This window comes from Ahaetulla prasina, chromosome 4 (genome assembly GCF_028640845.1).
Source record: "Ahaetulla prasina isolate Xishuangbanna chromosome 4, ASM2864084v1, whole genome shotgun sequence".
Taxonomy (NCBI): Eukaryota; Metazoa; Chordata; class Lepidosauria; order Squamata; family Colubridae; genus Ahaetulla; species Ahaetulla prasina.
Window position 1 is genome coordinate 34,810,214 of NC_080542.1, and position 72,089 is coordinate 34,882,302.

The window sequence follows — 72,089 nt, forward strand, 5'->3', positions numbered from 1 at the left end:
TTGCTATTTTTTAATTGATTAATTTAGTTGTCTAGTGGAGAAATTGATTCTCAGACCATTGTGGATTTGATTAATATTTTAAGGGAAGATGGAAAGAGTATAAAGAGTAAAATATATTTTATATAAAACTTCTCACAGTAGCTCTGTTCTCTCTGTCTCAGTTGCACAGTGGTTTCAATTCTGGTTGTCCTCCACATAAAAATGTGCACTTAGAAATAAAATGGACACAGTAAGTAAGTAATGGACAAAGTAACATGTAGATTAAATACAAACACATTGCTTCTCTCACACTATCCTAGAAACCAGTTATATATATGATTGTTAATTTACTTGCGTGCCACAAATGACTTTGGTTATTTAATATGTGTTTATGCATCACAATAAAATAATAATAATAATAATAATAATAATAATAATAATAATAATAATAATAATAATAATAATAATAATAATAATAATAATAATATATCTAATTTGTGGGGTCTTTGATGCTTTCTGAACTTGGTGGTTTTCTTGCAGATGTTTCATTACCAAACGGGATAACATCATCAGTGCTAGCACAGTATTATTAATCACGGCGGATTAATGGAACTGCTACAAGTTAAAAGCAGAATATATGGTCAAGAAGAACATATAGGTTCTTAAAGGTTCCCCTCGCACATACGTGCTAGTCGTTGCCGACTCTAGGAGGCGGTGCTCAACTCCGTTTCAAAACCAAATAGTCAGCGCTGTCTGAAGACGTCTCCGTGGTCAAGTAGCTGGCATGACTAAATGCCAAAGGCCACAGAATACTATTACCTTCTCACCAAAGGTGGTCCCTATTTTTCTTCTTGCATTTTTTACGTGCTTTTGAACTGCTAGGTTGGCAGAAGCTGGGACAAGTAACGGGAGCTCACCCTGTTACACGGCAGCACTAGGGATTCAAACCGCTGAACTGCCGACCTTTCGATCGACAAGCTCAGCGTCTTACCCACTAAGCCACCACGTCCCTATAAGAAGAACATATAAGATTAAGCAAATGTCTAGCAGAAGAGCCCAGTTGGATCAGGGTATAGACTCATCATATTCAGCCTACTGTGACCATCTAGATGCATTAAGAAGAACACAGACCTAATTGAAGAACAGTTCCCTTTCACTGACACTTCCTAGCAACCAATATTTAAGGCATGTTGTCTAACAGTACATCAACTTCTTTAAAATTGTCAAATTGGCTGCTATTGCAATTGCTTGTGAATTCGACTAGTTAATGATGCTCCATGGTTCCTGAGTCTTCGTCTTTGCTTTAAATGGTGATCTCAAGTTCGATCATTGGGAGAGAAAAGGGATAACTTCACATTAACTGGGCCATGCACAGTTAATATCCCTCTATTGTGTATCCTCATATGCTCTTCAAAACTAAGAAGTTTAATTTCTATGGGAGAGTTATTTGGTGAAATGGACAGTCAAAGAAATTAATTAAATATAAATAAATAAGCACACTGCCAAAAGTTTCTGACCTGGAAACTGTTCCAACCCTAGAATAGGATAGGGATAGGGCTGGGCTGGGCTGGGCTGGGCTGGGCTGGGCTGGGACGGGACGGGATGGGACGGGATGGGACAGAACGGGACGGAACAGAACAGAACAGAACAAAATAGAATAACAGAGTTGGAAGGGACCTTGGAGGTCTTCTAGTTCAACCCCCTGCTTAGGCAGGGAACCTTGAGCTTGCTTGTTTCCTTGCAAATGTTTCATTACCCAAACTAGGTAACATCATCAGTGCTACTAAGGAGTACTCAATGTTACCTATTTAGGCAATGAAATGTCTGTAAGAAAATAAGCAAGCTCAGAGAGCACGAAGGACTCCTCATGTCAACCCTGTGCTACAAATATTCACCTTTATTAGTACCTTTCTTTTCTGTAAAAATTTATATAGCAATATGTCACAGTGTGCACAGTGTGACTATGTGAGACAACCCAAGAGTAAATATAGTAAGCAGAGGTTTGTCTTTAAATAGTGGTTTTATCTACAAAGAATATACACATACACGTACTTTAGTCAGACCTCAAACAAACAGCAATCAGCAATTACAGCATGGAAGCACATATGGAGAGAGAGATACCTCCCAACAGGGCCTCTTCTTATTACAGGCTCTTAAAGTGATATCCCTCTTCATGGAGTACTCCCTTGTTGTGGCGAAGAGGCTTGCCTAGCTCAATGAAGCTATAAGCTATGCCGTGCAGGGCCACCCAAGACAGACAGGTCATAGCAGAGAGGTCTGACAAAACATGATCCACTGGAGAAGGAAATGGCAACCCACTCCAGTATCTTTGCCATGAAAACCCCATGGACAGCACCAAAAGGCAAAAAGATACGATGCTAGAAGATGACCCCCTCAGGTTGGAGAGTGTCCAATATGCTACTGGGGAAGAGCAGAGGGCTAGTATTAGTAGTGCCAGAAAGAGTGAAGTGACTGGGCCAAAGTCAAAAGGACACTCAGCTGTGGATGCATCTGGTGGTGAAAGGAAAGTCCGATGCTGTAAAGATCTATCCTCCATAGGAACCTGGAATGTAAGATCCTTGAATCAAGGCAAGCTGGATGTGGTCAAACAAGAAATGAGAAGACTGAACATCGACATCTTAGGAATCAGCAAACTAAAATGGACAGGAATGGGTGAATTTAATTCAGATGACCATCAGGTATACTACTTCTGGCAAGAATCCCTCAGAAGACATGGAGTAGCCTTTGTAGTCAATAAAAGAGTAGGAAAAGCAATACTGGCATACAATCCCCAAAATGACAGAATGATCTCAGTTTGAATCCAAGGCAAACCATTCAATATCACAGTCTATGCCCCAACCACTGGTGCTGAAGAGGATGAAATTGACAGGTTCTATGAAGACCTACAGCACCTTATAGAATTAACACCAAACACCCTGCCTATTTAACTTATATTTATTTATTTATTTATTTATTTATTTATTTATTTATTTAATCACACTTTTATACCGCTCTATCTCCAGAGCACATCATGAGAAAGGCAGGGCTAGATGAATTACAAGTTGGAATTAAGATCGCTGGGAAAAATATCAACAACCTCAGATATGCAGAGTCACTCTAATGGCAGAAAGTGAAGAGGAACTAAAAAGCCTCTTGATGCAGGTGAAGGAGGAGAGTGCGAAAGTTGGCTTGAAATTCAACATTAAGAAAACTAAGATCATGGCATCTGGCCCTCTGAATTCCTGGCAAATAGATGGGGAAGAAATGGAGTTAGTGACAGATTTTATTTTCCTGGGTTCCAAGATCACCGCAGATGGGAACTACAGTCAAAAAATTAAGACGCTTGCTCCTGGAGAGGAAAGCTATGGCAAATCTAGACAGCGTACTAAAAAGCAGAGACATCACCCTGCCAACAAAAGTGTGTATATCAAGGCTATGGTATTCCTAGTTGCAATTTATGGTTGTGAAAGTTGGACCATAAGAAAGGCTGAGCACCAAAGAATAGAGGCTTCTGAACTATGGTGGTGGAGAAGACTCGTGCGGGTCCCTTGGACTGCTAGGCGATCAAACAGGTCAGTTCTAGAGGAAATCAACCCTGATTGCTCTTTAGAAGGCCAGGTCCTGAAGATGAAACTCAAATACTTTGGCCACCTGATGAGAAGGAAGGACTCACTGGAGAAGAGCCTAATGCTGGGAAAGATTGAGGGCAAAAGAAGAAGGGGACGACAGAGAATGAGATGGCTGGATAGAGTCACTGAAGCAGTCGTGTGAACTTAACTGGACTCCGGGGGATGGTAGAGGACAGGAAGGCCTGGAGGAATGTTATCCATGGGGTTGCGATAGGTCAGACACGACTTCGCAACTATCAACAACAAAAGTGATATCAGCCCCCAAACCTTGTTGTCATTCCTAGCATTACACCACCATAGCAACTGGTCAGCTCTTATATCTTTACCATGACACAATAGCTCTTAGACCTATATACCACTTCATAGTGCTTTACAGCCCTCTCTAAGCAGTTTATAGAGTCAGCAACAATCTGAGTCCTTATTTTTACAGACCTCAGAAGGATGGAAGGATGAGTCAACCTTTCGCATATGTAACTGTAGCTTATTAATCATTTTCATTCTACCATGTTTCTATAACACCCTTCAGGGACTGGGTGCATTCTAAGGTATCATTTTTCTTTCTTTCTTTCTTGGAGTGTATCCTCCTACCAAGAGAACTTCAGCCTCTGTGTGTACTGAGACATAATAACTGGAGTGGGGTGCCATTATCTCATCCTTAAGGGCCTCTATTGAAAAACTCTGTTTCTCTCATCTTCTCCAGTTTAGCTACATTGATTTTTGAGGGTCAAGTGTGATCCTTGAGAGCTCATTATCACTAAGGGCTTTGACTTAACAGGAAACAGGCACACAGAGATACTCAATACAATATGTTAGGTAGGCATACTTAAAGCTGTATGTTAGGATTTTACTTAGCTGTACAACTAAGTTCCTTACAGTATCAATAGGACAGATGATTGAGACCTTTACAACAATAGCTTTGTCTCTGATTGCTGTAACAGTCCATCCTTATGGCTATATAGTAACTTCTCACAAGGAGCTCCCTTGATGGCAACACATATGCAGTAATTTTATGTAACAGAAATGCCAATAGAATTATATCTTCCTAATGGAAGATTACTTGACTAAATATGCATTGGCACAGATTGCTTTAAAAAAATGAATGAATGGTCCCATTTCATTTGGATCATGCTGAAATCCGCAAAAAAGTTATCCAGTGTACCAGTTTTTCCAACAATTCCACTTCAAACTAAATGACTAAATGATTATAATTATAATTATTTTTTATTATAATTCTGCTCCCAAGAAGTTGGATCCAGTGCTTCATCAATATTCCCCCAGTGCCCATATTGAAGAAGGTTATCAAAGGAATAAATTTTCCTTTTTTGCAAAAGCAAATTAATTCACACAACTGAAGAGAAGAAGAAAATATCTTTCACTGCTTTTCTTCATGAGATGCCTATTGAAAATGGGTTCTCAGAGGGCTTTATTGCTGAGAAGTGCAGTGACCCGTTCGATATGCATTAAAATACACAATTATGATGAGAAGTAGGACCAGAGGCTCCACACCCATTGAGGCAAGAATTTGGGGCTAATTCCTAGAGCTTCACTCATCCGAATGAGTGGCAGAGGTCTTAATAAGGTTCCAATTTATATTCTGAAGTAAGTGAAGGCTTATATGTTGCTATCTAAAAATTACACACATACACAAACAAGACTACAGCTAGTCATTGACTGCAACCCCAATTGAGCCCCACATTTCTGTTTCTAAGTGAGACAGTTGTTAAGTGAATTTTATCCCTCTTTATAACCCTCCTTGTCACACTTGTCAAGTGAATCACTGCAGTTGTTAAATTAGTAAGACAACTTTCAAGTGAATCTGGCTTTTCTGTTGACTTTGCTTGGCAGAAGAGTGACAAAAGGTGATCACATGACCCAGAGGCACTGCAACCGTCATAACTATGAACCAGTTTCTAAGGGTCTGAATTTTGATGGCGTGTGACCATGGGGATGCTGAAATGGTTGTAAGTGTGAAAAATGGCCATAAGTCACTTTTTTCAGTGTTGCTTTAACTTTGAATAAAAGAATGGTTGTAAGTCGAGGACTACCTGTATTAATTCCAGAATATACTGTTGTAGATCTTTATTGCAGTTAACCATTGTTGCATTGTAAGTCTCACTCGCTCTCCATTTTCCTCTTAAAACAAGAATGGTTAGTATCCTGCCCCCTCCTTTTGCACTGTATTTTTGTCTTCATTTCTTCTTTTCCGGCAAACCCATCACATTCCTGAGCCCAAACTGCTAACAGCAAGTGATGAGGTGGCGTTCCTTCCCCCCCTTTTAACCCAGCCTCTTGTTTCTCTTTCTTTCTCTGTCTTGCTCTCTTTCCAAATATATGTAATATATATATATAGGATGGCATTCTTTTCTTTTTGGTCATGCTGCAAAAATTAAAGACACATCTACTCTGGAAAGGATCCAGATTTTACAAGTTTCCAAAAAAGCAGCCATGACTTGGAGTGGGGGGGGGGGAGGCGGTGTCTCCTGCAACGTGTCTGGGGTACGTTGATACAGTCTTGGAAGCCTGCCAGATAGTTTGAATCTGTGTTGCTAAAGGAGAAAAAAAATATTTAACTGATTTGGTAGAGTCCTCTGCGTATTTAATTGCAACCGTGTGTATGTGTGTGCGTGCATGTGTGTGCGTGCGTGTGAGGGAGAGAAAGAGAGAGGAAGGGAGGGAGGGAAAGAGAGAGAGAGAGATTGGATTGCATTGGATTTTAAAGTCTCAAAGAGTGGGAGTAGAGTACTGTATGGGAGATGAACAATCAAAAGCAACCAAGGGGGGCCCATTTTCACATTTCACATTTCACACATATTGTCAGAACTGACTTGGGGGGATATCAAAGTCAATTGCTGGGATCACAGACCAGCTGAGGTTTGTGATCCCATCCTAATACAATTTCCATATTTCACAAAATAGCCAAGAGAATAATATAAGAGATCTAAGACTAAAATTCGCCTTAAATAATTTTCAGCTGCTTCATTGCTTCAACAGTGCGAGATCAGGGACCCTACTGAGATCAGAAACCTGGGAACTAACACTGTTAGTTAATATGTCATCTATGATCTCTTCTTTAAGAACTCTGCACCATTGAGCCTACCTAACATAAAAACACCGGCAGATCTCTAGGATTTGAATCAGGTGATGCCAGAATTGAACCTGGAAATCTTTATAGGGAATAGCTAGGCTTGATTACAGAATGCCATGATGCTTGCCTAAAAAAACCTTTCCTGTTTTTAGGAACTTCCCATTCTGGGAAATTACAAAGATAGCAGTTTGACCCAGAAACATAGTAAGCTTTATGAGAGGTATACGTGGAAGTGTGAATGAGATTTGTACATTTTACCCTCATAATAACATTTTGAAGTTGGCTTAATCTACCTCAAGGTAGGCTTAGTGAAGACAATATTATAGATTTTAGTTTCTGAAAAGTTGTGTGCTTATATGCATAAATACTGTTAGCATTTAGGAAATTAATAGAAATGTGTACCACCAGAGTTCTGGGTGGTTTTGCTAAAGAAAACATCACTTGTGTCTTTTCTCTTTTGTCATGAAAAACAGCAATGTGGACAGGATAGAGGAACGTTTCTTGTACAGTCAAGGAGACCATAAAATTGCTGGGAATGTCCATAAATATACTTAAGAAACTATCCAGATCAGGGGTGAAATGCTCCCGGTTCGGACTGGATCGTGCAATTCGGTAGTGATCATGGCCGCTGGTTCGGCGATCCAGTAGTGATAGCAGAGCGAAGCTCCACCCACCTGCCCGTGTGTCATAACTTCCTGGTTTTAACTAGGAAGCATGTGCAAAAGGTTTTGTGCATGCGCAGGTCTGTGCATGCATGTGACGCATGCAAGCGGGACATGTGCACTTCCGAACCAGTAAGGAAGGTAAGCAGATTTTACCCCTGATCCAGATCCATTAGTCACCTGAGGCGAGCCATTTAAATTGGGCCATCTCTATTGCAGTGGTTAAATGAGGCAACAATAGACAAGTACATTATAGAAAGATCTGACCATCACAATGTTCTCCCTCAGAAAGTCACCTCACAACTACTGCAAGGCATAGCATGTAGCACAGAAATTGTTCTGCTGTGGGCCAGAAATGACCTGGACTGGGTCAGGTCTCAACAAAATTCACACCCAAGGCATGGAACTGAGGTCATTAAAAACTAAGTGATATCAGCACCTATCAAAATTGCTACAAGGCAGCACAGGAAGGGGAGGAACACTACACAAGCAGTAATCTTAGTTTATCCCTCAGACCTAATTGCACATACAAACACTTTATAAACTAAGTTTGTGTTCACTAAAGGAGAATTAAATTAAAATGGTAATGCACTACAAGCCACATCCAAATTATGCTCAACTAGTAGAAGTAACACCAAGGACATTGTTACCTAGTTATTTGGTTCATTATACAAAACATTATTATAAGTTGAAAATCAACTCATTCTTCTCTAGAAATAATGTGCCATGATAGTTAAGCTATATATCATATATGTATCAGCAATATTTCCAAGTTCTTCTTATTCTTATCAAATTCTTATTGGTCACAATGAAGCCAGATGAAGAGGTATATAAGGTGAAAATTTGGTTATTTTTTCTCCCTAACTGTGGGGAGGATACTCTGAACTTTGGGGAACATATGTCTGAATTTCTAATGATTTTGCTGTTTCAAAGGCTATTCAGAAACATTTTGCATATTGGGGGAAAAATTCAAAAAGAAGCATAAGAGACCAGAAGAGGACCAATTCTGTCCATTAATACCAAACTACTTGAAAATGTAACAAAACTCCAACTACAAATCAGTCATTTGATTTGATTTAATTCGATTCGATTTGAAGACATCGCCACTCATATTGTAAGCACAAACCTAGGCAGCTCATAAGGTAGTATCGTCCTATAATTTTTTTAAAAACTACATTTATATTGTTCCAGTGAGAACATCAATAGCAAGTGAAGAGAATGGAGATTGTAGTCTAGGTATCAAATTATAAATGGTTATAATGTTTAAAAAGTATTCTCATTAGTAATCTGTTCTGAAATCAACTACTAGAAATATACTTGTAGTTTGATCAAAAAATTTAAAATGTGTTATATTTCTTTTTTGGGCGCTTTGTGATTTAAATATTTTTTGTGGTTTGTATTTATTTTAAATTTAGATCTTAATAATATTTAATATTTATTTCATTTTATATATAGATCCTAATCTAAAATAGACCTATTTTAATACTTAATACTATTTTAATACTTCTTAAATATTATGAACCATTCTGATTAGTAAGTTTTTGTTTTAGGTGTAGTCTTCAGTTGGTTTTAGTGAGTTGTTATGTGCACTTTGATATATATTATTATTTTGCATTTTGCATAGTTATAAGCACAGAAAAAGCTAGATTCAGCTCAGTCAGGCACTCAGATTAATGTCATTGATAAAGCTCCATGTTCTATAGAATCTCATTCAGTTTTTTAATGTCCCTGATTTTTGGCATATGTTTTCCGTATAATTTGCCAGCTGAGCATTGGTGTTCTAAGGGACAGGCAAGGGAATGACAAAACGAGCTGCTGTAATGCTTGCAACATGACATCACAATATACATCGTTTTGTTGTCATGACTAGGATCAAATGCCAATGAAGCTGAAGCTAATTCATTAATTTATTTATTAAATGTACAAGCTACCTGATCTTCAGTAAGTGTGGGGGAATTTTTCGTTCTGCCTTTTAAAGAGTGAATTTCAGACCACTTGGAATTCCAATATTTTTTCTTGAATAGGTATGACTGGCAGGCATTTATCATGTTTTAGGATGCTAGTAACCTATGTCACAGACCCATCTTAAATCCTAAATTTCTAAAGCAACGTGTTAAAAAATGTATTTAGCTCTCCACTTCTTTTAAAGGTACATTTTTTGTGTGTTTATTTCTTCATGGGAAGTTGAGTCCCCAATGTCTTTTATTCCAAAATGCTTTGTCTCAGGATGTCCCTCATTTAGAAGCTTCCTGACCCTCATTTTAGAGTCCAGAAGTTGAAAGGTATGGTTTACCATAGCTGGTAAAGATACACACACATTTAAACACGCCCGTAATTGCAGCTTCTAAAAATGGTACTGTATCTTATGTGCTGTTGTTACAATTGTGCTTCATTTTCCAACCAACGTGGCTCTTTGCGCTTTTGAACACTTATGGATCCTTGCCAATAACATTTTTTTCTTTTATTACTTAAAAAAAAGAAAGAAGATGTCTTAAGAGTTTAAACAAAAAGCTACAATGGGTCTAATAATAAATCATAAAAACTTATTCTTACATTTTTCTCTGTGGATTTTGAAATGCTTATTGTTGTTGTTGTTACAAGAAATCTTTGCAACTTCTATTTAAATTTTGCAGAAGAAATGATCAATAAAATAATGGAAAGGTTGGAGAAACTGAATTTTTCAATATTTTAGTCACATTTGTAATAATAAAATTATGGACTGTGTCATGAGGAAACATTTTATTTTCAATTGAAAAAAAAACAACTTTAACTTTAAAGTACTTTAAAATGGGTTTATTCATATTAAATTCACATGCTGCAGTCTATCCTGAGCATACAAATTTTGACACTGACAGAATTAATCTATATAATACTGTTTAGAGAAACAAAACAGATATGTAGATACCACTCCATATGTACATAGCTGCAATATTTAGAGGCTAAAGAACAGAATATAAAGAAATGTTTCGGTACTGATGTATTTTATTTATTTAAATTAAAGTTCCAATTGAGGTGATATTTATATCACAATCTTTCCCAGATTTATGTATTACTGATTTCTATGGAATTTCCAGGACAGTGTGTTGAAAATAAGGTTCAAAAGTTTCCGCTGCAATCAGTAATAAGTACAGATATCTGGACTCTGATCTTTGTGTGCAGAGCAATTCATACATGCAGTTTCCATCAATAGGAATAAAGAAGAGGATAAGGAACTATTGGTGGGTCAAAGAACTCAATACATACATTAAAATCCTTCAGCACAGAAGAAGCTGCTAAATCATAGGAATATCTCAAGACTTTGCCCTTCTACTTTTTTTTATTATTATTAATTTTGCAATCTCTCCCTATTTCTTTAGTATGTTCTCCAAGCAGGACAAAGTGCAGTAGTGCCTTTTAATCACTTTCTTTTTTTCACTGTTCCTACATTTATATCTATTTTTAAAAATTAAATAAATTATTCCAACACTCTGAGATGGAGAGAAAAGTGGAGGAAGGGGAAAAAAAACAATCATCCAAATTTAAGCAAATCTCAGCTTAACTAAAATTAATGGAAATACTTAAGTTTCCATGATCTCTAAAAGTTTGCTTTGTTCGTATTTTAAGAAGAAAAGCTATTTAAAAAGAAATGCATGCTTTGCTCTATATCACCCTCTGGTGCCCCACCTTCACAGATGCTTTATTATGCAGGACCTCCAAATTCCAGCGTACAATTTTCTGTAACTGCGTGCCTTTGGATATTCAATTTTTGCAACACTCTTCTTCTGAACTTTTCTGTAGCTCCCACTTTCCCAAAGAACTTGCCTTCCTTTTTCCTCTTCCTTTCCTCCCCATATACATTCTCTCAGTTCATACCCCTTCTAGTCCTCCCTCTTCTTGAAAAGTGCACTGCCAAATGAAAACTAGTTTGGAGGCTAACGTGGTCCATTCTTTTGAGACTGGATAGAAAGGGGCTTGGCTTTGCTTCTCAACTTTTTGGGAGTGGGAGCATGCATGTGTGTGTGTCTGTGTGTGGTGTGCGTGTCTGAGGGTAGACTGCAGTTGCTGATTGGCTGAGAGGCTGGCCCAAAATCTCCCCCTTCAACACTCAGGAGCAAGCGAAGAAGGGATCCACCTCTAGGACATTGGATCATATAAAAGGGGAACCTAAAAACTTGACAGAGTCAGTAGGAAGTTTCTGCTGGGGTCTGGAGTGGAACTAGATAAAGCAGACCGTCCCTGTATGACTGGACACTAAAGCAGAACCTAGGATACAAAGAGTCTTCATGTCTAATATTTAGACATGTTCAGCTTTGTGGATTCCCGGTTACTGCTTTTGATAGCAGCAACTGTTCTACTCACCAAAGGCCAAGATGAAGAAGACGGTATGTACAGTGCTTTATTTTCTTGCACTCTCTGTATAAATTAATGTGACAGTTAATTTATATGGGGAGTGCATTTTCTCTTACTCTTTAACTGTTTTGTGTTGAACATAAAGCTGCCTCCTCCTCTGCCCCCCCTTGCAAATCAATTAAAATCAGGAAACACAGCAAAGAGTCAACCCTCCCTACATGATAGGACACCAAGCTTGGAGAGATGTTAACATTTTGTCATGTTTTGCTGCAATTGAAATTGTTGTTATATGCTATAACTTGAAAGACAAATACATCTGGGGAAAGAAAGAACATATGCTAATAAATTCTGAGGCTGCTGTTATTATTGTTAAGAGGGGAAAATCAGTACATCTCCTTGACCTTCCAGAAGTTTTTAAGGTTGCCTTGAACGCAGGGAAAGAACTTTTGGAAGGCTGAAAAGTAAAATCTTATTCCACCTGACTTCTTTTACACCCACAACAGTGCAGAATTTAACAGAGAACATGAACTTTTTGAGAAGTAAACTTAAGCAGCTGTGGATAGCCTTGGGCACTGCGGGTTTTTTTCCCCCCTGGTCTCCCTCTTTCTCTTTTTTCCCCTGCCTTGGGGAAAAACAACAAGTTGGACCAATTCAAAGCCTTGCGCTGTCTTGCCAAGTTCAGTAAAGTTGGGGAAGGGAAAGGGGGTGGGCTGTCATTGGGGAGGGACAGAAAAGGGGTATTCAGCAAATGATGGAAAAGTCATGGGCTTAGAGAACTAAGGCACAAAGATCATGAGCCAGAGGAAGTACAGAAAGTAAGCCTGTTGTACTGACTTGCTGAAGAAGCCTGCAGAAGCCATCACAAACCTATTAAGTGGGTGGGTGGTGGGGGAAGCTTCATAATGATTCATAAGGAAAATGTTTCAGCAATCTATAAAGCACAAAAGTCTAGACATCATTTCACAGACAAAGCCTTGCGGACAACGAATGTTTCAGAGTGACTTACCGCCTCTAGTCAAAAATATCCAGTGGTGACATCTAGTGGCCATGAAGAAATTCTCTTTTGCTTTTGGCTACTGAACCATTCTGAGGTAGCCTTCCAACTGGGTTGTGGGGGTGGCCTTGAAAGGAATTGACATCAGTCAAAGTGAGACTCCTCCTGGAGTCAAGGATTAAATATGCCTGTTGAACACCACCCCTGCCCACTTTGGAAGGAAAGAAATTTAACATGTCTTAGCAGAGAACTTTGGTGACATCTGATTTCAAATTGTGGATATTTTGCTGCCATCTTGTGGATAGTTTGCACTTTTATTGCAATGCTCAGGAAAATTTTATTTTCCTAAATCTCTATGGATCCTTTTCTTTTCTTGCTTTTTAAAAAAAAAAATCCCAGAAAGTACTTATTTTCATCTTGTTATTTCCCAACCCTTTGGCACAAAACAAAATAAATATTTTTCTGGTTTGGGGAGTCGAGCTTTCAAACTATACACTCTTTTGAAAGGAAGCACTCAATTTTAAAAGCACCTGGCTCTGTATCAAGATTTATAATTATGGTATTCTTTACTTTTTGAGATGACATATATTAGAAAAATTCTTTATTTTGGTTTTCTCCTTTAATTACTACTCTTGGCCTAGCTAGGTCTGCTCCATTTATCATGCAAAGAGCTAGCAAAATATTTCATCCATTGCACCTGCCTTGTGGAAATTGCCTTGCATTGGCTCAGGCATGCCATGTCTCCTCCCCAAAATTCCTTTGATTCAATTTCCCAAAAGCACACATTATTGATAAGAAACAATTTCTTCCCATTCAGGAACCATCTTTCGATTCAGACGCCATTTTTGTTTCTCTTTCTTCTCCCCCATCTCTTTCTTGTTTCAAAAGATTATTAATTTATTTTTCCTTGCCTTGTGTTTGGTTTGGCTTCAGTGCCAAAATGCTGAGGTTACAAATTGGATGTAACAACTGGCTAGAAGTTTTGTTTAAATTCCAAAGCGACTGGAAAGAGTTACAGTGGAGTGAGCTCGTTTCCTGTGTCATAGAATTGTGCTTGATGAAAAGCAGATGAGGTTTAAAAAGCCCCACAGAGAAGCAAGTCAGAACAGTGCAAGAAAGGAAAGCAAATGCTGAGAAAAACATCAAAACACGTGTGTGTTGTTCAAATGGCACTGTTCTTAAAATGTCTCCCAATTTGCTGCTCTTGCTAGCGCTTGGCCCAAAGAACAGTTGTTCACACCTGCATCTTGCTTCTTTTCCATCTTCTCTTTCTCTTCATCTTCATCTTATCTTTATCTTCTACAGTCGAACCTGGAAGCTGCACGCACAATGGAAAAATCTACCAAGACAAATCACTTTGGAGGCCTGAAAAGTGTGTGTTGTGCCTGTGTGACTATGGTACCCCACAGTGTGATACCATTGTATGTTCAGATGTGTCAGACTGCCCCAATGCTGTAGTCTCTCCAGGCGAATGTTGTGCAGTTTGTCCTGGATCCGGTATGAGCTATATAGTTTATCTCCTTCCTGTCTACTCATCATCCCATCCTAATTGTCCACTTTCTTCTGACAGCTAGAACTGTCACTCATACATTCTTCATGTACTCTGGTAGTGATCTATTATTAGTCCATTTTACACAAAACCATCCATCATTTACTTACAGTACTTAAATTTACTTTCAGTTACATATCTGTTTCTATTATTCTTATTCGCTTGTTAAAAAAAATCTAATTTTAAAACTAATTAACCATGCCTCTATGAAACAATCGCCTTTTAAACATTTAACAATTCTCTATTTATCCATCAATCCATTTGTCACCTCTGTAGTCACGTAATACTGAGTTTTCATTCTAAATACTAATGGCAAATCATTGTTCTTACCCAAGGCTGCTATTCTGATCTCTTTCCATCTCAATCAATTCATTTGGGTTTAATATAAATATTTATGAAAATCATTTGCAGGCAGGGAGGAAACTGTCAAGGGAGATAATATCTATGGAGTTAGGCAAGATTTGAGGAGATTAAAGTTTGGAGAAGATGTTTTCAGGCTACAATATCAAAGCTTTATTGCATAGCAAAATAGCATATCATGGAAAGGAAATTGAGTAGTACTATATTTGTCTGAAGAGTGTGCAATTTGAAATCTGCTTGGCATTAACAATCATACATGGCATTTTCTAATTAGGCCACTAATGGTAGGAGTTACAATGTTCTATTATCTTCTGGAATTAACTGGATTCATCCAGCTGAAGACTGTGATAAGCACGTTTAACCCATAAACTTCATTGCATTAAAAAGCCTCATGATAGGCATGAGAAATTTAGAAATTTATAAAAAAAAACAATGAAACTATTTGATTGGTCACATTTTCTGGTTCTCAATACTCTTTTGCATTTTGTATTCAAGATTCAATTCCTGCTTACCCAGATGTCACCGGTGTAGAGGTAAATTATATTTTTGCAATCCAATTTTTTTAGCTATGTCTTTTTATATATATATTCCTGTAGCAGTATGAATAATCCCTTTATTTTTTCTTTTATTTGGCAGGGTCCTAAAGGAGAACCAGGCCCCAAAGGAGATAGGGTAAGTATGTACATGATTGTAGTTCAAATTTAAAGATAAAAATATAAAAACCATGTTCAAAAGTACAGGGAAAAAACATTTTGTAATACTGTGATTTAATATGGGAGATTGGTAATCTATCCTATAATTGCTCATACACATTTGCTATAATTTTACGATTTGTATTACAAACACACACTATTCTGCCCATAAAATATTCAATGGCTACATTTGCTCCACCTCATCCAATGGGAAGCATACTCCAATTTCACTGATTTGCTATAATGTTCCAAAATAACAGTAAGATAAAATAGCGCCAAAATGAAAACTTACATGTCAGTTTTAATATTTAACTTTTGGTTTAAAAAAGAAAAGAAAAAAAAGATACATGACCCCCTTCATCAGAGATACATAATTAATATCTTAAAAAGTTTCCCATCCTAGTTGTAGTTTTAAGGTTTATGGGGAACATTAAAGTATCCCCAGGGGTGGTATTGACTTATCTTAACAACTGGTTCGCAAATGTGAGCAACCACTTCCCCGCATGCCACCTCCGCACATGTGCAGGACCTTCTGCGCATACGCAGAGCATAAAAAAAAAGGACATGATGACGTCCAGGCAGGTGGGCGGAGCCCCAACTACCAGTTCGCCCCAACCGAGTAGAACCAGCAGAATCCCACCAGAGTATCCCCCATCCAAATTTTGCAGAGCTGTCGGGAATTTTCAACAAGTTCTAATCTTATACGTAAATGAGAATATGCTTTCATAATAGCAATGCCTGACCTCTTGCTATCTTTATTTTCAGGGACTTCCAGGCCCCGCTGGCAGAGATGGCATCCCTGGACAACCTGGTCTCCCTGGACCTCCAGGCCCCCCTGGTCCCCCTGGCCTTGGTGGAGTAAGCAGCATTAACTTGGTTATTCCATCTTGTTATGTGGCATTCGTGTTTAAGTACCTGTTGACATGTCTTCCTTTCGCCCTTTCCTCTTCTAGAACTTTGCTCCTCAGATGTCTTACGGTTATGATGAAAAATCTGGTGGTGCTGGCCTTGCTGTTCCTGGCCCAATGGTAAGGGCTGGTGTCCTTGAGGCCTTGGAGAAAAGGCTAGTTGAAAGGGAAGGGATTGCTGAGGAGAAGAAAAACACTGAAACCTGCTAATAGATGTAAACTTTAAGATATATGATGTAAATGAGTTGACTCTTCTTGGTTCAATAATTATTAAGACCAGAAGGTGAATCTATGGAGATATAGACACAGGTGCCATCAGAAGGGTTCAGTGAAAAAGCAAAGGTCCACCTGTGTGGTTTATTAGGAAGGAAAAAGTACTTCAGAAAAGCAGTTGAGCTAGACAGGAAATTCAAGTAATGGGTGTTCACTCATTTAATTAAGGCCCATAATGATAGCATGTGTGATTTATAATAAAACTAGCAGAGACACTTTAGTTACAAAAAGCAGGTCATTGCAATCAGTGGGGTTTAAGACCATAATGTTACAATGGCTTCTTAAAGATTATAATTACATTTTCTTAATTGAATGGAGAATTGCAGTTAAGGACAATAGCTTGAATTTAAGCTGTGATTACTATAGCTACGATTTTTTTAGTAATAAAAAGTAATTGAAACGTGGTTTAAATTCATCCTTTAATATGGTTTTAAGTGAAGCAGAAATGGACAACCTACTTTTTGCTTCTGAAAAGACAGAAAGCAATATTCAGATGTTTTTTGCTCAAGAGGGAATGACCCATTTTGCCTTATGCTTCACCTTAAGCAAAAAGCTAATGGCCACTCACCCATCACTAGAGAGATTTCAAATTACATGTAACTGTTAACATAGCAATTATAAAATGCATTTTGAAAATCAGTGTAGAAATTGAAGTTGGGCCCTGAGATATGAAAAGACAAAAAAAAGTTAACTTTGAAAATGATATACAAGGCCAGACTTCCTCAACAAAACAGTTCTACAATATATGGTTAATGAAGGTTTCAAAATGATCAAACAAGATCAGGACAATATAATGATTGTATAGACTTCAAGAACATAGATATCCACGGAGGTGAAGGAGAAATTGTATCAATTCAGTTTAAGCTGACTATTTATTTCTTGGTATTGTTTAGGGTCCAGCTGGTCCCCGTGGTCTTCCCGGACCCCCTGGTGCTCCTGTAAGTATTTTCTGTCTTAAGAATGAACTTTATATAATAAAGATATGTAAATTTGGTACTACATTCAAGGGGAATGTTTCAAAATCTTTTTATTCCTTCCTCACTTTTAAAGAGCAGAGACTTTGTAAAAGTGAGGATTATCATGTTGCAGACAAGGATTTTATCCTCTGCTCAGTTATTAATGAATATCAGCCACACATATTCAAAATTAGTACAAAGCTGCTTAAACTGTGCAGAATCCCACACAGAACTGGAGGAGGGTTTTTATAGTGCAAAAGTGTTAGCAGCAATTTTTTGTGGAAGGCCTACTATTATTTACAAACTTTGCAGACAACTCAAGAGAGTTGAAAACAAGGGAAGAAATACAAGTTATATTCATTTCCTTCTGTAATATTGGAGATGCCACCTTCCTTGTACAATTTTAAATTTAGGAATGCACAATATGCATTCATTCAGAGACACAAACTAGAGATATCATTTGCTTTGCAGAACTTGCTTACTCTAGATAAATAAATAAACAAGACTTTCTTAAATCCATTCCTTCTACAGTAAACCTAACCCTAATATGATAGGAGGATTTAATTCCTCTTTCATCTGCTCTGTATTTTCTCAAAGACCTCATATTTTCCTTCTTTTTATTTGCTGCACAATCAACCATTCAGCCTCAGTGATCTTTGGGTCAACATATCCCTAACAGAGATTTGCAGTCTGTATTAGAATAATGAAAATGGAGTGTAGAGAAATTCAGTAAATTAGCTGTGTGGGAAAACAGTCAGCTTCACTGACGAAAGCAATTGCTTCATGCCAGGCAAACTGCAGGGCTAAAGATATTTTTTTATTTATTTTTATTTATTTATTTTGTCACACAGTATATATAAGCATAAGCATGAAATAACTATACAATATATAAGCATATATATATGAATGAGTATGTAATAACTATATTAATTGGATATAACGAAAGGAAACAATAGGACAGGAATGGTAGGCACTCTTGTGCTCTTATGCAGGCCCCTTACAGACCTCTTAGGAATGGGGTGAGGTCAATAGTAAACAGTTTTTTTGTTTAAATATGATTAAATAAATATGAAGGCAGGAGTCAGCAATGAAAATGAAAGACCCATGGCTGAAAGTGTCTATGGAGATTCTCAGTCATCCAGGTCATGGTTGTCCCAAAGGTATTTTTCAAAATGCAACTGGACTTTGTTTTGTTTTGTTTTTTCCTTGAAGATGTTTTGCTTCTCATCCAAGAAGCTAAAGTAACGTCTTCAAAGAAAAAACAGAGAGAGTCCAATTGGCTTTTCAAAAGCATATTTGGGACATGGCATAAAATGTTTATGGATCCTCAGTAATGCAGCCCAGAACAAATAGGGGTGTTCTTTGGAATGGCTTTCTTTTTAACATATATGTCCCTGTTTTAAATTTCCAGGGCCCCCAAGGTTTCCAAGGTCCCCCTGGCGAGCCTGGCGAGCCTGGTTCTTCTGTAAGTGTCGTTTAATGGGGTTTTTTTTTTTGCCTTTTGGGGGTGGATAGGGGAGCTATGTTATGATTACTACACGAGATGGTGTAGGGTTTCCTGCCTGGGCAGGGGGTTGGACTAGAAGGCCTCCAAGGTCCCTTCCAACTCTGATGTTATGTTATGTTATGTTATGTATGTTATGATTATAGCCAGCCAGAACAGTCTTCAGGTTTTTTTTTTTCCTTCCAGTTATCTTTTTTTAATTTTTTTTTTTTATTACCTAGAATAGTCTTTGAACGTAAATGTGCTATAAACAGGCTTCTGTTCAAGTCTGTTCTTTAAGATACCAGCAAGGTTATAAATAGGAGCACAGATGTATTTGTTCACATTTTAATGCCTTTGTTTTTTTCTCAATAAATCATCTAGGGTCCAATGGGTCCTCGCGGTCCAGCCGGTCCACCTGGCAAGAATGGAGATGATGTGAGTGACTATATCATTCTTTTTTGGGGAAGGGAAACCCCTTTTTTTTCTCTCTGATTATCCACAGATAGAATATACACTTCCAAGCACTCTGACAAATAAAAAGGCTTCTCTGAATCTACAAACTTGAGGGAACTGATTCATGATGTTTCAGCCCTGCCTTGTCTTCTGAAAAAATGCAAGTCTAGGAGTAGAAACAATAGCAAAAAAATGAGTTGTGAGGGTCTCGCTTCTCTTCTTGGAAACTTTCTCTTTTTCTCTTTGGTCCTCCTATTATACCCTGCAGTAAATGGCAGATTTCCAAAAAATAACTATTATTTTTACTACATCCTTGATCTTGCCGTAAATCTTATATTTTAAAAAAAATTACACTATTAAACCTTCCACGGGGCAGTTTAAGATGCCAATTCCTCAACTGGTATTTGTAGAGTTCAAGTAACTTAACAAGCTAGACCTTCTTAATTATTGCACACTATTTTTTCTTCTAATGTTCTGTTTGAATTGTCAAGATCAGCGATCTCAGACTTCAGACCATAACTTTTGATTGGTTTCTGCAAATCTTAAAGATCTCTTTTGCAGATGAGAGAATTCAGGTCCCTTTTTAAAAATATATATATATATTCTCTGATTTCTTAATTATTATTGTTTTAGTTAATTTTTTTTTTGCCTTCTTTCTCCAAGGGTGAAGCTGGAAAACCTGGCCGTCCCGGTGAGCGTGGTCCTCCTGGCCCACAGGTAAGATGTCTTGTCCATATATGTAGGATATAATGATGGGTTAGTTAGCCAGCAGTTGTTTTGTTACGATGAATCATATATTGTCCATCTGCTCAAACGCAAATTTATTTTTGATCATAGAAAGGGTAATAAAAAGCTTTAACAGTAAGATGGGTTGTGAAAAAAATGGAATCTCACATATATGTATCAGGACAATTGAAAGATTGGGATGAAGAAGATAAGCTCAAGTACTGAAATGACTTTGGTAGCAATGTTTGATTTCTAAATAAGAAATTAAAAAACACCTTTTTTCAGTTCATTGTCATAAATAAGTATAGTGTTAGGAGGCTAGTCGTGAAATGGAGACCTGGCTAAGGCCACATGCTGAAAAGTGAATTGTCATAATTCTTTTCTTCCTTTATTCTCAAGAATGTGTTGCTCATTTCTTTCAGGGTGCCCGTGGCCTTCCTGGAACTGCTGGCCTCCCAGGCATGAAGGGACACAGAGTAAGCATACTTCAACCATTCAACATCCAACACCATTCACAAATTCTACCGTTCAAAAGATTTTTAGGCATTGCACTTTTCAAAATGTTAATAGTGTTTGTAGTCATTGTCAGAAAGCGTTCACTCCGTAATTCCTGGCATTCATTGTGGTCACAAATATAGACCACATAGTCAAGTGAATTTAGGAACATACTATAGCTTCATAATTTCTTATGTCCCCTATTTTAAAAGGCATACGAAACACAAGCAGACCAGTCCATTAAATATATTCTTTTTTTAAAAAAGCATCTAGCTAGTTTCTAAAAATTGGATATTGTATATCTTTGTGGTTTCTGTCAATCCTGGGGCTCACAATACCCAAAGTCATTTAGCATTCCTGTAACTTATTTAAATGATATTTCTAATGTAATATAGATAGATCTTGACTTAAGACCACAACTGAGCCCAAACTATTTGTTGCAAAGGGAAATATTTGTTAAGTGAATTTTTCCCCATTTTATGACCTTTCTTTCCACCATTGTTAAGTGAATCACTGCAGTTGTTAAGTTAGTAACATGGTTGCTAAGTGAATCTGGCTTCCCCGTTAACTTTGCTTGTCAGAAGGTCGCAAAAGGTGATCACGTGACAGTTGGACATTGCAACCGTCATAAATATGAGTCAGTTGCCAAGCATCTGACTTCCGATCACATGACCATGGGGATGCCGCAATAGTCATAAGTGTGAAAAACAGTGATAAGTCACAATGCAGTTGTAACTTTGAACATTTTGTTTTGTTTTCCAATGTCTCTGTTCTTCATGCTTCTTATTATCCACTTAATAATAAATACATATCATTCCTATCTTCTTTAGGGATTCAGTGGTCTTGATGGTGCTAAAGGTGATGCTGGTCCTGCAGGCCCTAAGGTAAGCATCCATTTTAAATACATGCCTTTATTTGGTACAAAATTCCACCTCCTTCCGTTTTAACAACTGGCATTGTCATTTCTTCTTTTCTTCCCTTCTAGGGTGAGCCTGGCAGCCCTGGTGAAAACGGTGCTCCCGGACAAGTAGTAAGTATATATTTTCATCCTTCTTGGAGCCATTGCTCTAAGAAATATAGGCTATATACCAATGGAGTCATTTAGATGGACAATAGATTTGTTTAAATTGTACCATCAACCAAAGCAACTTATTTTGCCATGGAGGGAAAACAATCTAATTGTATCCTAGTACTTTGATACAATGCATATTTTGCAAATTGGTTGTCTGGGGCAAAATCTATAAGAAATAGCAAGAATATTTGTTGAAACTCCAGAAAACTGATGACCCATTGTAGCACTGTAGAGAGGAAAGAAGATGGTCTTTACAGAGATGGCAGGGAATTGTTAGTTAAGGAACAATTAGGTAACAATTCCCAGTTTTTTTAAATCCAGTTCAGTGGGATAACATTCAAAAGTGACTCAGGCAGATGCCTTCCTAATTCACTGGGGTATAAGAAGGAGGAGAGGGGTAACATAATCAAACTTGTGAGATTCAAAGTAGATGCCATCTCAGTGAAAGTAATTTTAGCCTTCATGTGGAAGGTCTGGCTTATCTAGGGGTGTTGACACTCAGACATAGAATACAATAGTGGAATAGAAAGTATTATGAGAATTATGGGGCTACCTTATCTAAAGATGTCCAGTATAGACTTCCTTTTGATATTCTGACCAAAGGTACCAAATAAGATTATATAATCTACTTCCACATTACTGTTAATAGAAGGCAAACACAAAAGAGCAGGCAAAAGTCATTTCTAAATCCAACCTGAAAGGGGCCTCCTATATAAAGGAAAAACACTTGATATTAAGAATACCAGGGACTGTGTCAAGTGGGAAGAATGCTAAATTCATAATAGAACTGGGTGTTAGTAGTACTTGAATAGGGCAAATTTTAATAGCGTCTATGGTGACATTTCATTTGCTTTTAAATATATTTACAAGTAAATCCATACCAACAGGAAAACAAAATAAGAAAAAAGGACCGCATCATATATCTGGGAAAAGAGAGGTCTTAAAAATTAGTGTTAAGTCCTAGACATAGGACAGTATAATTCCTATAGTTCTCTACAACCACTATGGCTTTCCAGTAAATGAGTGAACTTACTTAAGACCTGACCCCACACTAGCTGAGGAATTCTGGGAGTTGGAATCCATGCATCTTAAAAGTTGCTAAAACTGAGAAATGTTTTGGAAAAGTATGATAAATGCTAAATATAATTAAAAATTAATGGAAATGATAATGGTACAAGAATGAGATCCTTTTAACTGATTTCCCCCTCCCTCTGTTTCTTCTAATAAGGGCCCACGTGGTCTTCCTGGTGAGAGAGGACGTCCAGGCCCTGCTGGCTCAGCTGTAAGTACCTTTCTCTCAATTTTTAAATTGCTTTGTATTCATAGTATTTAATGGACTCAATTCAAGAATCCTCTTTCACACCTTATGTAATTTTGTAGGTCATTCAAATGCCCTTACTCTTCTTTTGCACTACAGGGTGCTCGTGGTAACGATGGTGCTGCTGGAGCTGCCGGTCCCTCAGTAAGTGTCCCTCTCATTTGCTTCTCTTAGAAAGTCTTCATATTGCATGGAGGCCCTTTTCTCAAGAGAGGGGAGGTCCTTTAATAGAAGATGAAGACTAATCTTCCAAGCTTTCTACCCTTAATATCCTTCTTTTCTCTCAAGTTTGCCTTGAGTCTATTTTTCTTTTTTCCTTATTTCAAAGGCCAGAGTTAATGCAGATCTGGCAGTATTAAGAATTATTAATTTGGGACAATATATAAATGCCGTATAATCAATTCTTAATCTCTCCTCTTTTTTTATTAGGGTCCCACTGGTCCAGCTGGTCCCCCTGGATTCCCTGGTCCTGCTGGCCCTAAGGTAAAGATGATGATGATGATGATGATGATGATGATGATTGAATTTATTTGCTGTTCATCTCCTGTTTCATGGCGATTCTGACTGGCCTTGAATGGCTAACTTGCCATTCCAATGTGTTTGTGTTACGAAAGTATTAAAATTGTTCAGTTTGGCTGCTGGTTTTTTAAATTAAGAAATAAAGATTGGGGGTAGTGGTCTCTCGGGTTTCTTTACAGAGGAAGGCATCAATCTCTACCATACCTTACTGTTTCTTAGCAAGTGGGGCAACAAAGCATTCCATGGAGCAGAGGTCTCCAACCTTGATCCCTTTAAGACTTGTGGACTTCAACTCCCAGAGTTTCTCAGCCAGCTTTGCTGGCTGAGGGACTCTGGGAGTTGAAGTCCACAAGTCTTAAAGGGACCAAGGTTGGAGACCCCTGCCCTGGAGGATAAATGTATGAACAGAAACGATATGCCTGAACTTGAAAAAGTTCCTGATTTAAGCTCCCTCCATTCTAGTTTGCTAAAAATACTGAGAAGCCTCAAGAGGGTTCCTTGTTTAGGAATCCGGGGGACATATTATATTTAAACATATCCCAGGTTTAGATACAGAAAAGGGATTGCTGGCCTAAGAAAAGATAAGGCTTAGGGACCAGATGTGAGAAGCTGGCATTATTATGGCTTATTTCAGTATTTGAAGGAAACAACTGCATAAACTATTATATCAAGCTTTAAACATTACCTGAATAATATAAAATAAAAGCATAATTGAAAATAGCAATAATGTTCAACAATATAAGAATGAGGCTTAAACTTTATATAGAGGCCTCCATTACCTTGAACTGGCTCCAGGGTAAGACCTCGTAGTATCTGGATGGGGTTGGGAGGACATGAAGTCTTACTAATTAGAATAGTGTTATAATACAACCAACTAGGAGATAAAATTGTCTTGGAGAGACTAAGCATGATGCAGTGGGATTGACCAGAGAGAAAGATGTGCATCAACGTAGGGAGGCCTGCACACTTATGAATCTTCATTTTCTTCTTCCACAGGGTGAAACTGGTCCTCAAGGTGCTCGTGGAGGTGAAGGCGCCCAAGGTGCTCGTGGAGAGCCTGGCCCAGCTGGTCCTGCTGGCGCGGCTGGCCCTGCTGTAAGAATTACCTCTTTTTTTCCCATGCTTCTGATTATTAAAAATGATGATTTACTTCTTAATTTTAACAGCACTTAAATGCATGTATTCACTTATTTCTTGGACAGTGCTTCAGTGTTCTCATGATTAATGGTGTAGGTTGAAGATAGTTTATTACATGGTGTGCCAACATAGATGACAGAAGATGTGACTTAAACATTCAATGAACTATTATAGTAATTATCCGTATTTTTTCCTCTGCTTTAGGGAAATCCTGGTTCTGATGGCCAACCTGGTGCCAAAGGTGCACCTGTAAGTATCTTCTAATCCCAAGAACTCTCTTTATTCTTGTCATTGTCTTCATTTGCCACTTCTCTCAACCTCTCCGCTTTCTCTTCTAGGGTGCTCCTGGTATTGCTGGTGCTCCTGGCTTCCCTGGTGCTCGTGGAGCAGCTGGACCACAAGGTCCCACTGGTGCTCCCGGTCCCAAGGGTAATAGCGTAAGTGCCATCCAATTGTTCTTCACTTTTAATCTTATCAACTATCAGCTGGTGTCACCTGAATACGTTGAATTATATATTGGCCAAGAATCATAAGCATAATAGTGCAGGGTTCTTAGAGAGCACATGGATTTAGATATCTCTGTTTTTAAGGCTATTATATAGACTAACATCTAGATACTTCAGGTAGCTATTCTGTGATAAATGGGCAGTAGAACAGCATGTTTACATAAATCTTAACTTCTTTGGCCAGTAAAAGAGATAGAGGATCCATTCTACTATATTATTATTCAATCAGGGGACACACACACACACACACACACACACACACACACACATTGCTTTTGACATTTTAAAATGTACAGCATTTCAGAATAAACTGATCTGTTGACCAGATGGGATAGTTATAAAAATATGGAATATAATAGTATGGAAATGTGGGGTTAAAGATAACCATTTCAAAATTATTGACTAAAGTTTTATTGCTCACAAATCCCACTGCTTTCTTGTTCTCCTAAGTTGCTTATATCAACTGAGGCATGGTGGAAAGTGTCTTCACAGACCCCTAGTTCTCTTCCACACTACCAATTCTTTATAAATATTTTCCAGATGTTTTCCTTATATTGTATAATTAATAAATACTTAATATTGCCTTATTCTTTTGCAAGATATAGAATGAGACAAACCCACTGTTGCAGTTTTGTACTGAATGAGATACGTTACTGTATGTTTTTGTCTTTTCTTAATAACTTTAGGGTGAACCTGGTGCTCCTGGAAACAAAGGAGATGCTGGAGCTAAAGGTGAAGCTGTAAGTATTCCACCTAAATGATGTGTGTTTTATTTCTCTTGTGATTTTATTTTACCTCTCCAGCAAACTTATTTATATCCTTCACTTCAACTTCTAGGGTCCCGCTGGTATCCAAGGCCCCCCTGGTCCACCTGGTGAGGAAGGCAAGAGAGGATCCCGTGGTGAGCCAGGACCTTCTGGATTGCCTGGACCTGCTGGTGAACGTGTATGTAACGATTGTTTGTTGTTTGTTAACCTTTGGATACTGAGATCCATTTAGAGCAACATGTGCAGAAAGATATATCTGCATTACAAGTTCATAATATTAAGTTAGATTGGTGGAGAATTGCTAAGCTAAATTACAGGTGTAATTGAAGCAGGCCAAGGGGGAAGATTTAACTAATTTTAATAAGTCAGAGGAATGCTCTCCTGGGAAAAAGCCATCCATAAAACAAGGTGTGTCGTAACATTTCAAAGGAAAGTAAATTAAAATAGTGCATTACTGTTTCCTTTGGTAATAAGTTAGGAAAGATTAAGCTTTCTGTTCTACATAACAGTGGCTTTTTATAGCCTTTCCTTTATTTGCAAGACATATGTGCTAATTTAAGGCAAGAGGCAAAATGTCAAATGGGTGCTTTTGACTCTGAATTATAATTATTGAGAAAAGGATATCATCCTGAATCTGAAGTTGGCATTTAGTAATGATTCTGGCTTTTAGCTTTTCATTCTTTCTAACAGAATGCTGGTTATTAGAGTTGTTGCGACTGTTTTTTTTTCCAGTCACAGAAAAACAAATGACTTCATATTGGCATTTTGAGAGGGCAGACCTCTTTGAAGGTTACTTGGTAGCAATACTGTTTTTTTAATCAATAGGCAATAATAATATTCTTAATCCTGTGTCACAGGGTTCTCCTGGAAGCCGTGGTTTCCCTGGTGCTGATGGCATTGCTGGTCCCAAGGTGGGTTGTGTGTCTTGTTGGTAATATATGACCAAACATTCCCTTGATCTCCCTATGGGCTATCCAGACTCATATTTTTATCTATCTATCTATCTATCTATCTATCTATCTATCTATCTATCTATCTATCTATCTATCTATCTATCATCTTTTTTAATGTTTGCGTATTCTTCTATGTCTAGAACTGACTTCTGATTATCAAAATTCAACCTATTTTTGACCCTCCCTTCCAAGTTGTATAGGCTAGCAAGAGAACTCTTCTAAAACAATATTTTTTTAGAAGTACCAATATATAAGTATCCACATTTGTGGCTGTTCCACTATTGAGGCAATTTGTTCAAGATCATGTTCAGTGAGTTTGTGGCATACAGAAACTCAGATATCTAGGGTTCTTATTGCCTAGGAAACGGGGGTGGGGGGATGAAAGTCTTCCTTGCCACATCCTTTTTATAGCCTTTCAATTTTGTATGAAGGAGTTGAATAGTACTGTGACGATTTATAAGAGCTAAGAAGGCTGGGTAGTTTTCCCCCCAGAACTACAGGGTCACCCATCTCACAAAAAAGTGACTCTGGGTGGCATGGGAAGAAGATGGTAAAAAGTTAATGTATATAAAAGGCAATTATGGTTTTAAAATGTTTAGAATAAAAAACACAAGGCTAAGAGAGAACAGCAGATGCTAATAACAGTCATTTTAGTCTCTCACCCATCCCTCAAGCCCCCTGATCTGATGGCATAATCAGGTTTTGGGGGAATTCAATAGGGATGGGTCCAACCTCACTTAACAAAACATAAGAAAATTTATTCCTATGAATGGTATTAAAGCCTGTTTTGCAAATCTTCATGGTTCTTGTATTCGGTAGGACTACTAGCACCTGCTAACATACCTACTTTTGTCTAACCTGGACACTCTGCATATCCTTTGCTTCTTAGATACACTCTTCATAGTCTTAATATCACACAGAGGCCTCTTAAACTGAGGAGAAATGAAAACCTAGATTTACCTGCTCTTAGTAGCTTTTCTTGATGCCTTCTCTTCTTCCAGGGCCCCCCTGGTGAACGTGGAGCCCCCGGCCCTGCTGGACCTAAAGGATCTACTGGTGAAGCTGGACGGACTGGTGAGCCTGGTCTTCCTGGAGCCAAGGTAAGCAAATAGCAAGCTTTGATCAGAAGAGGGGAGCAAATATTCTCGTAATTCCCATTGGCTCCTAGACAGTGGGGAATGGGGCAAATTCTACCACCCCTGCCCACCTCTGTGCAACTACATTCAAGCTCTACAATAGCAAAGCACATTGATATATAACCTAGTTTCCTCTTTATTATATTAAATACTGTCAAACAGTAATCAGGGATTTTACCATATGCAAAGTAATCCACTTCCCCCAACTAAGTGAATTAGTAGCAAGGTTATTTTTCACTCGTTCACTCATATCTCATTTCACTCATAGGACAATGAAGCAGAGAAATAAATAGGAATAGGTTAAAAGGAATTAAATTCCTTGCAGCGATTTTATTGCTCTATTTTAGTTACGTTTCTGAGCATAATTGAACTGGAGCAAATACTTTCACTTATCAAAATGAAGGCCATGCTAATCCAGAAATATTGGCTCCTCTTGGATTGGTATCTGATATAATCATGACTGGACTGGCCATTTAGCATTATGATATGAATGTATTTTATAGGTGACACTTTGCTGGTTTGGGTGGGTTGGGGGAAGGGAATCAAGTCTGTAAAATAATTAGCAATTAAACAGCAGTGAAAGGACTAAGATGTCATTAAAAAAAACCCTTTTCATAATCTCATTTTTCACCAAGAGACATAAACTTTAATGTAGAAAAGATTATGGAATCAAATATGCCAGTTGCAAACTGAATTTAAGCTTTAGAAATCAAATTCAGTTGTTCTACCAATGGGCTCTTAAATTCTGTTATAGTGAATGAATTGCTTCCTAGCTCTTTCTTTGGGACAAACTTGTCACTGTAATTTCTTTCTATTGCATGTTGTCCCCATTTCACTGGGAAATATTTTAGGATATTATTACTATCATCATCCCCCCCTTAGGATACCCATATCCTAATCAATTGAGTTCATGTATTAATCCATTCTAACTAACATAAAACCTTAAAGCAACAAACAATTAGTGTTAAAAATACTAAGATTTCCACTTGGTGTTTTTTGATCATCCTTGATCAAAACATTGCTCATTTGGATGAGCACAGATTAAATTTATTGATAAATTAAAGCCTGCACACTTGAAAGGAAGCAAGAGACAAACATGGGCAAAACACAATTAAACAGAACTGTGCAGTTGTGCCACAGAAGAAATGCCCAATCAGGAATTGTTACAAAATACAACTTATATGTTCAGGTGTTTTAAAACAGAAAACAGGGTTTTTAAAATGCTTAACAGGTATTTTTATTGCCTTAAAGCCTCCCTATTAGAGAGGACCTGTTTTCACCCTCTTTCTTTCACACATGATATATGGGTGGAGTTAAATCTAATTCCTCTGGAAGGCAGCCCCTCCCCTTAGGGATCCATCTCCTCATTACATGCCATCACACCATCTTTCCCAATTCACACATTTTTCTCCTTTTTTTTTCTTTTCTAGGGTCTGACTGGTAGCCCTGGTAGCCCTGGTTCTGATGGCAAGACTGGACCTGCTGTAAGTGTTGAGAGAGCTTACTGGGATCACCCCTATATTTTTCAAAAGAATTTTGTTTGTTTGTTTGTTTTTTAAACATGGGCTTATTGTTTCCTTTCACTTGTAGGGCCCTGCTGGTCAAGATGGTCGCCCTGGACCTGCAGGTCCACCTGGTGCAAGAGGTCAAGCTGGTGTGATGGGATTCCCTGGACCTAAAGGTTCTGCTGTAAGTAATGCTTCATATTTACTTCCTGAATGACATGTTTTATAGGTGAGATACAAGGATGATGTCGACTTCTGTTCCACAAATGACCATCTTATTTAGCATTCAACCCATGAAAAAACTATGACACCATGACAGCAGCTTTTAATTCTTCTTTAAGGAGCAAAAGAATACCTGCAAGGCTACTTCTGAAATAAGGGCAGCAGGTGGCTATATTAAAGCTCCCTCTATTTGCTCTTCTGATTTCTTACTTCCTGGTTCATGTCAATATGAATATTTTTCGGATGGTTACTATACGAGTCAATTTTATTCCAAAATTGATTTCATGAATAATCCACATGTATATGCTGTATTGACACTATTGAACCAATTTACCACAATTGATTATGTGTCATCAGATTGTTCTCAATTATTAGTGATCACATAGATGGGTTTTCTTCACGGTCTTCCTGTCATTATCAGAACCTCCTATTTAATCAAGTTTCTGCGAGGCCTTCATATTTTTTTTTAATGATTACAACTTTATATTCAGTAACCAACTGAAGTATAAATAGATTTATGGAGAGCAGAAGCATTAACTGCACTTGAATACACTTGAAATAGATTGTTTCAAGATGTATTTGGCTTTGGTTGGTTGTGAAAAATCACTCTAGACTGTGAACTGGAGAGAGGAAATTGTTGGTAAAATAGGTTGTTCTTTACAAATGAAAATGGAATACTAGAGGTACTGAGATTTTCTAAATAATAAAATATGCTGCTTGAGTGAGTCCTTTTGGTAGTCCAGAGAAGAAACACATCCAGAATTACTTGTTCTATCTTTACTGTAAGGCTGCAGTAATGGAATTTTGCAAGTTTTCCCCCTTCTTAATAGTCCAAGAGATAATAGTCCCTTCTGATATTTTTGCCATCTCCCATTCCTTCTGTGAACTCAGTGGTCTCTTATCTAACCATTGTCTAAGCTGTGACTCTTTCTATTGTATCCCAAGGTCATTCCCACATGCTATGATTGTGTGAAAGACATTCCGTTGCCTTTCAAATATGTATAAGACCATGCTTATGTAATACAAATTGGACTTGGGCATCCTAGATTTGCCATAGCATGGAGAAATACTAAAGGATGAAATGGAAGATATTGACACTCTCCCTGAAATAACTCCCATTCTCTATCTATTCCCCCCCCCCATCCTCTTCTAGGGTGAACCTGGCAAACCTGGTGAGAGAGGTGCTCCCGGAGCCACTGGGGCTAATGTAAGTATTTTGTTCCTCACTCTCTATTATTCACTTCAGTGATCTGGATGGACATATATACAAGGATTTGTTTACATAATTGCTGGCAATAAATAGCTACCCAGAGTTGTTTTATATAACTGGGCGGCTATACACATCTGTTAAATAAATATACAGAATACATACATACATATGTACGCACATACACAGATACATATACATAGATACATAAATGTTGCCTTTGTTTGGGATCATTAGAGCAAGTTGTGCGGGCTGCTACTTTTTCCCTACCTCAATGAACTAGAGTTCACATATATGTGCTAAGCTTTCTATAGTCAAAAAGTCCTTTTTTAAGGGTTTTTTGGATCTATATAAGAGAGAAGGGCGGCAAGGAATGGAAGCTTGGGAGAGGAACTGGCTCAAAGTAATCTAATAGGTTCTGCAACCAAGGGTGGGCTAAACCCTGGGATGCCCCATGCCAGTCCATCACCTTCACTACTATATCCACAGTGAGATGGTTTTGCATGCAATTATATAGAGAGAATATAGTGATATTTTTACCAAGATAAATTTTCTGATCACGTGGTAGGTGGGAAGGCATTTGGTGGGAAGGTTTTCAATCAACAAATTTCTTATGCAAGATTTATTTTAAAAGCATTGGGCTCTGCTTGTTTTGATGCTTACTCCTCCTTGGTTTCTCCCAGGGTGCTCCTGGCAAAGATGGTGATGCTGGTGCCCAAGGTCCTCCAGGCCCAGCTGTAAGTATGGCTTTGATTTCTCCTTCTTCAGTATTATGAATATTTATCCCTCTTTGGATTCTGTCAAGGTTTGAATTTTCCTACCTTTTCATTACAGGGTCCTGCTGGTGAAAGAGGCGAACAAGGTCCATCTGGTGCTCCTGGCTTCCAGGTGAGCAAAAAAAAATGTGTATATTCAAATGATGTACATTTATTTTCTCAGAACTGAACCGTATATATTAACTCAATACATATGGTTTGTATTGAGTACAAACCATAATGGCTGTAAGATTCAGCTAGCTGGAGGATTCTGGGAGTTGAAATCCACAGGTCTTAAAGCTGGCAAGTTGGGAAATGCTGCTGTTAAATATAAGCATGTAAAATCTATGAGATGCTAGTGGAGTAAACCTGATGAAGTTATTCTGTTTAATAAGCTGTATTTGTCAGTCTTATCCAGTCCTATCAAACCTAATATTTTCTTCACTTCTGACTTTTGTTTTTAGGGTCTTCCTGGTCCCGCTGGTGCCCCTGGTGAATCTGGAAAACCTGGTGAACAAGTATGTAATGTGTTCCTTTGTGCAGAACTGTGAAGAAGGAATTGTGGGGTCTTTACATGCTTTAAAGCAGGGAAAAAACTAAATTTGGACCCTTGAGTTGCAGACTTTGAGAAAGACTAGTTTTTCACAAATATTCTCCAGAATAACCTTACTTTTCACATTAATAATGTCTGCCATTTTCCCCATTGGGCCTTTTTGTGCATTTCTTTTTCAAATGGATACATACACCATCCAACAATTGAAAAGCATCTACTGACATATGGAAAATCAGGCCTATATTTTTTTGTTTTATAATTCCCAATTCCTACACTTTTTTAATAGTTGTAGAGAATTTTAGTAGGTGGAGATTTACCTTCTCTTCAGGACATTATTATGACCAATTTATGATATACTTTTGATAAAACAGTTATTTGATTGGACAAGTCACTTAAAAATACTTCCCAAAAAAATAATTTTAGTAGTTCTCCAAGGTTTGGAACAGACTATCCTGGAAGATGGTGGACTCTCTTTCATCCAGTGAGGGACATTGATAATAACAGATCATCACTTTTCAGGGGTACTTAGTAATTATGTACTAGTGATGTTGCAATAGTGGATTCCTGCATTACTGTAATCTGGGGACTACATCTTTCAAATAGCTTTTTGTAAGAGTCTGTTTCTGAGATTATGAGTCTATTATAAGACAATGAGTCTATTCTATTTCTATGTGGCATGATCATAATTTCAAATGCAGATTAATACATAACACATACAACTTTTTTTCTGAAGATTTCAGTAGCATTGAGACTTGAAATTAAATAATAAAATTTCTGAAGAATTTCATTTTTGACTAGTGCATCATCAATATGGCAGCAGAACATGCAGGTTTCAATTATTTTTTCTATTTTTCTGAAGAAGAAATTAGCAGTTTAGGAAAAGGCATCTTTAGAATTTATCCAAAGGAATATTTATATTCCAAATAAAAATTTTTGAAGGAAACAATCTCTTGTTCATGGAAGAAGATAGATATTTCTTTCTTCTACAGTGTATCTTTGTCTTAGAGCTCTTATTTCCACTAGAAAAAATACCTAGCTTCTCATATCTACTCTTCTATTTAAAGTTTTCTAGAACTTCATTATTATTAATTAGATTTCTAGACCGCCCTTCTCCCGAAGGACTCAGGGCGGTGTACAGCCTTCATAATTGAAAGAAGCAAAAAATCTAATCCTGCACACAGACATGAGTGTGAACAATCCATTTCTTGTTGAACTGCATTCCACCTCTCCACCCCCATGTCAAATTAAGTTCATTATCTGCATGCATTCTCAACGGCTCTATCTTTTAACAATATCTGTTTCTCCCTACTCTGACAGGGCGTCCCTGGTGATATCGGTGCTCCTGGTCCTTCTGGTGCAAGAGTAAGTAAAGATCTTCTCTCTAAGTTCTTGTATGTCTTTATTTGTCCAACAATGCTTCCATAAACAATTTGTAATCAACTCACTCTTTATTTCATTTAGGGCGAGAGAGGTTTCCCTGGTGAACGTGGTGCCCAAGGTCCTGCAGGTCCTTCTGGACCCCGTGGTGCCAATGGTGCTCCTGGTAATGATGGTGCTAAGGTAAGAGATTAATAAAGGTTAAGATGAAAAAGCTATCTTAAAGATAAATGAATAGACTTTACCCTTGGGTATTCAGAATGATAGATCATATATCCAAATCCATTACACTGCTGCTTTCCTAGGAACAATATCATTTTTACTCCTCCTTGATATGCCTTGTGGGGATCAGAAAAATTAAATATTGTGTTAGATACATGTGTGAAAAATAGAATTCAGAAGATAGGAAAAAATATATAATATTTTTTAAGGAAAGAATAGATAGGTACGTCCTCTCTCTCTCTCTCTCTCTCTCTCTCTTTCTCTATGTGGTTTCCAAATGATTCCATTCCTGATCAATGCCTTCCTTGTTGCCTTGATTATACAATTCTAGGGTGATGCTGGTGCTCCTGGAGCTCCTGGTGGTCAAGGTCCTCCTGGTCTTCAGGGTATGCCTGGTGAACGTGGTGCTGCTGGTCTGCCTGGTGCCAAGGGAGATAGAGTAAGTACATGATGGTTGAACATTGTTGTCATCAAAATGGCAGCCATCATCTTACTAGGCTTAAAAAGATAAAGAACAAGCAAAAGCATCCCGCCTTTTTCAAAGAACATCCATTCCTTTCCAAATATCATCTACTTTCCAGTTTCATGCATGGCTTAAGTTCCTTCAGATTGTATCTAGAGATAATCTTGACATAGATATGGACTACCTGTCCATCAGGTCAGTCTGATTTAGAGTGTATAGTAAAATTTTGGATGGGAGTCTGGAATGATATTGAAATATCTGAATGATATCAGTTGCCAACATTGTGAATTGGGATTTATTTTTATTGTAGACAAAGTATGACAGTTGATGAATTTACGATCTTCTGCACCCATATTCTTCATCTATCAATAAGTTATGGTTGTTCTCTAATGCCACCATACAAATAAACTGCTGGGAGAATCAAAAAGGCAAAGAAGAATTAATTTTATATTATCTTCCATTAACTGGCTTTCAGATATTTTTCTGAATACAGCCCAAGCCAAATCAAAAGGTTGATTGACCATTGTTGTCTTCCAGCTTGGCCTGAGGCCTTTTAATAAGAAGTAAAACTTAAGAGGACAATCCAGGATCTTGATTTTTTATATTTAGCTCTCGAGATATATTTGAGAAAATCCCTAACATCAAGCCTGATGTGAAATCTTATTTCAAGTTTCAAAATATATGAATATTGAAAAAGATGTTGCGAAAGAGTGCAGAGAATAACAACAAAGATCATTAGGGGACTGGAGACTAAAACATATGAAGAACAGTTGCAGGGAATTGGGTATATCTAGTTTAATGAATATAAAGATTAGGGGTGACATGATAGCTGTATTCTAACATGAGGGGCTGACACAAAGAAGAGGGGGTCAGTCTATTCTCCAAAGCATCTGAAGGTAGGACAAGAAGCAATGGATAGAAATAATAAAGGAGACAATTAACTTGGAACTAAGGAGAACTTCCTCTCAATTAATCAGTGGAATGACTTGCCTCCAGAAGTTGAGCCTCCAACAGTGGAGGTTTTAAGAAGAGATTTGACAACTCTTGGAAACCATCTGAATTAGTACAGAGTTTTCTGCTTGAGCAGGATTGGAATACAAGGTCGCCCCCAAGGCTATTATTCTTTCTAATCCTTACGCCTTTCTGATCTTTTCAGTATTGATAGTTTTATTTTGCCTTTTCTAGGGTGACCCAGGTGCCAAAGGCACTGATGGTTCTCCTGGCAAAGATGGACCTAGAGGATTGACTGGACCCATCGGCCCACCTGGACCAGCTGGTGCTCCTGGTGACAAGGCAAGTATTCCGTCAACTTGTTCTCCCTTAATGCCTACTCATTTATGGCTATTGGAAGCTATGCCATACGTTTTACTTAATATTTGCCATTCCCTGGCATTTACACAGATCTGTGCACAAATTAGGAACTAGCTGCCATTCTCAGATCAAACTTGGATTGCCTTTTTTTTTTTTTAGAAAGCATCAGAGAAAGCAAAATGGCATAAATGAGAAGATGCAAATATTTATCCAGGACAAACTACTGCAAATACTTTTTGTAGCAAGTTGTGGACTTTAAGAAAATCCTCTGCTTAGTTTTAGTTATAATATCTGAGCCTAAGGATTACTTTTTACAAATGCTAGAAACTAAACCAATGGGATATTCATTGGTTTCGTTTATTTCTAGCAAAGTAACCCAATGTGCATCTTCCATTTTAATACAGAGACTAGAATTCAGTTATTCTTTAGATATTATACTTCTCCATATTTTATGATCCTGGCTTATAAACATACGTTTTTATGAGAAATGTGTTAAAATAATGAGTCTACTTTACAATTAAATGAATTCAAAATACCTTTTATGTAGATTTTAAAACAACTTATTTAATATGCAAATAGATTGAAATATACTTATAAATGAACAAAGACTAGAAACTGGCTAAACCACCCACCCAAAAGACATGACGAGTTTTCCCACCTCCCATATCTCTTGATACCTATTAACCATTGTTGTATTCTTTCGGCTTAATAGTCACAAATAATAGAAAATCTGTATTTTTGTACCGAAACTGTGTGAATCTCTGGTTAGAAATGAAGGCATATTGTCCATTTTTAAATTTTTCATGTGATTGGAAAAAGAAGCATTTGCGATTTTTATCCAAGTAGTAGATAGTACCTAATGTAAGACTGACTTATCAAAATAAATTGTACTTATAGTACATTTTTAATGCATAGAATGCTATTGCTAGGTCTGGTGCTTAACCTTGTTGCTTTTTCTTCATCCCCAGGGTGAAGCTGGTCCCTCTGGTCCTTCTGGCCCCACTGGTGCACGTGGTGCTCCCGTAAGTAATTTACCTTCCTAGGTTTGTTTTTTACTTTGCCTCGAGATGATTTGTCTTGAAATGCAGTCTATCCAGCTCTTACATAGCTGTATAGCTCTTGCACTTTCTGTTTAACTTTGCATTTCTTTCATTCATCATGACATTTTCTGTCTTTTTCTTGTCCTTCCCAGGGCGAACGTGGTGAACCCGGCCCTGCTGGACCTGCTGGATTTGCTGGACCCCCTGTAAGTATGATGGAAGATCTCTTCTGCTTCTCAGGAACCCCATTAAAATGCTTGCATCCCCTTACCGCTATAATGTAGGGAAGGCTTTTTTCACACAATATGCTTAACCTTGGAAATCTAGCAGATACATTTAAGTAACATGTTAAACCCAATAAGCATTTGATTTGATAGGGTGTTTTCTGCAATTTAGCTTATTATGTGAATCCAGCCCATTAGATAAAAGTGTGATCTGGTATTAATTCAGTAATCAATTTACTGTGTTATATCATTGTAGGAACATAGCAAGTGAATCAGAAAACAACCATAGATTACCAGCAAATGACCTTTGGTAGGAAAAGAAAATTGAACCAATCAATTCCAGAGTTGGGATCATAGTCGATTTGTCCTTACCCATAACCTAGTTACAGTGGTTAGATAGATATGAATGAATACAAATAATTTTTTAAATAATATTTGATACTCTGAACCACTTTGGAACTCACAGAAACCAATAGAGATCCAGAAAGTAAGTCACTGTATCCAGCTGATTTCTGTTAACAATATTTTTCAGAAGCATACGATTTGGACTATAAAAGAAAGTAGTCATAGAATCAGTTCAATTGAGATACCAAGAACATTAGACAAGTTATTTTTGTTGCAAGTTCTTTAATTTGTGCATCTCAGTTTTTTGGTTCTACCAACTCTGTGAAGGTGATTGGAAAGGCAAATTATTATTGCCCTTCAAGCAATCAGTGAGCTAGTTACTGAAATATAAAGGTTTAACCAACAATTCTGCCTATAATAACAGAGATATAAATCTGCAAGCAAATTTCTCAAAACTTATGAAATCCCCATCCTTAGCCTTCTATGTTACCTTTCCCTGGTTGATCATCCATGGAAAATCCAGAAAACTGTATACAGTGGTACTTTGGTACTCATTGTTAATTGGTTCTAGGAGATGGGATAAGCACCAAAAACGATGAGTACCAAACACATTTTTCCTATAAGGAATAATGTAGTTAATCACAAGGCAGCTGACACCAACAGGTTCTACTTTGTGCATTGAATGCCAAACAAACACTGAGTACAGTGACAAAATTTTCACATCAAAATGCATTATGTACAAAATTTGATGAGTTTCAAAGCAGTTGAGTGCCAAGGTATGTCTTTAACAGGAAATTAGGAGTTTGTTCAAGGATTGGTTTAGTTAGATATATTTGGGGAATGCAGAAAAAGATAGAAATTAAATCCCATAGAATCACCTGTGTCTCTGCCTCCATCTCCCTGATCTTCACCATCTGTGTTGTTTCTATTCCAATAGGGAACTGATGGACAACCAGGTGCTAAAGGTGAACCCGGTGATGCTGGTGCTAAAGGTGATGCTGGTCCTCCTGGTCCCGCTGGAGCTACTGGTCCTGCTGGCCCTGCTGTAAGTTATTCTTCATTGCTTCCCATACTCTTCCATGAAAATTTGCCCTTCTCTCAGCCTTTAGTTTCATGCTAACCTCTCCCTATTAATTGCAGGGTCCTGTTGGTGCTCCTGGCCCCAAAGGTGCTCGTGGAAATGCTGGTCCCCCTGTAAGTATGGTTTCCCCGCCCCCATATTATTAAATAAGATGCTAAGGTAGTTCACTAAGGATTCAAATTATTGTTCCTAGAATTAAATCTCCAATAAAGAGAATATTTGTGGCTCAGGGTTAAAAAGGAGGGGTCCTTGGTGCTCTCTGAGCTTGCTTGTTTTCTTGTAGACGTTTTGTTACCCACACTAGATAACACTATCAGTGCTAGAATTCAATCTGCAAAATATAATATTTTTTTTTAAAAAAATCTGTTTTCTTTTTTTTTCTTAAATTGATTTAAGAAATTAATAAAACTTTCAGCACTTATGAAGTGCTGAACAGAATACAAAAGAGAAAATTTTCTCTAAAGAGACTTTAATTTACACTAAGCAGTAAGGGACTAACACTAAGGGACAGTACCGTAAATAAATATGATATTTAAATATCTTATTAAATAAATATGATGTCCCTATTAAGAAGGTCTCACTGGCCAGCTTAATACCATGTATGATAGTGAAAAAATCCTATTTTAGATCCTGCCTAGAACATTCTAGCAGATATTATTAGCACCTAGATCATATACTCTTCCTTGGCTAATATATTTGGGATTCCCAATTAGCAGTTCAGAAATGCGTCAGAAATAAAAGCATCTCCATGTAAATAAGAAACAGTGGTGCATCCTGATAAGGTGTTAAAAGGTCTGAGAGAGCTTTTCACACCAGCTTTCACATTTGTGAATCAGAGCAAAACCCCTTTAAACGACTGCATTCACTGGAACATGGTATATTCGGTGAACTTGTGTTAGTCTTCTTTTGTAGGAAAGGATAATTGAAAATGGAATGTTTATTTTTATAGGGTGCTACTGGATTCCCTGGAGCTGCTGGAAGAGTTGGACCTCCTGGCCCATCTGTAAGTAACACACAGTTTTGCCGATAAATTGGGGGAGGGGATTCTGAAAACTTCAAAATGGCCATCGGGGTGAGATAATTCACAAGGAGAATTTTTGCCCCCTTTGGCAAATGAGGATCATAATGTTAATTATAAAGAAATTCAGGTCTCAATATTGAATGAGTTAAATGCAAATTAATTTTCCTTTGTCTCTTTCTTGAGACTAAAAATTTATTAATTTCAATGAGTATTTAATCTAAAGTTTAACTCTAGAAGCTTTAAAATATTCTACTTACAAATAGGCTTTGCAACCAGTTTTTTATAAATCGTTGACTGAAAGAGGTCAGCCCAAAAATTAAAATGTTTATAATGGAGCTTAGTATTTCAGTGTTGTGGATATTTTGTGGATATTTCAGAAATACACAACAAAGTGAAGGAATGAACAAGAAAGGTATATCAGGAATATATAATACTGATATGATAGATATACCTTATTTCCCAGGGAATTTTGGGTGTTTTTAGAGAGGACAGGTTAAGATCTCTAAGAGAAATATATTAAAACCCTCACTATGAATTCCTCAAATTTCATTGAATCAATGCCTGTCAATTGAAAATGCTGGAAACTGGTTAGTCAGTTTCTTGAATGGGCCTTAAGAAACAACTAACATGATTAGCCAAAGAAGAGAAAATTTTGCTCATCCAGAGTGATCTGTCTGATTTGAAGCATAATTGCATCCCCCTACAGAGCCCCTCATTTAATAAGGATTTATATTAAAAAATATATTTTTGCATACAATCTTTTGGCTGGGTGACTGATAGGCCTGTTGTCTTTCTTTTCCCAAAGGGCAACATTGGTCTTCCCGGCCCACCTGGCCCTAGTGGAAAGGAAGGAAGCAAAGGACCCCGTGGTGAGACTGGACCTGCTGGACGCCCTGGTGAAGCCGGACCTGCTGGCCCACCTGGACCTGCTGGTGAGAAGGGATCTCCTGGTTCTGATGGACCTGCTGTAAGTAGATCTAAAATTCACTTCTCTTAAATGAAATGTTTGAGTCAAGTTGGGCATCTCCTCCTTGAGAAGTCTCCCTATTATATCTAGCAATAACTTTTCGAATACAAACTTATCTTAAGTTAATATTTAAAAGTATCCTTCCCTGGTGATAATGTAACAGTATGCTTTTTCATGCAGTTACCACCCATGACCATTTTCATGGCAATTGGTAATATCTATAACTTTCTGCATCTTTTTCTGGGCAAAGGCTGCTCCTTGTCATAAGAAACCATGTATCCCCTGGATCAGGCTTCCCCAATCTCAGCATCCTGGAAATGTCCCAGAAATCTTAACAACAGCCAGTTCTGGAAATCAAACTATGCACAACTGGGGATCCCCAAGTTGGAAAAGATATTCAAATTAGCTACATTTCAGTTACCTTTAAAAAAAAAAAAAGGTTTCCTCCCTTTGTACAATTATATTTACTAGTTTATTTGTTTGCTTATATTGTTTTGAATAAAAAATCACGATATACAAAAATCTCACTAGTAACAGAGTCTTCTGTAGGGAGTTTCACATAGGGAACTCCTATTCAGGAAGGATATGGGTTGGAAAACTAGGAAAGAATGATATTACTTGCAATGTTAAAAAGTATCAGGGCATCCATCAGTTTTCTCCTTCATCTAAACCCTCCAAAATTCCTGTATCCCGAAGGGACAACACACTGCTTGCTACTTAGTTATTGAGGTCTAGTTTCATCATCTTCTCTAAACCAATGTCCAATGGCAATGTTAGCTGAAGACGAGAACATGTGCAGTCTATAAATCATTGAAGAATCAAGGATGGGAAATCTGGGAGAGCACACTACTCATAAAAAAGAAACCTGATTGTCCACTAAATCTATGCCTTGTTTCTAAAATCTACGTTGTTTTGTTTTATAGGGTGCCCCTGGTACTCCTGGCCCACAAGGTATTGCTGGACAACGTGGTGTAGTTGGTCTTCCTGGACAACGAGGAGAGAGAGGATTCCCTGGACTTCCTGGCCCTACTGTGAGTACTTTTTTTTTTCAATTCAATCAACGGAAGTTTTCAGGAATGCAATATGGATCCATTTTTATTCTTTAGCTTTATAAACTTTGATCTCCAAGAAAGAAGTACAATACTGGAAAAAATATCTGAGGTTTCCTAGAAGAATTCACACATATATAGGGCTACAAACACAAAAGAAAAAGTTAACTGGATTTTTCTTCAGACAGATAAATAAATAAACATGGGCAAACTCAACAAAGGTTTCCTTTTGTTTAGATGTTGGTTTATTCAATAATATTGTGCTGAACGTTTTTGTATGAAGAACACAATTGATATGCAGGGTATATTTCCAAGAAGCAGCCATTAGGGTTGCAATTGATGTCTCAAAGCAAGGGTGTTTGGGTTTTTTTTTAATTCAGTTACTGTTCTTTATTTATGCACATTCTTACAATGCACAATAGTAATGGGCTTGATTTTCCCATTACTTTGTTTCCCCATTTGTGATAATATTAATGTGCATTGCTGAAGAGATAAGTTTTGTTTTATCTAGTGGTAGATTTTCCTCCATACTGAGGCTGCACTAAAAAGATATATAGTAGTATTTCCTAATGGATTAATATAGTTTCAAAATTTCACACAGAGCAAAGCATCACTCAATATTTTCACTAATCACAACTCTATGGCTACTTGTTCGACCATGAAGCCCGGATTTTTGCACAATTTACAGCTTTTTCTTTTCCTCCAGCTACAAGTTGGATGTCTCAAGTTTGAAAACGTTTTTTTCTTTCCTCATAAGAGGCCCCATTACTCCTAACAAAACACGGCCTATTATAAACCCACAGACCTGATTGTCCATTCAAGTATTTATCTCAGTCATGTTGCTAGGCCTTCAAAATAGTTGATGGATCTTCTGGGTTTAAAAGCCCTTGTTCCATGTTGAGAGACCAGTCTTTTCTGAGAAAAGTACTTCACAAATTCCTGGAATTCTATTTTAAATAATCCGTTACAATAACATAAATGAACTCTTCAACTGCAGAAAGAGCATCTGGAATTAATTTTGGAAGATATTTGCTTGCAAAAATTCTGATTGTAAATCTTTCAATCAGAGTTGATTTTTTCACCCCTGTCTTGCATCCTGATTTAGAACTTAGGTAAAGTGAGCGATCTTGCCTTGCATTAATCCTAAGAACAAGCATCTTTCCCAGAGCTGGCTATTCCAACAGGCAGAGTGAGATTTTTGGTTGATCAGATTTGGCTTGTCATGAAAAAGCAGCAAATGCTTAACTCTTCAATATACTAGGAGAAAAAGGGAAGATCTACGATCAAGTCAGCTGGCTGACTATGCATTTTGATTTAAGCAATCCAAATCAGGCAGCAAAATACTGTATCTTACTGTGTATCTTATGCCTTGAATTTTTAACAGATCCTTTTATTAGTATTTTCCCAGATACTGAGTACTAGAGAATATCATTCATAATCTATAAGGTTTTATTGTCCTTCCTTTCTTTGGAGCAGCAGTTCGTGTGAATCATAGCATTGCATTCTCTTTTGCGGTCCATAGGGTGAGCCCGGCAAACAAGGTCCATCTGGTACCGCTGGTGAACGTGGTCCTCCTGGCCCAGTTGGGCCCCCTGGATTGGCTGGACCCCCTGGTGAAGCTGGACGTGAGGTGCGTGTTTGTTTTTCTAAAAGAGTTTGATGCTTCCAACTCCCCTCAACATTTTCATTCCTCTGTGCAAGTTTAGTGTCATCAAAATTGCTACTATTAATTTCAAAATAGACATTTGTAGCTTTGCCATCCCGTAGAGGTAGAACATATTCAATGTTATACAGGGTGTCCCCAGTTCAATTCTTAAACTCTCTAGCTAAAAGAGTGGTAGGAAATTCATGAAAGATCTGTGTTTGAGACCTTAGAGAGCTTTAAAGTATCAGACAGGTGGAGGCTAAATGAACCAGTGGTTGGATTCAGAACAAGGGAACTTCAGGAAAAAATTATGATTCGATATATGAAATGACAATGATTAGATATATAAAAATCTTGAATTCAGTTTTTAGCATTCAAAACTCCGGTTTAAAAGACTTTGCTGGAGACCTTGGAGGGGTATTCTCGCTAAACACCCTAAGAAATATCCCAAGGTATTACTTGGGATAGAGCTATTTCATATAGTCATGCATTCAAATTAAATACTTCATGGGAGAGCCTGGAAATTTTTTGTCAGGCTAGGATTCTAAATTCTCTATGGTGCTCAAGTTCAAGTTCTGACTTTCCTTGATCTTCCCATTGTGTTTAATCCGTCTCCCTTCTTTCTTGATTCACAGGGTGCTCCCGGTGCTGAAGGTGCTCCTGGCCGTGACGGTGCTGCTGGTCCCAAGGTGAGTTATTCGTTATTGATATGAATCACATAACCAAGTATCAAGAACTTACCAATGCTACAAGATAATCATATTCAAACAGATCGTATTTGAAATAAAGGCTGGCTTCACGCTGATTCTCTCCCTTTGTCGTTCCCAAATAGGGTGATCGTGGTGAGACTGGCCCAGCTGGTGCCCCTGGGGCTCCTGGCGCCCCTGGTGCCCCTGGCCCTGTTGGCCCTGCTGGCAAGAACGGAGAGCGTGGTGAGAGTGTAAGTGACCATTTTTTTTCATTCTTATGCCATGTTTTATAGGTAGCAAGAGAAACCTTTTTCCAAATACCAGAGGGATCCTTTCCTGTTCCCAAGAGTTGCACTTTCATGAGCACAAGAGAATATTAATCTAAAACAACTGATTGATTTTCATGTTCCAGAAATCAAGCTCACTTCTCTTTTTGATAAAATATCATCGATTCTTCACTAAAGGCCAGTTAGACTCATAGTTGTGGAAACAAAAGAGAAGTTGAAGCTATTGTCTTAATAATAATAACAACAACAATAACAGCAATGATGATGATGATGATGATTTGTTCCTTGTAAAGTAAAATATAATTCAATTCCAGACTTCTTGCTTGAAAAGAAACAGTCACATAGAATGACTGATTTCCCAAAGAAATGAATAGCGAGTGGAGATAATTAATTTTCTCCTCTTCTTTTCTCCAGGGTCCTGCTGGTCCCGCTGGCCCCTCTGGTCCTGCTGGTGCTCGTGGTCCTGCGGTAAGTCGGAGTTTCAAAATACTTCTTTTTCTCAAAAGAAACCACATAATTTAAAGTATATTCTGGTTATTATGTTAGATGTTGTTCCAAGAGTCTTGCCATTCAGCACTGAATGAATGTAGTTGACTTTGTTGTTGTCCACATATTTGCTATTTTTGCCTTTGGCTAGCAACCAATGTTTTCAGTTGCCGAAATGTCTACAAAGAAATGGTCATAGGTTTTGCTGTGTTTGTTAAAAACTGATTTTTTAAAACTTTCTTCCGATCTTTTCCCAGGGTGCACAAGGTCCCCGTGGTGACAAGGGTGAGACTGGTGAACAAGGTGATAGAGGCATGAAGGGACACAGAGGATTCTCTGGTCTTCAGGGTCCCCCTGGCCCCCCTGTGAGTATCTGTCATTGACCAAGAACAAGATTCAACTTTTTTTTTTTTAGGTTACTTTGGTTAAAAAAAAAAAGAGGAGGGATATGTGTTCTATGTTAGTCCATTAAGTTAGTCAATTTACATGTCAATCCCATTGTCTTAAAATTTCAGTTCTGGCTTCATGTGTAATTTATTACAATGTAGACTTTGAAAAATATCATAGATTTTGTAGCTTTTCATGCTCACTGTTTAGAAAGGCGTATTCTAATTCAAACATACTTCCTAATCCAAATATCTTATTAAGGAGTTTAACTCAATGCTGTAGTTTTGTAGAAATGATTAAATGGGACCTTCAATGCTTAGATTGTAGATAGGTTTCTGAGCTGTTGATACCAGAACTATCTGCCCTCATCAAACCTTTTTCTTTAGAAATCAATTTGCAAATTAATAAATTCAAATTTACCTCTTTAAAATCAATACCAGTAGGAGTGTTTCTGACACCAGTATAATGCAGTAGGCCTCAAAACATTTTGCATATTGTGTTTTCTGATACTAGTAGACACAAATTCAAGGCCACCCAATTGGCAAAGAAATACAGACTTTCAAAAACATCCATCTTTGGTTAATATTCTCCCTTCATGCAGAAAAGTATTCCTCTATTGTGTGATATATTCAAACATTTATTTAGGGGATCACAAAAGACTGTATACAGACGAATAGATATATACATACCTCCATGTGCACTGCATATTCCCTGAGTCCATGAAATTCCCATTTGCCAAAGAGCAAGAGATAATATGGACAATTAAGAAGCCCAACATTTCATATTAAACATTATCAGACACACTTCACCGATTTTTAAGCCACTGTTAAGGTTGGGATTTCAGCTTTCTCACTTGTCATTGTATTAAGATATCCAAATATTCATCTAGATGATTTGGTAATTGACAAGTTTCTTTTCTGTTATAGGGCTCTTCTGGTGAACAAGGTCCCTCTGGTGCTTCTGGCCCTGCTGGTCCAAGAGTGAGTATGATTATTATCTGCTGTGTTATAACCATCCAGAATGAATAAGGGAACTCTGAGAACAATCTGACATACCTTGGATTTGATCCAGCATGGAGGATCAGAATGCAATAACTGGAAAGAATGAGTTATTGCAAGATGAAGATAACGTAAAACTCTATTCTAAAAAAAAAATGAGGCTGTAATTTTGTTGAGACAAGTGTGAGTAATATATTTCTATGTTGAATTGGATTCTAATCCTCAGCAAACACATAGTATTATTTTAGAAGAAAAGACATGTAACCTGTTATAAAATGAGACTTGCTGGATGTGTCTCATTTTAGCTTTTCTTTTTGCTTTTTTGCTTTTCCATCTTAAGCCAAAAGCTCACTAATAATGAATTTTTCCCTTCTTGACAGGGACCCCCTGGATCTTCTGGTGCCCCTGGCAAAGACGGTCTGAATGGTCTCCCTGGTCCCATTGGCCCACCTGGACCCCGTGGTCGTACTGGTGATGTTGGCCCTGCTGTATGTAATGATTCTAGAAATATCACAACTTACCTACAATGAGTTGAAAAGATCTTTGCCTTTAATTATTGTTCTCTTCATATTCCTCCTGCAGGGTCCTGCTGGACCTCCTGGACCACCTGGTCCCCCAGGCCCACCTAGCGGTGGCTTTGACTTCAGCTTCCTGCCCCAACCTCCTCAGGAGAAAGCTCATGATGGTGGCCGCTACTATAGAGCTGATGATGCTAATGTAATGCGTGACCGTGACCTGGAAGTTGACACTACCCTCAAGAGCCTTTCTCTTCAGATTGAGAACATCCGTAGCCCTGAAGGAACCCGTAAGAACCCAGCCCGTAGTTGCCGTGACCTGAAGATGTGCCATGGAGAATGGAAGAGTGGTAAGTGCAAGAGAAGCCATATCTGAGCTTCTAGAACCATATTTGCTGCTATGAATGAACTTTGTATCTGAACGTGTTGCCTTCTGCTGTCAGAATTGCTGTTCTTTCTTCATGCACTGCTGATCTTTTTCTTGCATGCTTTCATTAACTAGTTATTCACAATATAGCTACTGATTCAGCAGGGATTGGGAAGATCCTATGAGCAGAATATTCAGAAATTTCACAGAAATATTAATTCTATTAAGAACGTTTTCTTTCTGCAGAATATGATCTGCATAAGTCTTAGGGAGGTTCTCTTTCCAAGTTACAACAAATTAACCACTGTTGCCTGTCCAATTTTTCCAACTTTTCAAAGAGAAGTAACTTAAGTTAGAAAGTTCTTTCTTCTTTCGATTAGTAATATTGAAAAGTGATGAAATGACTTTTCATCACTTACTTTTATTGCATATGGTAATGCTCCTGCTAATTATCCTTAGGCCTATTATTTTCATAGAGGCATATCTAAACATCATCACCACTACAACTATCAAAGCTTGCATATATTTTAGGAGATGGAAGACAGTTTTTGAGAACAAAGAACCTATAGCATGGGAAAATGCTACAGAAAAGAAGGAACAGAGAAGATAAGCTAATCAGTCCTCTTTAGAGGATGAAATAAATGAGAATTATGTCCCTTTCAAGATCATCGTCTGTCAAATTACTCATTTATTTTTTCCCCATAAATAGGCATGTATTGGATTGACCCCAACCAAGGCTGCAATCTGGATGCCATCCAAGTCTATTGTAATATGGAGACTGGTGAGAGCTGTGTCTACCCAACTCAGGCTACTATTGCACAAAAGAACTGGTATGTCAGCAACAACCCCAAGGAGAAGAAACACGTCTGGTTTGGAGAATCTATGACTGAAGGCTTCCAGGTGAGACAGGAAAGATTAAGAAATACATTGTTTCTGGGTGTTGTGGAGGGATTTCTACAGGAGATGAGGTAAATGCTATTTCACTTTTTCTTTTCTCTTGGTAGTTTGAATATGGTAGTGAGGGAGCCAACCCAGGTGATGTTGCCATCCAACTGACCTTCTTGCGCCTGATGTCCACTGAGGCTTCCCAGAACATCACCTACCACTGCAAGAACAGTATAGCTTACATGGATCAACAAACCGGAAACCTGAAGAAATCTCTGCTCCTCCAGGGCTCCAATGACATTGAGATGAGAGGAGAGGGCAACAGCCGTTTCACCTATTCAGTTATTGAGGATGGCTGCACGGTGAGTCTTCAAGTCTTTTAGATCAGGGTCCACAACCCCTAATCCATGAAGTGGCACCAGTCCATGGCATACCAGCAACTGAGCCATGCAAACAAAGGAAGGCCCATCCGTGGGATGCAGGCAGCATGCAAAACCACACCCTCTCCAATCAGTGGAAAAATCTTTCTCCTCAGAACCAGTCCCTGGTCCCCAAAAGGTTAGGGGGCCCTGCTTTAGATTGGGCAGCTGGCTTGCAGTATAACACAGGGGCATCATCTGTTTTAAAAATTGTCCTAGACTCAGGCAGAAATATTTGAATATGTTATATACTGCTGTATGTGTGGGAAGGCCATTCTTTTTTCTCTCTCTGCATCAAAACTTTTCTATGTTCTGAATCTGGGATTAATACCAGGAAGATCTTAAAATTTAAAGCACAGTAAATATGTAGCAACCAAGTCAAAGACCGGAAAATAATGATTCTCTTCTGAATAAGAAATGAAGGTTGATTTGCCAATCCAATTAATTCAGTCAGTATAAAGAAATATATCTCTGTACCCATTAGTTTGAATACCTGAGTAAGAGAAAAATTAGTCCATTCAGTATTGGAGGCCCATGAACCATTTTCTGCAGAGGAATGTTGTTTCTTGATATAATAGTAGCACTTTTAATGTTCTAGTAGTTTCTAGTGTTGGGTTCAGGTTGAGGATCATAATCTTATGATTTGCAAGATAATTTTTAAAAAGACAGTTTGGTCTAGTAATTAAGGCATCAGGCTAGAAACCAGGAGATTGTGAGTTTTTCATTCCACCTTAGGCATGAAAGCCAACTGGGTGACTTTAGGCCAGTCACTGTCTTTCCACCCAACACACCTCACAGGATTGTTATGGTGGGGAAAATAAGAGGAGGAAGGAGTATTGAGTATGTTTGCCGCCTTGGGTTATTTATATTTAAATAATAACTATGCAATAAATAAATAAAGATCTGTTCTACCTTTAGATCTTTGCAGAATAGCAAAATGTCCATTCTTGTAGTTAAGTCTTGACTAAGATTCTTAGGGGTGGAAGCTGCTGTGCACTTGAAAGTTAAGAAATAGAATAAGAGGTGAAGGCTTGATGGATTTAAATTTCAAAGCTCTAGTTGTTTTCAGGCTGAGGAATGGGGTATCAGGATTAAAGAGCACAGATCTCTGTTGATTGCCTTATATAGCATATATAGCATTTGTGATTTCATACCATTTTCATTTCCTTTACAGAGTCACACCAACACTTGGGGAAAGACAGTCATTGAATACAAGACAACAAAAACTTCCCGGTTGCCCATCATTGATGTGGCTCCAATGGACATTGGTGCTCCAGACCAGGAATTCGGCTTTGATATTGGACCAGTCTGCTACTTGTAAACCCCAAAGGAAACCTGACAGTTTTAAAAATAAAATAAAAAACAGCCAAAAAAGAAGGAAATTTCACATGGACTTGAATTTGTGTCTTTTTCTATCCATCATCTCTAAAACTATTTTCGTTTCCGTTAAAAAAAAACCAAAAAAAGCATTAAACCAAAAAAAATAAAAATAAATGACTTTTGAAAAATAATTAAGGAAATGCATCCACTTGCTTGACTTTTTTTTTTTTAATTAGAAACACCGAAGACAGAATGGCTTGATTTTACCTTCTTCATTTTTAAAATCATGTAATATCTTGGGATCACAATTTGCACATTCCAAATACCATACAAAATGATAAAAATCAGTACCAACTAATGAACACCTGAATATTAACTACAGTTCTTGGGGTGAGAAAAAAATCTGTTGCTTCCAAAGCAACAAAAAAGCAATGCTAAACTAGTCTTACAGCCTGCCCATAACATCCTCCTAATTATTGTAAACTTACCCTTTAACCTGGAAGTGAAAAAAGACCCCAAAATTTCCTTATAGGCCATCTTTCTCTGCTGGCAATTTTACATTTTTTATTTGTTTTTATACAGAGCAATACCACAGAAAAGATTATTATTTCAGCCATTGTAAGTGTATTTTTTTTCTGTTTTGTTCAGCCGGCAATAGAAAGGAGTTTAATTACTTCTAAATATAGGTGTGGCAGTGAATGATTTTCAACACAAATACAAATTTGGACAAGTGTTAACAACTAATAATACTGATATACCTGCAAAGCTGGTTAGAGGTTATTTTTTTAAAAAAGCAGAACACATGGAGAAAATAGGTTAAGAGCTACAAATATGTTGTCGGTGAACAAGGGAAGAAAAATAAATGGCTAATACAGAAAGCAGAGAAATTGCAATGTTAAATGTATGTTATTGTTGTAATGGACAGCTACCTCACAATTGTGATTTCCAAGTTCTTTGCGGTAATTTTGGAGTTTTTTTTTCAATGCCATCACCAGGCTGAGGGGGACAGGGAACAAAGCAGGGTTCCAAGTTTAGCAAAAGGTGCTAACTGTGTCTCTTTATTTTATTTTATTCTTTTAGTCTGCTATGTTAATAATGTTCAGGTCCCATGGAATTATTTTTGAAGTGGTGAAACTTAAAACAACTTTTGCTCCAAGCAAACTCTGTTGCTAAGAGCAGCCTGTTTGGTGCTATAGAAATGGAAGTATTAGAAGGGGTGGGTGGGAAATAGAATTAGTGTCTTGCTGCCCAAAGATACTTGTGAATTTTCAAACGGTGCTAATTTTCTTAACAAGCAAAAAGAAACCAGGATGACAAAAATAATAATAATAATAATTAGACATTGCTGCAAGGGATCAAGGTCTGAAAATTTTCTGTTGTTCTCTTGTAAAGCAGGTGGATTCCTTTTTGGCTTGCCCTTTTTCCCTCCATCCGGGTCTTCTCCATCACCATCACTCTTTCTTTCCCTCCCTCCCTTCTTTTTTTTACCCTGCTAGCAAATTCTTGTGCTGAGTCATCTTGCTCCTTAATGGTCTTCATTCATTGCTAAAAAAACCACAACCTTTTCCTTTCTTCTACCTCTTCTTTGCTCTCAACTTTTGTCACCTTAACTCTTCTTCTTTTTTCCCCTGTGGGTTCAAGTTCAAGCAAATCCATTCTTCTCTGTAACAAGAGGCAGATGTTCTAGGGAGTATGACCGACCGAAGATTCTGTACCTATTTTGTATATGTATAATAATTTGAGATGTTTTTAATTATTTTGACTGCTGAAATAAAGCATGTGAAATGATCCAAATATACCAGTTGTTCTTCAGACTTTTCTGTCATGCAAGACCAGGAGGTACCACTCCTGGTGGTTGGGGTGCTGGCTGATGGGAGGGATTGGGACCATAATTTATATACATTTTGGAAATGTCCACACTTGCAAGCATAACAGCCTTTAAATAAGGCTATCAGATCCTTCAAGTAATCACCCAGATATTTTTCAGCTCAGATCTAGTAGTCTTACCACTGAAGACATCAACCCTGCCTTCTTAGAAGGAATCATGAGACTAGATTTGTAAGGACGCTGATAAATTTTCACTAGAGGTCCTTCCTTTCTATGTATCTCAGTAGAAGAAACCACAACAATTTTAAAAAAAAATATTATTCTTAAAAATATATAACTCTAGCCAGAGAAAATGAGTCCAAAAAAGCTTAATAGTTTTTCTTTATCATTATTCCTTTTGCTATTGTTTCTCACTTTGCTTGCTTTGACCTACTTCTCCTTATATGCCAACTATTCTTTCCCCTGCTATTCCCCTATAGTGACATCTATATTTTTTCACTATTTCTCTCACCCTACAGCACCACCATGGAGCTTGCCTTTTTCTTTTCTTTTTTTAACCGGCTGAAGTTAAAATCACAAATATTAAACAAAATGGCCCCTTCGTGGATTTCTCTTGGCTCCTTCCCCCAAATAAAAATTCATTTAGTATGTGGGCATCTCTCCACTTCTTGGGGCCTAACAGGGTATTGGAAATGAACCGTTCATTTCTCCCCTTCTATGTATCGCAGAAGGTATTTTTCACCAACATTTCATTTTAGCTTTGTCATTTTCTGTCTCTCTGGACTTTCTCTTATTTTATCATAAAGTCTTCCCCATCACCATCACTCCGTCTCCCAACCCTCCTCTCTCTCTCATTCATTCTTTCTCTTTTTAAATCATAAAAGCTGAAAGGTTTGTTGGGGAAGGGGAACCCCAAATGGGTAAGATATTATTGGATTATAACCACAGAAAAGTAAAGTGGCAGGACAAAGGATCAATGGGTGCAAGATTAGGAGAAACAAAGTAGTAGACTTACCAAAATGTTTGGATGGTACTCACATGATCCTAAAAATAAATCCAAGAACTGATACTTTTCTTCCCTGGATCCTGCCACATGGAATTTGTAGTCAGTCTTTGCAGATTCCACAGCCTCCTTTCTTTTCCTCCAGCTTCAATGAGATACATATCCTTGCTTCAACACAAATTTCCGTAGCTTTTTCTTTATCTCTTCTTCTTCATGTTCTCCTAGGATATTCATTCCCATCCTCACCTTTCTCTCCATTTATGCCCTCTATTTATGATTTTCTTATGATGTTCTTTTCCCTTCTTACAAGTTCTGTTATAGCTCTTTTGGCTTCTCTGAGAACTTTGCAAATGGAGTTGAGCTTTCCTTCTACTTGCTTACCTGATATTCTGAGCATAAAAAAAATCTTCCCCATCCAATGGGGCATCCTCTTCCCCCCACCTGCCCAGAAAGCTGAACAAAGTTCAATAGCCCTCATTCAGAAGCTAGCAAGGAGTGGGTTTCTTTGTATGAAAGGCTGCTTTATAAACAGAAGCTGGAGACATCACACATAGCAAATATTTTGCCCTACCAAAAGAAGCCAGATAGAGAAATGCACGGCCTCCAAAACTCATGAATATTGAGCTTATAACACACACAACGAAGAGAGAGAGAGAGAGAGAGAGTTCTGCATTTAGATCAAGGCTCAAATGCAAGACATAAAACAATTGTTTCAATAACTTTTCCCTCTGATGCTGCCAACATCTCTCTTTCTTCAGGCTTCTCAGTCTTTTGTTCAAGCCATTCCATAGTGATATATCGAGCAAAACTTCATCTTGTCTCTTCTATTGCCATTTGATCTCTCATCCTACTGTTGTCACACTTCTATTATTCTGGATCTCCCCCCACCCAGTTTCTCAGTAATGGACCCTTTATTCCTTTTAGCATTCAAGATGAATCTGACTAGAAGTAGCCCATCATAGAACATCCATTACCGAAGGAACTCAGTTCTGATAAATAAAGCTTCCCTGACCTGTAAGGGTGATACAGATTCTCTAAACAAGCTAAATAATGTTTTTTGGATGGTTAGAGGCCACATACAACGTTCCAACAAGGCAGGCTTTTCCCCGTCCCTGATGAGTAGGTGCTCAGGTTTGATCCAACTGCAGGTCCTGCAGAAAGTCAATACTCAAAAAGTTTCTGGTCCTGGTAATGTAATTCTCTCCTTCGGTTAGACGTTCGAACTGCCAACCCGCACCGCAGGGAGACGGAACCGACGCGGTGGTTCCATCCCAGGCGCCTGATGGACCCAGAGAGGTTTTTGACGGAGCTTGGGCCACTTCCTGAGGACCTAGCCCACGACTCGGCTGAAGAACTCGTCGCTGCCTGGGAAAGGGCGGCGGCAGGGGCCTTGGACCGCGTGATGCCTTTGCAGCCTCTGACCCGGTGCCGATCTTGACCGGCTCCTTGGTATTCCGAGGAGTTGAGAGAGATGAAGTGCCGGAAAAGACGCCTAGAGAGTAATTGGAGGGCCACCATTCTGAACCTGATCGAACACTAGTAAGGTCTCATATTCAGACCTATCTAGTGGCGATAAGAGTGGCGAAGCATGAGTATTTCTCCGCTCTTATTGCGTCGGCAGATAACCGCCCAGCAACCTGGTTTAGAGTAACCTGCTCCCTTCTTACTCAGGGAGCTAGGGAAGACCCCTTGCAAGGTCGTGCTGAGGACTTTGGACAATATCTGCATGATAAAATTGCTCAGATTCGGGATGGGCTGGACACAGATTGGGTAGTCTCAGATGGGATGATGGAGGCGGTTCTTGAGGCTGTCATCTGGGAGGAGTTTGACACTGTGGCTCCTGAGGACATGGACAGGATACTGAGAATGCAACAACATGTTTATTGGACCCGTGTCCCTCCTGGCTGGTACTGGCCACATAGGAGGTTACACGAGCTGGCTCCAGGGAATTGTTAACGCTTCTCTGAGGGAGGGTGTCTTCCCTACAGCCTTGAAAGAGGCTGTGGTGAGACCCCTCCTCAAGAAGCCCTCCCTGGATCCAGCTGTTTTATCGAACTACCGTCCAGTCTCCAACCTTTGTTTTGTGGCGAAGGTTGTTGAGAGTGTGATAGCGCATCAGCTCCCTCAGTACCTGGATGAAATTGTCTATCTGGACCCGTTCCAGTCTGGCTTCCGGCCCGAGTACAGCACTGAGACGGCATTGGTCACATTGATGGATGATCTCTGGAGGGCCCAGGACAGAGGTTGTTCCTCTCCCCTGGTCCTATTAGATCTCTCAGCAGCTTTTGATACCATCGACCATGGTATCTTGCTGCGGCGGCTGGAGGGGCTAGGAGTGGGGGGCACCGTTTTTCGGTGGTTCTCCTCCTTCCTCTCTGACCGGTGTTGGCAGGGGGGTGTTGGCAGGGGGGCAGAGATCGACTGCGAGGCGCCTCTTGTGTGGGGTGCCCCAGGGGTCAGTTCTCTCGCCTCTCCTGTTCAACATCTATATGAAGCCGCTGGGCGAGATCATCCATGATTTTGGGGTGCGGTGTCATCTGTACGCTGATGATACGCAGCTGTACATTTCCACCCCTAACCACCCCAGTGAAGCCGTTGAGGTGATGTCCCATTATCTGGAGGCCATGCAGGTCTGGATGGGGAAAAACAGGCTCCAACTCAACCCCGCCAAGACTGAGTGGCTGTGGATGCCGGCATCCCGGTATAATCAGCTGAGGCCATCACTGTCTGTGGGGGACGAGGCATTGGCCCCCACAGAGAACGTCTGCAATCTGGGCATCCTTCTGGATGCACGACTGTCATTGGAAGAGCATTTGACGGCCGTCGCCAGAGGAGCTTTGATACGCCAGTTGCGTCCCTTCTTACACCGGGATTCCTTGTGCACAGTCACTCATGCCCTCGTCACGTCCCATCTGGACTACTGCAATGCTCTCTACATGGGGCTTCCCTTGAAGAGCACCCGAAGGCTCCAACTGGTTCAGAATGCAGCCGCGCAGGTGATAGAGGGAGCGAATCGTTGCTCCATATAACACCTCTCCTGCGCAGGCTGCACTGGCTTCCGGTGGTCTTTCGGGTGCAAATCAAGGTGTTAGTTACCACCTTTAAAGCGCTCCATAGCATAGGACCGAGTTACTTACGGGACCGCCTGCTGCTACCGGCAACCTCCCATTGACCAGTGCACTCCCATAGGGAGGGTCTCCTCGGGGTGCCGTCGGTCAGTCAATGTCGGCTGGCGGTGCCTTCTCTGTGAGGGCACCAACCCTCTGGAACAAGCTACCATCAGGTATCTGCCAACCCCCTGATCTTCGGACCTTTCGACGCGAGCTGAAAACATTTCTTTTCCATCGTGCAGGACTGGCCTAATGGGGTTTTAATAATGGGGTTCTATTGGGTTTAAGTCTTCAACCAACTTTAAATTTTCCTTTTAAACTGGTTTTAAAAATTGTACTAATTGTTTTTACTTTGGCTGTAAACCGCCCTGAGTCCTTTGGGAGAAGGGCGGTATAGAAATTGAAACAATAAATAAATAAATAAATAAATAAATAAATAAATAAATAAATAAATAAATAAATAAATAAATAAATAAATAAATAAATAAATATCCCTGGACAGGTACTTAATGAGTATGCTGACCAGCTGGCTACTGTTCTCACAGAAATCTTCAATCTCTTGTTGCATCAAGCCATGGTCCCATCATGTTTTAAAACTGCAATTATTGCGTCAGTGCCCCCAAAAGCTATTATTGATTCTATTTTATTCTAAGATTCTATTATCACATGCCTTAATGATTACTGTCCAATTGCAGTTACTTCCATTAGGATGAAGTGTTTTGAGAAACTGGTAAAGGACTATATGGTTTCATATCTTCCCCCTACATTTGACTCTTTGTAGTTTGCCTATAAGAAGAACCGTTCTATAGATGCACTTTTCTGTGTGCTTCATCTTAGCTTGGCATACCTGGAGGAGAAGAATACTCATGTGCGAACGCTGATGTTGATTTTAGTTTGGCTTTCAACACAATAATTCCTCAGCATTTGGTGAACAAACTGGGCTTATTAGGTTTTAATGCTCCTTTGAATACTGGATTTCCTTATTGATAGGCTCCAGTTTTTATGAGCTGGAAGAAACGTTTCCAACTCCACAGGACTGTGTCTTGAGTTCGCTATTGTTCACCTTGATGACTTACGATTGCTGTGCCAAATTTGCTTCAAATCATATTGTGAATTATGTGGATGACCCAGTAGTAGTGGGGTGAAAGCTCGGGTAGACTGGTGCAATAAAAGTAATCTGATTCTAAATTTTAATAAAACAAAAGTGTCAGTTTTGGAAGACAATTTTCTTTTTTGCTTCTTAACTTAACTGCCACATATTTTAGCTGGGGAAGTTGGGAGGGGGTTGTTCTTGGAGCGGTAGAAAATTAGTCATAACAACATTCCACATTCAAGGACATCCTGCATCTGATGGAGATTGCCTGAAGATTATATCCAATTGAGTGTGAAGAGTTGATTGGACAATGTGATGAATTTGTGGGTGTGGGGCAGGGCTGTGAACTGTCAACTGGGTGTGGAAAACCTGGAAGCTTTCAGATTCCGGGTTTTCCCAGCTGTACCAATATGACATCTCTAATAAATTGGAACTTTGAGGAACCTCAAGCCTCACAGCTTTATTTCGTTGTGGGTGTTCCTTGGAACCCTGACAAAAAGAGGTCATTGTAGATTTTAGAAAGAGCTGGCATAATCATATTCCACTTAGTATCAAGGATGAAGCTGTAGAGGTGGTCAACAATTCAAACTGGTCTCTCCACACATCATCCTTAGTGAAGTGTGCAAACCAGCGCCTACATTTCTTGTGTTGCTGAGGAGAGCATATCTTTCTCCTTCTGTCCTTGCCACTTTTTACAGAGGCACGATTGAAAGAGTTTTAACAAACTGCATAACTGTTTAGTTTGGTGGCTGCAATTCCTGAGATAGAAAGTCCATAAGGACAGCCAAGAAGATTATAGGAAACTATAATTAGCATTGTGAGAGACCCCACACACCCATTTTACAGTCTGTTTCTGTTGCTTCCTTCTGGGGGAAGGTTTCAAAATATTTCTAGGAGAACTACCAGATTCTGTAACAGTTATGTTCCCTATGCCATCTGCCTGGTAAACTTCTTTTTTCTCGCCATGTACATATATACATCAAAACTAGACTGTGTAATTTAATATATGTGGACATATGCATAATTTTGTATTCATTCATTCATTAAGAATTCCCACTCCAGCAGAAATCATGGGAAAATATATTTTTCTCTGTGGGGGCTCCTACCCTCTGGAACGAACTTCCCCCTGGATTACGCCAACTGCCTGACCTTCGGACCTTCCGCCGTGAGCTCAAGACCTATTTATTCATCCGTGCGGGACTGGCTTCGTGATTTTTAAATTTTATAATTTTATATTTTTAGAGAGTTTAATTTTAATAGGATATTGTTTTATATCTCAGCCCATATATAATAAGTTTTTTAATTGTTGTTTTAATTGTATATTGTTCTATTTTTTATTATGACTGTGAACCGCCCTGAGTCCTTCAGGAGAAGGGCGGTATAAAAATCTAATAAATAAAATAAATAAAATAATTCATTCATTCATTCGGTCATGTTTTTGTAGTGTGTATTGGAGGTGGTGACCCTTTAAGAGTTGTATGCAATGAAATTTCATTTTAATGTATGCTGATTAGTGTAAATTTAAAGTGACAATAAAGTTATTATTCTATTATTTTTTTAAAAAAAGCTGAAGTCAAATCTTCCAATGATGCTATGTTGACATTTTTTTCTTCAGTTTTTCCAGACATTCTTTTCAATTTGATGGATACTTTTTAAAAGGAGAAGAGCATTTCAATAAGATTCTAATAGGTAGGGCAGGAAGTACTTACATTTAGTCCTCTTCCAATGTGAAGTCTTCTTTTATCCCAGTGAAACTGCCAGGGCCCATTCACATTCATCTCAGCTCCTGCTCCAGAGTAAAGGCTGGCAAGGCCATTCTCCTGGAGATGCAGGTACTCAGCTTCCCTTTCACAGGAACTCTCAGCTTCACATTTCCTGGCTTGTTAAATTTTCCTCATCCATCTAAAGTCCAAGCATTATAATGTTTTGATTTTTTTCTCCTTATGAATTGATGGCTCCTTCCCCCTACAGTTATCGACCCTCTCCCCTCCCAGCTTCATTTATTGCAAAATAAAACACAACAAGGAAACATGGTAAAAGACAAAGTATGGGTGTCAGCTTTGGAAGCCATATTAACATCAGAAGCTTCCGGACTTCCGGCAGGGATCTCATCGTAGAGCAGGGCAAGGGAACAGATCTCTATCCCTAAACCCTGAAAAATCTTCACTAAGAGTCCATTTTTAGGGCACTATCGATCTTGGAGGGATTGATAAACTAAAGAGGAAGCTCTGTAGGCGCAGGGGATGGAAAACAACCACCCAAGTAGTCAGGAGCAGCACTCTTAAAACTGATGGAGAGAAGTCAGTCTTTATGACCGGCCTGGAGCGATAAATACTGCACAAGTGGGAAGCAAAGAGTGAAAAGCAACACTCTTGTGTTTGACAGAGGAAAAACCCCAGAAGAAGATTAGAGGCATGTGATAAAGAGAAGGCGCAGAAGAAAAAAATGGCAGAGAAAGAGTGACACAGCATGTCTGGGAAGGCGGCTAAAATGGAGTAAACTGCAGACCAGAGTGATAAAAGAGACTGAGAACAGCGCACAGCAGTTTGGGGCCCAGACTGAAATCCACAAACTCCAACGACTGGTGAGTGAGAGACTTAAAGAAAAATGAGCTAAGATAAATAAAAGGAGATGAAGAGAATTTGAAAACATAAATAAGGACTGATTAGAACTAAAGATTTAAATTTGAACCGGAAAATAGAGACTAAAAATATTGGCTAATGAAATATAATTTGACAAGACAAACGATTTGTGAAATTTGAACTTTGATGGACAAATACTTCTGTAAAATGGAATAGTGGATTGATTGGACTTATAGAAAAGGAGGGAAAAATAAAAAGAGGAGAAGAAGTAGAAGAAGAAATAAGAGGAGATGTCTGGTGGAATTGTGGATATATTAAAAGCTGAGTTTGAAGAGGAAATTGGAAATAAGACTGATGTAACATTGCAACACCTTGGATTAAAAAAAAAAGGGGGGTATAAACCAAACGGAACTGAATGAATTATTGAACTGAATTAAATTGATTATTGGATTAACTGGAACAATACTGGATTTACACTGACAACTTTATATATTTATATTAAGGTTGAGTAAAGAAATATTGTTAAAATTAATCTAAGAAATTAAGAGGAACATTAAAAAATATAGAATCGTATAAATATATGTATTACATAGGATGATTAAGAATTATACATATAAATATAATATACATAAGAAAGTGTTACAAGTGTGGGAGAAGAAAGGGGAAAACTGCATAAAGAATAGAGATACAAAGATTGTAAAAATAAGATATGTTTGTGTATTTAAATATAGAATATCCTGTGTGAAAAATACCTTAAAAAGAGAACACCTAGATATACCTTCTCATATGAGAAGGTGGGAGAACTTGGTCCAAATGATAAACATGGCAACTAAAGTAGGTAAAAAAATAGCGACAATTCCTTCACCTACTACAGCTTCACCTATGACCGCACATGGCAAAGATAAATCTGATCTGGCAATGAACATGCAAAGCATGCAAGTAACGTTACAAACATTACAGGAAATAATGAATAAAACTCAAGAAGCAATAGCCAACAACCATGAAGAAACAAAAACGCTACACAAAGAATTAAAGACAAATTGGTGAAATGAAGGAGGAAATTAAAAACATCAAAGATAAAATTAATGATATTCAACAAGTAATGCTAGAAAATGAACAAAGATTTCAAAAAGTGGAATCTAAAATAGAGCAAGTTGACAATAAAATAGAAAAGATGGAGCAGAAAGCCCTACAAGTAAATAGAGAGTTAAGCGAATCAATTGCGCATCTGGAAATGGAAAAAGCTTCATTATTTTAAGATTTCAAAAGTGGAATCTAAAATAGAGCAAGTTGACAATAAAATAGAAAAGATGGAGCAGAAAGCCCTACAAGTAAATAGAGAGTTAAGCGAATCAATTGCGCATCTGGAAATGGAAAAAGCTTCATTATTTTAAAGATTCCAAAATATTCCAGAAGAAAAGGATGAAGACTTGGGAGAGAAAATGGCAGAGATGCTATCAGAAGTCATAGGAAAAGACAAACTAGAAATAAGAAGAGAATTGGACCAAGTTTACCGAGTATACACAAAATATGCAAGAAGGCATAGAAAGGCAAGAGAGATATATATAAGATTTATTAAGAGAGCAATGAGAGATGAAATATACAAACAAACAAGACAGGAACCTATAATATACAAAGGTAGAATAAGAGACCAGAGACAACAATACCAATTTCTCACAACACAATTAATAAGGTCAGGTTTAGATGGTTAATACCGGAAGGCATTACGCAGCAGGCAAAAAAATATAAGGTAGACACAATTGAAAAAGCACAGGAGTTTTTTGAACAACACTTTGCACAGGAAGAAGAACAGGAAAGTGAGGAGGAACTTGAGAGCAGAAGTCAAGACGAAGAGATACTAGTGGAAATAGAACAAGAAAGAGAAACTCAAAAGAGACAAGAAAAAGAAAAAGAGTGGATAGAAAGAGAAGGAGAAGGAGGAAGGCGAGTAAGAGAGACAAGAAACACAAAAAAAAGATAGAACAAATAAAAAAGGGAGAGGCAAATAAGGTGTCTTTAGTAAACATTAATGGTTTAAAAATGTCAAGAAAGAGAGCTCAAACCCTCAACAAATTAAAAAAAATAGAAACAGATGTGATATGGTTACAGGAGGTCCACATCAAAAAGGATTACAGAAAATTGCTAGAAAACATAAAATTAGGGAATTGGCTAGAGACTAAAAATATTAGATGATGGAAAAAGGCAAAAAGTTTATATATGAATGTATATGAAAGAAAATGAATAGTCAGAAGGATAGATAAGATAGAAGATAAAAAGAAACAAGAGAGAATGGGACAAAAAAAGTTTAATTTAAATGAAATGAAAGTGGGAACAAGGATGAGAGGAATAAGGAAACAAAGCTGATGAAAAGAAGGAACATAGTTTCTATGTTAATATATGCTATGTATTGTTATTCCTTTTTGTCATATGTTTTATGTCAATGTATGTTATGTATTGCTGTTCTTTTTTGTTAAAAAATAAATATATATTGGGGAAAAAATAAATAACACCGGAAGCTTCCACGCTGCTACGTTCTTGTGCTTGGGAAACTAGGTGGGGGGATGTAGTAGTGGGAATTAGCTAGACATAATAGCATTCTTCTTTTCGGTCAAGGTCATGGTATGCCTGCATCTGGAGGATGTGGAGTGGTTGAATGGTGTCTCAAGTTGGGAAGGATTGTGATTGGACAATGTAGTAGACTGATGGATGTAAGGGCTGGATTTGGGGTTTTGATTTACTGAGGGAAACCCAGAACTCTCAGATTCAGGTTCTCCCAGATGTGCCAATATACCTACTCTAATAAATGGGAACTTTGAGAAAATGCCTGTCTCGGAGTTTTAATTGGGGTTGGGTTCTTCTGGAATGCTGACATTTGGGTCCAGTGCCTGTGGACGCCAGCACCATCTGCTCCACTTTTTTCAGGATCACCATGGGCCCAATATGCCCCAACGATCCTGGCACAGCAGTCTGATCCAGCAGCCGGCTGGAGCACCCTCCCCCATCGCAGCTCAACAACTAGTGCAGCAGCCAGCCCCTGTCCCACTGCAATCCAGCAGCCAGCAGCAGTGCTGCCACAGATTCCAGCTCAGCCACTAATGTTCACTACACCGCATGCCGCAGCACCCCAACAGGTCCCTGCCCCACCACCCACCACAGTGCATCAGCAGGTCCCTACCCCACCAGTCACCATGGCAATTCTACCAGCAAGGCCACCACCACCCCAATTTAGAGCAACATTTGATGGTAAGCCTACCAAACTGGCTTACTTCCTCAGCTGAATCTGGACTCATATAGATCAGTATGGAGAACAATACGAAACAGATCACGATTAAGTATCTGCAATTACAGATGGGCTGAATGAAGGAGTCACTTATGACTGGATAGCCCAGCTACACTATGAGGGGGCTGCTGAACTAAATGATGCTGAAGGTTTTGTTGAGCTGCTCCAGGCCAGATTTGAAGACCTTGACTGAATCAATGAAAATGAAGCCATGATAAAGGTGATGACTTTGCATGGGATTTTAGATGGGTTGCCAGGAATCTTGGGCATTGGCTGGACAGAATACTTCTATGCTATTTTAAAGAAGCCATTGATCAGGAAGTCAGAAAAGCCTAAGGCATCCGAGGGGTGCCAGAGCGACTGCAAGACTAGTATATCATGTCAATAGGTCTGGATAGAGAAATTCACCCACACCGCAAACCCTCAGCTGAGCAGCCCACAGGGAGGACTTTGGCTAGACATCCTCTGACTAAGCCTGCTGAGGCCCCTCTTACTCAACCTACAATAGTTATCAAATGCTACTGTTGTGGACAAACAAGTCATCAGGCTTCCAAGTGTCTGGCACCTGTGCTGGTTCCACAAGAAAGTCCCTCCACAGCTGCCAGAGGCAGAAGGGCTCCACAAAAGCCTCCAGATACCAGCCAATTTGCCTGACAAGCCGTAGAGGTTCCCCTCCCCATCAAAGAGAAAAAGAAACTTCCGGCCAAAGGAACCACTCCTGGCAAGGCTAACGATGAAGATGACCCAATGGTGAGTGCAGCCCCCCCTTTCAATTAAAGTGAAATTGGTGGTGCCTGAGACTGGGGAGCAAGGAGAATTAGAAGCAATAATAGATACAGGCTGTACCAGATGTTTAATTGGGCTGCCAATCACTGAACAATTAGGGATAAAAACTAGACCCTTCAAATGCCCAATTAAGTTCAAACAGGTAGATGGAACGCTAATTGGAGGAGTCCCAGCCACCCAAATTACAGAACTGATTAGATTAGAAATGAGAAGACATTGTGAACTTATACAATTTGTAGTAGCGCCAAAGATATCAGAATCTGTCATATTGGGCCTTGCTTGGCTTGACAAATGGGCCCCTACCATTAAATGGGAAGATAGATATTGAAAGTTAATAATTGGCATTGGCCCACTACTCCCTGACCCTCCTCACAAGAGACTGCCAACCAATAGGGGCCAACCACCAGAAACAGCAGCCACCATTTCAGACCTACCTCCAGGTGAACCCCAGATTCCCAAGGAATATAGAGATTTAGCTGAGGCATTTAGTGAGGAGAAATGTAACATCCACCCTCCCTCATCAAGCCACTAATGTACCATTGAATTAGAACTTGGGGCCAAGCTACAAAAACCGAGAATGTACTCCATGATACCTACCAAGTTGAGAAGGTACATTGATGACCAAGTTGAGAAGGTACATTGATACCAGCTTAGCCAGAGGATTCATTGGGACTGCAAAATCTAGACTGCCCCAGTATTGTTTAAATACTAAAATCTAGACAGCCCCAGTATTGTTTAAAGAGAAGAAAGATGGGGGGGGCTCAGATTATGCATGGACTTTAGGAGGTGTCAACACCATATGTATACAAAATACATATCCTCCTACCCCTAATGAAGGACTTGCTGAACCACTTGTCAAAAGGCAAGATCTTCACCAAGCTAGATCAAAGGGAAGCCTATTACCAAGTCCGCACAAAGGAGGGAGACAAATGGAAAACAGCTTTTAATTGTCCACTGGGCAGTTTCCAATTCCGGGTCATGCCTTTTGGACTTTAAGGGGCTCCCGCAGTATTTATGCAACTTATCAATGTGGTATACATGAACACCTGTATAAGAGAGTCCTAGTTTACCTGATTGACATTCTTATATTCAGTGAAAATATGAAAGACCATGTCAAATCAGTCAGACAAATGCTGAAAATACTCTTAGTAGCCAAACTCTATGCGAAGCTGTCAAAATGTGAATTCCATAAGGAGTCTTTGGACTATCTAGGCTACTGAGGGACTATCAAGGGATCAAAATGGACTCTGGAAAGATGAAGGCTGTGCTAGATTGGCAGCCCCCACGAACGCGTAAGCAACTTCAATTGTTCCTGGGTTTTGCAAATTTATATAGACAATTCATCTCTTCCTTTGCAGGGGTTGTGCTCCCTTTAAATGAGTTACTAAAAACTGGTTCTTCTCTGACCAAGCCAAAACCTAGCCAACCTCTCACTTGGACAATGGACTGTCAAAAATCCTTTGAACTTTTAAAACACCTGTTTGCAGCGAAACCGATCCTCCAGCATCCTGATCCAAATAAACCCTTTATAATCCAAGTTGATGCTAGTGATGTGGTGATAGCAGATGTTCAAAAGAACGTTCAAAATGAATTAATGCCTTGTGCTTATGTGTCAAAAAAATTAATGGACACTGAATGCAGATGGGCGGTATGGGAGAAAGAGGCTTTTGCAGTGCAGTAGGCTCTCTTATCCTGGAGAGACTTTCTAGAGGGGGTTAAGGAGCCCTTCGAACTGTAGACTGATCATAAAAACTTCGAGGTGCTGAAGACCCTTTGAAGACTTTCCCCCAAACAAGTTTGCTGGGCTCAGTATTTTAAACACTTTAACTTCAACCTAAAATCCATTCTAGGGGGAAAAACCTATTGTTTGATGCTTTGTCCAGTAAACCTCAATTTGACAGCCGACGAGAAGAGATAATACATGCCACGATCTCTGAAGTGCAATCAGCAGCCCAAACATGCCCTAGAGCACAAACCAGACACCATTCTGACTTCCCCAAAGACAAGCTGACAGCAGAGTTAAAAGTTGTGCTATCAAATGATATGTGGTTTAAAGAAAACCAAACGGACATAACTTTGAGGGAGGGACTGGCTTGGAAAGGGAGTAAGATTTATGTCTCCAGTTGCATGAGACTAATGGTGCTAAAACGTAGTCATGATTTCGACTAGGGGGGCACTTTGGATTTTTAAAAACCCTCCATTTGGTCAGAAGACAATTCTGGTGGCCAAGGAGGAAAACCGACATAGAGGACTCTGTTAAAAGCTGTATTATTTGTACCAGGGAAACCCCCTGGGTTTCTCCAGCAAGTGGCCGAACCCACAAAACCCTGGGAGGAGATTGCAATGGACTTTATTGTCAAACTCCTGGAAAGTGGAGGAAATACTGTAAGTTGGACTGTCGTTGATTTATTCTCAAACGAGCATATCTCACTGCCTGCAACAGACTACCTTCTGCCAAAAAGCTTGCAAAACCTTTCGTGAAGCACATTTACAGGTTTGATGGCACTGGTGAATAATATCAGATCATGGAAGCCCAGATGGACTACCAGCGGAATATTACAAGACACTACAGGAGTCATTGAGCCTCCCATTATTAGAAGTCATGAATGAAGTCATGTCAAAAAAGAAATTACCTCAGTCATGGTCAGAAGCTTACATTACACTTATTCCAAAGGAGGATACCGACACACAACAAATCAAGAATTATAGGCCTATATCACTGTTTAATGGAGACTATAAAATCTTTGCTTCAATATTGGCAGAAAGACTTAAAAGATATTTAAATAATTTTATACATTCTGATCAAAATGGGTTTCTGCCAAAAAGACAGATTAAAGATAACATTAGGATAATTCTGGATACTTTGAAATATTATGAGGCACATCCTGAAAAGCAAATGGCTTTGATATTTCTAGATGGACAGAAAACCTTTGATAATGTGAATTGGCGATTTATGTTATTATAGCTGAAACAGATGGGCTTTGGTAGAAAATTTATTCAAGCCACAGAAGCTATATACCATAAACAAACAGCAAAAGTAATGATAAATGGAGAATTGACAGAGTCTATTGAAATAAAAAAAGGAACAAGACAAGGTTGTCCACTGTCATCCTTTGTATTAACATTAGAAGTGTTAAATAGAAACATTAGAGAAGAAAAAGATATAAAAGGCATGAAAATTCAAAAGGAAGAATACAAATTGCAAGCATTCGCTGATGACCTGGTTTTTATTCTTGAAGATCCATTAGAATCAATAACTAAACTGATAGGCAAGATAGGAGAATAGGGAAAAGTAGCAGGTTTGGAAATAAATAAAGATAAAACAAAGATTTTGACAAAAAATATGTTAACAAAACAAAAAGAAGAACTGGCAGAACTATCAAAGATGCAGGTCACAAATAAGGTTAAGTATTTGGGAATATATTTGACAGCAAGATGTAGTACACTTAAAGAGAATAACTATAATAAACTCAAACAAGAGATAGTGACAGATTTGGCAAAGTGGGAGAATTTACAGCTATCACTGATAGGGAAAATATCAACGATTAAGATGAAGATATTGCCTAGAATTTTATATTTGTTCCAGACAATTGGGGACAATTGGGGAAAGAATATTTTGAAGAATTGAATAAAATAGTGCTGAAATATATTTAGCAGGGCAAAAAAGCGAGAATAAAACTAAAATTGTTGCAAGAAGCTAGAATATGAGGAGGTTTTAGATTGCCTAATCGGGAATTATATTATCAAGCAACAAATTTGATGTGGATCAAGGAATGGATAATGCTAAGAAATATTAGAATATTGACTTTAGAAGGACATGATTTGTTGTTAGAATGGCACACCTTCTTATGGTACAAGGAAGCAAAAACACAGGGGTACTTCAGAAGACATTTTACACTTCCAGCTCCTCCTCCTCCTTCTTTTTCTCCGGGTCCCTCACAAATTGGTACTGGAAAAGGGGCTATTGCAGTTATTATTATTATTATTATTTATTAAATTTTTATACCGCCCTTCTCCCGAAGGACTCAGGGCGGTGTACAGCCAAGGGTAAAAAACAAAATATATACAATTATATATATAATATAATATATACAAAGCAAATTATAAAGGCTGATAGTTAAAAATTAAATTTTAAATTTTAAAATAGTAAGAAAACCCAATTAAAATCCAACACTAGTTATGCCAGTCCCGCTTGAATGAATAAATGTGTTTTGAGCTCATGACGGAAGGTCCGAAGATCAGGCACTTGACGCAGGCCAGGGGGAAGTTCATTCCAGAGCATCACTGCCCCCCAGAAAAGGCCCTACTCCTGGGGGCCGCCAGCCGACACTGTTTGGCGGACGGCACCCTGAGAAGCCCCTCTCTGTGAGAGCGTACGGGTCGGTGGGAGGCATAGGGTAACGGCAGGCGGTCTCGTAAGTACCCGGGTCCTAAGCCATGGAGCGCTTTAAAGATGGTAACCAAAATCTTGAAGCGCACCCGAAAAACCACAGGAAGCCAGTGCAGACTACGGAGCAGCGATGTCACATGGGAGCCACGAGCGGCTCCCGTTACTACTTGCGCAGCCGCATTCTGGACTAACTGCAGCCTCCGGGTGCACCTCAAGGGCAGCCCCATGTAGAGAGCATTGCAATAATCCAGCCTAGACATAACCAGAGCGTGAGTGACCGTGCATAAGGCATCCCGGTTAAGGAAGGGACGCAACTGGCGGACCAAGCGAACTTGGTAAAAGGCCCTCCTGGAGACGGCCGCCAGATGTTCATCAAAAGACAGCCGTCCATCCAGGAGGATGCCCAAGTTGCGAACCACCTCCTTTGGGGCCACTAACTCGTCCCCAACAGTCAGCTGCGGATGCAGCTGACTGTACCGGGATGCCGGCATCCACAGCCACTCCGTCTTGGAGGGATTGAGCTTGAGTCTGTTTCTCCCCATCCAGACCCATACAGCTTCCAGGCACCGGGACAGCACTTCGACTGCTTCGTTGGGGTGGTCCGGGGTGGAAAAGTACAGCTGAGTATCCTCAGCGTACAGATGATAACTCACCCCGAAACCACTGATGACCTCACCCAGCGGCTTCATGTAGATGTTGAACAGGGTAGGCGAGAGAATTGACCCCTGAGGCACCCCACAAGTGAGGCGCCTCAAGGACGACCTCTGCCCCCGTCAACACCGTCTGCGACTGGTCAGAGAGATAGGAGGAGAACCTAATAGGACCATGGCAGAGGAACAACCCCTGTCCCTGGCCCTCCAGAGGTCATCCACCAACGTGACCAAAGCCGTCTCCGTGCTATAACCGGGTCAGAAGCCGGACTGGAACGGGTCTAGATAGACAGCTTCCTCCAGGTGCCGGGGGAGCTGCCATGCAACCACACTCTCTACAACCTTCACCACAAAGCGAAGGTTGGAGACTGGACGATAATTTCCTAAAATAGCTGGGTCCAGGGAAGGCATCTTGAGGAGGGGTCTCACCACCGCCTCTTTCAAGGCGGCGGGGAAAACCCCTTCCATCAAAGAAGCATTTATAATCCCCTGGAGCCAGCATCGTGTCAGTTCCTGAGCAGCCAGCACTAACCAGGAAGGACACGGGTCCAGTAAACATGTAGTTGCATGTAACCTCCCCAGCAACCTGTCCACGTCCTCGAAAGCCACAGAATCAAACCCATCCCAAATAACCTCAACAAGACGAGTCTCTGTCATCTCGGCTGGATCATCGCAATCTTGGTCCAAACTATCCCAAAGCTGAACGATTTTATCGTATAGATAACCGTTAAACTCCTCAGCTCGTCCCTGTAAGGGGTCATCCCGTCCCTCTTGGTGAAGGAGGGAACGGGTCACCCGAAACAAGGCGGCCAGGCGGTTATCTGCCGATGCAATGAGGGTGGAAACGTAGGAACGCTTCGCCTCCCTCATTGCCACTAGGTAGGTCCTAGTAAAGGACCTCACTAGTGTCCGATCAGCTTTGGAACGGCTAGACCTCCAAGTACTCTCTAGGCGTCTTCTCCGGCGTTTCATCTCTCTCAGCTCCTCGGAAAACCAGGTAGCCAATTGAGATCTGCACCGGGTCAGAGGCCGCAAAGGCACGACACGGTCCAAAGCCCCAGCCGCAGCCTGTTCCCAGGCCGCAACCAGTTCTTCAGTCGTGCCATGGGTAAGATCCTTAGAAAACGGCCCAAGCTCCGTCAGAAACCTCTCCGGGTCCATCAGGCGCCTGGGACGGAACCAACGCATTGGCTCCGTCTCCCTGCGGTGGTGAGCGGCGGACCAAAAGTCTAGGCGAAGAAGAAAATGATCTGACCATGACACTGGTTCTTTCACTATATCTCCTAAATCCAGATCATTTACCCACTGACCAGAGATAAAAATCAAGTCTAGCACGCCTCCCCCGATGTGTGTAGGGCCATCAATTACTTGAATCAGGTCCAAGGCCGTCATGGAGGCCTGGAACTCCTGAACCACCGTTGACGACAAGCCGGCTGATGGCAAATTGAAATCCCCCAAGACCAAAAGTCTGGGAATCTCAACCGCCACGCCGGCAAGCACCTCTAGTAGTTCAGGTAGGGCTGTAGTCACGCAGCAAGGAGCCAGGTACGTGATCAACAGCCCCATCTGATTCCGGTGGCCCCACTTCACAAGGAGGGATTCACAACCAGCTATCTGAGGAACAGTGGACTCCCTCAGCTCCAGACCTTCTTTAATCACAACCGCCACCCCCACACCCCTGCCTTGGGCCCTCGGCTGATGAAATGCACGGAAACCCGGAGGGCACAGTTCAACCAGGGGTACACCCCCTTCTGTGCCCAGCCAGGTCTCCGTAATGCCCATAAAGTCCGCGGACTCCCTCTGAATAAGGTCACAAATCAGGGGAGCCTTATTGACCACGGACCGGGCATTGCAAACATCAGCCGAAGACCCAAGCTCTGAGGGTCTTGACCACCCAGGGAATGAGTAAGGACTGAGGGGCCGGAGCACGTGATCGCTTTTAGACATCGAACACGTGCTCCCGAAGAACGATGCGGCCCCCTGCCTCCGCCATATCTGCCCCTCCCACTTACCGTATAGATGGAGTAGCATTCTCTGCTCTGTACAATCCCCTCCCCCCCTGTCTTCGGACCAGATAAAATAGTGTCGTGAGCAAGCGCTGGGACTGGACATATCCTCCCCAACGGGTTACTCCCCCCACCCGTCAATCCCCTCCCCCCCTTAAAAATCCCTTATTTAAAAACCTATTAAAAAAACCCCAAAGATTCTTCTTCGATGCATACCACCTCTCTGGGTCCCAAGACCCTTCATTAAGGTAGGCCCTCGATAAAGCAGAGGGCCACTCCTGCGAGGCGGGGGAACCCCGCAGCCGTAAGAGCTCAAGCGCCGAGTAACTCATAAAAAATCAAATAACAGCAGAAAAAAAGGGTGTCCCAGGCCGGCAAGATCTCTACAGGTGTAATAAAACTAACCCCACTGTCCGTATAAAATGTATTCAAACTGGGATCGAACTGTCCGAAGTCCGCTGATGGAATTAGCGGACCGGTACACCGCTGCCAGGCAATCACCGTAAGGAACGGCCATATTCGGAGTTAACTACATCAGACAGTTAACAATTATGTCTGCAATGCTGCTGATGACAGATATAGCGGCAGATATTGTTAACTTAACGTCAACCATAATCTAAGCCTTTAAAGCCTAGCATGGTAAAAGGCCATCGATGCCGTTTCTATTAGGATGATAATCCCGCTGATGTCCTTCGCGGTGAGGTGAGTAGCGTAAGCCAAAAAACCGTCCAAGCCGCCAATGTCCAGCCAATGTCAGGGCCAATGTCCAAGCCGATGTCCAGGCTCATGATGAAGCCGATGTCCAGGCTCATGACCAGGCTGATGGTATTAGGTCCAGCGGAGAAATTCCAGCCGCTGATGGTACTTGCGGCAAAACGGCAATCCGGGAGGCCAGCAGGCCAGGAACCAACAGGCCGGCAGGCCCGCAAGCCAGCAGGGCCCGCAAGGCCGGCCATCCATCTCCGGGGAGCGCCAAACCGCACCCCCCCCCAAAATGAGCGTCGCCGTCCGACTCCTGCAAGCCGGCAAGCCCAAAGGCCCGCAAGTCAACAATCCGGCCATCCAGCAGTCCGGAGAGCCAGCTGGCCGCCGAATCTTCAGGGAGCGCCGTTCTGCACCCCCCCAAGATGGCCGCCGCCGCCTGCCGCCACCCGCTGCCTAGTCATACCTCCAGCCTCGTTCTCGGCGGCCTAGAATCCAATGAGGTTAAAAACCTCTCCATCGGCCGCCGGAGAGCTTAAGTAAGAGATGGAGGGCTTTCGGCAGCTCGGTGGTCGGCTCCATGCGGTTTCCCGGCTCTGGAAACCCGACCCACTGTCGCTGAGGAGCTCAAGACGCTGCCATATCGGGCATGCACAGAAGACTGCTGCCAGTCCTGTTCTGAAGTGGCCGGGTGGAAGAGACCAAGGGAGATTGGTTCGGGTCATCCATGCTGGTTTCCGGGCTCTTTTCTCAGGAACAATTGTGAGACTGCAGAAAAGGAGGAGGGCGGTACGTGGCTTTGCGAATTGCTTCGGGCAATGGGGGAGGAAAAAGACTGTTGCCTCCATGGATCGTGTTTTCCTTTCAGATGCAATTCACACAGCCGCATGTCCTCAGGACTGGTGGCAACTGCAGCAGCCCCTTTTCCAGTACCAGTTTGTGAGGGACCCGGAGAACGAGGAGGACGAGGAGGAGGAAGATGAGGACAAAGAGCTGAATGACGAGCAGATGGAAGTGAGGGAGAGGAAGCCTGCCACTGCGCCTTTGGCCCTTCTGGTGCCCACCTCCTCCCCACCGCTGGTGGATCGGGTATCACAGGGGAGCAGCTGTCCAGCGCACCCCCCTTCCCCCAGCCCGCTTGGGTGACTCCCCTGTCGTCTCTACCAGCACCAGCCCTGTCACTGCCGCCTCCGAGGGCACCCCAAAGGGGGAGAAGAGAGGGAGTCTCCCAAGAGTGCCTCGCTGCCACCTCCGCACTGGGAAGAGCCCCGCTCTGTCCTCAGGAAAATGCAGCAGCTGGGATTTTAGGCCGACAACCTCTGAAGGGTGCGGGGCG

At 39.7% G+C, this 72,089-nt stretch overlaps 1 protein-coding gene across 2 annotated transcripts; it reads left to right on the forward strand.

Annotated features, from left to right (window-relative positions):
• The first annotated feature begins 11,504 nt into the window (after positions 1–11,504).
• On the forward strand, positions 11,505–51,122 carry COL1A1 (collagen type I alpha 1 chain). 2 transcript variants are annotated; one of them, XM_058181425.1, is made up of 51 exons: positions 11,505–11,716; positions 13,984–14,175; positions 15,083–15,120; positions 15,224–15,259; positions 16,045–16,137; positions 16,233–16,307; positions 17,354–17,398; positions 18,828–18,881; positions 19,284–19,337; positions 20,019–20,072; positions 20,504–20,557; positions 21,407–21,460; positions 21,562–21,606; positions 22,877–22,930; positions 23,066–23,110; positions 23,396–23,449; positions 24,482–24,580; positions 24,827–24,871; positions 24,961–25,059; positions 25,815–25,868; positions 25,966–26,073; positions 26,753–26,806; positions 27,850–27,948; positions 29,415–29,468; positions 29,575–29,673; positions 30,865–30,918; positions 31,602–31,655; positions 31,753–31,806; positions 32,138–32,191; positions 33,544–33,588; positions 33,688–33,786; positions 34,157–34,264; positions 35,474–35,581; positions 36,568–36,621; positions 36,792–36,845; positions 38,146–38,253; positions 38,349–38,402; positions 39,239–39,292; positions 40,116–40,277; positions 41,201–41,308; positions 42,849–42,956; positions 43,607–43,660; positions 43,804–43,911; positions 44,362–44,415; positions 44,691–44,798; positions 45,747–45,800; positions 46,199–46,306; positions 46,401–46,683; positions 47,410–47,600; positions 47,705–47,947; positions 49,179–51,122. In XM_058181425.1, exons 1-51 carry the CDS (start codon positions 11,635–11,637, stop codon positions 49,323–49,325), a joined length of 4,368 nt encoding a protein of 1,455 aa, XP_058037408.1. In that variant the 5' UTR covers positions 11,505–11,634; the 3' UTR covers positions 49,326–51,122. The 2 variants fall into 2 exon arrangements, with proteins under 2 accessions (XP_058037408.1, XP_058037409.1); XM_058181426.1 differs by lacking the exon at positions 13,984–14,175 and having other exon boundaries at positions 11,506–11,716.
• The last annotated feature ends 20,967 nt before the right edge of the window (positions 51,123–72,089 follow it).

Excerpts from the sequence above, each read along its gene's own strand:
- COL1A1 (XM_058181425.1), top strand. The coding sequence starts at position 11,635 with ATGTTCAGCTTTGTGGATTCCCGGTTACTGCTTTTGATAGCAGCAACT. Across the intron at positions 27,949-29,414 it reads CTGGTCTTCCTGGAGCCAAG|GGTCTGACTGGTAGCCCTGG; the intron begins GTAAGCAAATAG and ends TTTCTTTTCTAG. Across the intron at positions 36,622-36,791 it reads CTGGTGCACGTGGTGCTCCC|GGCGAACGTGGTGAACCCGG; the intron begins GTAAGTAATTTA and ends TGTCCTTCCCAG.